Source organism: Tachyglossus aculeatus, chromosome 1 (assembly GCF_015852505.1).
Source record: "Tachyglossus aculeatus isolate mTacAcu1 chromosome 1, mTacAcu1.pri, whole genome shotgun sequence".
In the NCBI taxonomy this organism is placed as follows: domain Eukaryota; kingdom Metazoa; phylum Chordata; class Mammalia; order Monotremata; family Tachyglossidae; genus Tachyglossus; species Tachyglossus aculeatus.
The window spans coordinates 4,739,632-4,800,579 of record NC_052066.1 but is presented as its reverse complement, the minus strand read 5'-3'; the positions used below and the strand labels follow the sequence as shown (position 1 = coordinate 4,800,579).

The following is a 60,948-nucleotide window of genomic DNA, read 5'->3' as shown; positions in this document are numbered from 1 at the left end:
TAGGTGCTGCGGGGAGGGGAAGGAGGCAAGGCGGGGGGGGATGGGGAGGGGGAGGAAGGAGGGGGCTCAGTCTGGGAAGGCCTCCAGATAATAATAATATAATAATAATGGTATTTGTTAAGTGCTTACTATGTGCAAAGCACTGTTCTAAGCGCTGGGGAGGTTACAAGGTGATCAGGTTGTCCCACGGTTGGGCTCACAGTTTTAATCCCCATTTTACAGATGAGGGAACTGAGGCACAGAGAAGTGAAGTGACTTGCCCAAAGTCACTCAGCTGACAGTTGGAGGAGCCGGGATTTGAACCCCTGACCTCTGACTCCAAAGCCCGGGCTCTTTCCACTGAACCACGCTGCTTCTTTAGTTACGGGAAGGTGACCCTCATTCCAGGATCAGAGAACTTTAGCTTAGAGAAGCAGCGTTACTCAGTGGGAAGAGCCCGGGTTTTGGAGTCAGAGGTCACGGGTTCGAATCCGAGCTCCGCCACATGTCTGCCGTGTGACCTTGAGCAAGTCACTTCACTTCTCTGAGCCTCAGTTCCCTCAGCTGTCAAATGAGGATGAAGACTGTGCACCCCACGGGGGACAACCTGATCACCTTGTATCCCCCCCAGCGCTTAGAACAGTGCTTTGCACATAGTAAGCGCATAATAAATGCCATCATTATTATTATTATTATTATTAGCCAGACACGAGCCTGGCTTAGAGTGACTCGAGCCCGTGGTTTCAACGACCGGGACCCCCTTTCCGCTGAACCCCTAGGACGTCTCCTAAGCCCCTCAGGGTGTCTTCTGAGGTCGCCCACCCGCTGACCCTTAACCCAAGAGGCCCACCTCCCTCCCGCACCCAACTAAGGAGGGAAAATCCGCTAACCTGGCCTCTCCGGGCGCTCCAAATTAAAAAACCAGAAGGAGAGAAGGGGAGACTCGGACCCTAAAAGCAGATCCTTGTCAAAATCCTTGCAAAATGGAGATTAAGACTGTGAGCCCCACCAATCTGTTCACCTTGTAACCTCCCCAGCGCTTAGTACAGTGCTTTACACATAGTAAGCGCTTAATAAATGCCGTCGTTATTATTATCCTGACTTACAAAGTCCGACGTGTCACGGGAGTTGACCGTTCTCACCCACGGAGGCCGTTCCTATCCAGATCATGAGGGTCCCTTCGTGGTCACCTAAAGAAGTTACTGTTATGGAAAGCAGGGGGGCAAAATAAATTAACCGGCGTAGATCGGCCGCGGGATTCGGGAACCCAAGGTGGTGACGCGGATGGGAAAAATGACTCGGAGACGTGAGTTCGGATAGAGCAGGAAAGGAGGAGGGCGGCTACCTGCCCATTCACCTCCGGAGAGAGGTGTTGCCAACTTGTACTTCCCAAGCGCTTAGTCCAGTGCTCTGCACACAGTAAGCGCTCAATAAATACGATTGATTGATAGATTGAGAGAGGTACGCGTGACGAGTAGCTCCGATCCCATTCCCACTCGGTCTTTTATTGAGTTACGGCAAGGAGGGAGCGAGCCGCGGGAATTTCAGGGAACCAACGAGGAACGACGGGATGGTTGTGAACTTTCATCGGTGTCTGTTCTCACAGCCTTGTACAGACAAGAGTTGCTTGCTATAGGCCTCCCAACCTTGCCGTGCAGACGGGAGTGACTTGTTATCGGCCCTACGACCTTGCGCAGACGGGTGTTACTTGTTACCGGCCTTGAAGACATTCTGTTGAAGACATTCTTTTAGACTGTGAGCCCACTGTTGGGTAGGGACTGTCTCGATATGTTGCCAACTTGTACTTCCCAAGCACTCAGTCCAGTGCTCTGCACACAGTAAGCGCTCAATAAATACGATTGATGATGATGATGTTGTTGAGCCTCGCGTAAAATACAAAAAAGGAGCTGCTCTCGGCCTGCACGAAACGGAGGGTTACTGTCGGCATGCACAAGATGGAGTCAGTCAGGACAAGTCCGCTGGCAGACAATGAGGGTGACTGTCAGAGCGCACAAGATGTTGCCAACTTGTGCTTCCCAAGCGCTTAGTCCAGTGCTCTGCACACAGTAAGCGCTCAATAAATACGATTGATTGATTGATTGCTTGATGGAGTCAGTCGTGCCAAGTCCTGTTATCGACAAAGAGGGTATACAGCGCTTAGAACAGTGCTTTGCACATAGTAAGCGCTTAACAAATGCCATCATCATCACATAAGGGTTCGTTCAGCCGATGAAGAGACGAGTGACTCCGAGAGAACGAGCCATAGATCAGAGCAGTAGGAAAGTGGCGAGCAGCCCGTTCACCCCGATGGGGTACGAGTGATTGAAACGCCCCAAACCACCGGTGTAAATCGACGTACCTATCTATTCCATTTATTTTATTTTGTTAGTATGTTTGGTTTTGTTCTCTGTCTCCCCCTTTTAGACTGTGAGAACCACTGTTGGGTAGGGACCGTCTCTAGATGTTGCCAACTTGTACTTCCCAAGCGCTTAGTCCAGTGCTCTGCACACAGTAAGCACTCAATAAATACGATTGATTGATTGATTGACGGCAGGGTTCGAGAACCCAAGGTGGAGACGCAGATAGGAAAAATCACTCGGAGACGTGAGTTCGGATAGAGCAGGAAAGGAGGAAGGCGGCTACCTGCCCGTTCACCTCCCGAGAGAGTTACGAGTGACAAGCGGCCCCGATCCCATTCTCACTGTTTCTTTTATTGAATTCTAGACTGTGAGCCCGCTGTTGGGTAGGGACCATCTCTATATGTTGCCAACTTGTACTTCCCAAGCGCTTAGTCCGGTGCTCTGCACACAGTAAGCGCTCAATAAATATGATTGAATGAATGAATGAATGAAGGAATGAATGAACTTCAGGGAAACCAATTAGGCTCAACAGGATGGTTGTAAATTCTCATTAGTCTCTGTTCTCACAGCCTTTTACAGATGGGAGTTACTTGTTATCTACCCTAGGACCTTGCACAGACAGGTGTTACTTGTTACTGGCCTGAAGACATTCTGTTGTTGAGCCTCGCATAAAATACAAAAAGGAGTTGTTCTCCCGGCCTGCACAAAATGGAGTGTTCCCGTCGGCCTGCACAAAATGGAGTCAGTCATGCCAAGTCCGCTAATGGACAACAGTCCGCTGGTGGACAACAGCGTGTGCTTAACCAATACTACAACTATTAATATTATTATTGTGGGCCCGTTCTGTTGTGATGTTGTCCCTGCACTTAGAACAGTGCTTGGCATATTCACTCATTCATTCAATCATATTTATTAAGCGCTTAATAATAATAATGATGGCATTTATTAAGCGCTTACTATGTGCAAAGCACTGTTCTAAGCGCTGGGGAGGTTACAAGGTGATCAGGTTGTCCCAAAGGGGGCTCACAGTCTTAATCCTCATTTTACAGATGAGGTAACTGAGGCCCAGAGAAGTGAAGTGACTTGCCCAAAGTCACACAGCTGACAATTGGCAGAGCCGGGATTTGAACCCATGAACCTCTGACCCAAAGCTTAATAATAATGATGGCATTTATTAAGCGCAAAGCACTGCTCTAAGTGCTGGGGAGGTTACAAGGTGATCAGGTTGTCCCCTGTGGGGCTCACAGTCTCAATCCCCATTTCACAGATGAGGGAACTGAGGCCCAGAGTAGTGAAGTGACTTGCCCAAAGTCACACAGCTGACAATTGGCAGAGCCAGGGTTTGAACCCATGACCTCTGACTCCAAAGCCCGGGCTCTTCTCCACTGAGCCACGCTGCTTCTCTTAATGTGTGCAGAGCACTGAACTAAGCACTTGGAAGCAGCGTGGCTCAGAGGGAAAAGCCCGGGCTTTGGAGTCAGAGGTCATGGGTTCAAATCCTGTCTCTGCCACTTGAGCACTTACTGTGTGCAGAGCACTGTACTAAGCGCTTGGGAAGTCCAAGTTGGCAACATCTAGAGACGGTCCCTACCCAACAGCGGGCTCACAGTCTAGAAGGGGTAGACAGACAACAAAACAAAATATATTAACAAAATAAAATAAATAGAATAAACATGTACAAGTAAAATAAATAGAGTAATAAATATGTACAAACATATATACATATATACAGGGCGCTTAGAACAGTGATTGGCACATAGTAAGTGCTTATTTTTTTATTTTACTTGTACATATCTATTCTATTTATTTTATTTTGTTAGTATGTTTGGTTTTGTTCTCTGTCTCCCCCTTTTAGACTGTGAGCCCACTGTTGGGTAGGGATTGTCTCTATATGTTGCCAACTTGTACTTCCCAAGCGCTTAGTACAGTGCTCTGCACACAGTAAGCGCTCAATAAATACGATTAATTGATTGATTAACAAATACCATTAATATCATTATATGATTATTATTATATTATTGTTATCATTATTATCAATAATAATAATAATAAATACGATGGATTGATTGATGGATTGCTGTCCCCACTCCCCCTGCCCCTCCTCCAGCCTCTCGCGTTCTCCCCGGGCGGGGCCGAGCCCGGTGTCCTTGCGCCTCGAGGACGGCAGGGGGCGCGCGGCGGCGCTGCACCCCGTGTCGTTCCACCTCCTGGGCGGCAGAGGGCGCGCGGGGGCGCTGCACCCGGTGTCTTTGCACTTCCTGGGCAGCAGAGGGCGCGGGGGAGGGGGCTGCTGCACCCGGTGTCCTTGCGCCTCCTGGGCGTCAGGGGGCGCGCGGCGGGGCTGCGCCCGGTGTCTTTGCACTTCCTGGGCGGTAGAGGGCGCGTGGCGGGGCTGCACCCGGTGTCCTTGCGCCTCCCGGGCGGCAGGGGGCGCGCGGCGGCGCTGCACCCGGTGTCGTTCCGCCTCCCGAGCGGCAGAGGGCGCGCGGCGGGGCTGCACCCGATGTCCTTGCGCCTCCCGGGCAGCAGAGGGCGCGCGGCGGGGCTGCACCCGGTGTCTTTGCACTTCCTGGGCAGATGAGGAGTGTCTTTGCCCTTCCTGGGCGGTAGAGGGCGCGCGGCGGGGCTGTACCCGGTGTCCTTGCGCCTCCCGGGCGGCAGGGGGCGCGCGGGGGCGCTGCACCTGGTGTCTTTTTATCAATCAATCAACCGTATTTATTGAGCGCTTACTGTGTGCAGAGCACTGTACTAAGCGCTTGGGAAGTACAAGTTGGCAACATATAGAGACAGTCCCTACCCAACAGTGGGCTCACAGTCTAGAAGGGGGAGACAGAGAACAAAACCAAACATAGTAACAAAATGAACTAAATAGAATAGATATGTACAAGTAAAATAAATAAATAGAGTGATAAATCTGTACAAACATATCTACATATATACAGGTGCTGTGGGGAAGGGAAGGAGGTAAGACGGGGGGCATGGAGAGGGGGACGAGGGGGAGAGGAAGGAGGGGGTTCAGTCTGGGAAGGCCTCCTGGAGGAGTGTCTTTGCACTTCCTGGGCGGCAGAGGGCGCGCGGCGGGGCTGCACCCGGTGTCTTTGCACTTCCTGGGCAACAGAGGGCGCGCGGCGTGGCTGCGCCCGGTGTCTTTGCACTTCCTGGTCGGTAGAGGGCGCGCGGCGGGGCTGCACCCGGTGTCCTTGCGCCTCCTGAGCGGCAGGGGGCGCGCGGCGGGGCTGCACCCTGTGTCCTTGCGCCTCCCGGGCGGCAGGGGGCGCGCTGCGGTACTACATCCGGTGTCGTTCCGCCTCCCGGATGGCAGAGGGCGCGCGGCGAGGCTGCACCCCGTGTCCTTGCGCCTCCCGGGCGGCAGGGGGCGCGCGGCGGGGCTGCACCAGGTGTCTTTCCACTTCCCGGGAGGTAGAGGGCGCGCGGCGGGGCTGCACCCTGTGTCGTTGCGCCACCCGGGCGGCAGGGGGGCGCGCAGCGGGGCTGCACCGGTGTCCTTGCGCCTCCCGGGCGTCAGGGGGCGCGCGACGGGGCTGCACCGGGTGTCCTTGCGCCTCGAAGACGAAAGGGGGCGCGCGGCGGCTATGCACCCGGTGTCGTTGCGCCTCCCGTGCGGCAGAGGGCGCGCGGGGGGGCCTGGGTGGGGAAGAGGCGTGGTTAGAGGCGGGGGAAGGGGCTGAGTTTGGTGTCCTTACGCCTCCCGGGCGGCAGAGGGCGCGGTAACGGGCCTGAGTGAGAAGGGGGCGTGGTCAGAGGCCGGTGGGCGGGATATGGGCGTGTCTGCGCCCGGTGTTGTTGCTCCTCCGGGGCGGCAGAGGGCGCGGGTCCGTGGGCGGGTCTGGGAGGCGCGGCCAAGCGCAGCGCAGAAACCAGTGTCCTTGCGCCTCTCTGGCGGCAGAGGGCGCCTGTACGGGGGCGTGTCCATGACGTAAGTGCGTCCTCCGTGCGTTCGGGGCGTGGCCTTTCAGGGGCGTGTCCGTGACGTATGTGCTTTACGTCCGTGTGGGGGCGTGTCCGTGACGTCAGTGCGTGGCGTGCGTGCGTAAGGGGGCCGGGTCTGTCCCGGGGCGTGACCGCGACGTAAGTGCGTCGGGGCGTGTCCGTGACGTAAGTGCGTGCCGTGCGTCGGGGCGGGGTCTGTTCTGTGGCGTCAGCGTGACGTAAGCGCGTGACGTGCGTTCGGGGCCGTGGCCTGTCTGGAGGCCACTGAGCCACTCGCCTGCTGTGTGACCGTGGGCAAGTCGCTTGACCTCTCTGGGCCTCAGTTCCATTCATCTGTAAAACGGGGATTAAATACCTGTTCTTCCTCCCTCTTAGACTGTCAGCCCAGTATGGGACAGAGACTGTCTGATCTGAGTATCTTGTATTCTACCCCAGCTCCTAGACTGAGCCCATCTTTTCCTCTTCTCCTCCTCCCCATCACCCCGACTCCTTCCCTCTGCTCTACCCCACAGCACTTGTGTATATACGTACATATTTATTATTCTGTTTATTTTACTAATGATGTATATATATATAATTCCAATTATATATATTCAATCCAATCAATCAATCAATCGTATTTATTGAGCGCTTACTATGTGCAGAGCACTGTACTAAGCGCTTGGGAAGTACAAATTGGCAACACATAGAGACAGTCCCTACGCAACAGTGGGCTCACAGTCTAAAAGGGGGAGACAGAGAACAGAACCAAACATACCAACAAAATAAAATAAATAGGATAGAAATGTACAAGTAAAATAAATAAATAAATAAATAGAGTAATAAATATGTACAACCATATATACATATATACAGGTGCTGTGGGGAAGGGAAGGAGGTAAGATGGGGGGATGGAGAGGGGGACGAGGGGGAGAGGAAGGAAGGGGCTCAATCTGGGAAGGCCTCCTGGAGGAGGTGAGCTCTCAGCAGGGCCTTGAAGGGAGGAAGAGAGCTAGCTTGGCGGAGGGGCAGAGGGATTGGGGGCATTCCAGGCCCGGGGGAGGACGGGGGCCGGGGGTCGATGGCGGGACAGGCGAGACCGAGGTACGGTGAGGAGATTAGCGGTGGAGGAGCGGAGGGTGCGGGCTGGGCTGTAGAAGGAGAGAAGGGAGGTGAGGTAGGAGGGGGCGAGGGGATGGACAGCCTTGAAGCCCAGGGTGAGGAGTTTCTGCCTGATGCGCAGATTGATTGGTAGCCATTGGAGGTTTTTGAGGAGAGGAGTGATATCCCCAGAGCGTTTCTGGACAAAGATAATCCGGGCAGCAGCATGAAGTATGGATTGAAGTGGAGAGAGACACGAGGATGGGAGATCAGAGAGAAGGCTGGTGCAGTAGGCCAGACGGGATAGGATGAGAGCTTGAATGAGCAGGGTAGCGGTCTGGATGGAGAGGAAAGGGCGGATCTTGGCAATGTTGCGGAGCTGAGACCGGCAGGTTTTGGTGACGGCTTGGATGTGAGGGGTGAATGAGAGAGCGGAGTCGAGGATGACACCGAGGTTGCGGGCTTGTGAGACGGGAAGGATGGTAGTGCCGTCAACAGAGATGGGAAAGTCAGGGAGAGGACAAGGTTTGGGAGGGAAGACAAGGAGCTCAGTCTTCGACATGTTGAGCTTTAGGTGGCGGGCGGACATCCAGGTGGAGATGTCCTGAAGGCAGGAGGAGATGCGAGCCTGGAGGGAGGGGGAGAGAGCAGGGGCAGAGATGGAGATCTGGGTGTCATCAGCGTAGATTCCATTTATTTATATTGATGCTGTTGATGCCTGTCTCCCCCCTTCTAGACTGCGAGACCGTTGTTGGGTAGGGATTGCCAACTTGTACTTCCCAAGCGCTCAGTACAGTGCTCCACACACAGTAAGCGCTCAGTCCTCCTCATCAATCGTATTTATTGAGCGCTTACTGTGTGCAGAGCACTGTACTAAGCGCTTGGGAAGTACAAATTGGCAACATATAGAGACAGTCCCTACCCAACATCATCAATAAATACGATTGATGATGATGATGATGATGATTGTGCCTATTTGTAGCCAAATTGTACTTTCCAAGTGTTGTCTACCAGCAAACTTGGCATGACTGACTCCATCTTGTGCATACCAACAGTAACCCTTTATTTTGTGCAGACCGAAAGCACTCCAGGGTTTGTAAAGTGTTATCGACAAGTAGGGTGCAAAATAGGTTAATCGGTGTAAATCGGCCAAAGGGTTCTTGTACCCAGGGTGGTGACGCGGAGAGGAAAAATGACTCGGAGACATGAGTTCAGATAGAGCAGGAAAGAAGGAAAGTGGCTACCTGCCCGTTCACCTCCCGGGAGAGGTACGAGTGACAAGCAGCCCCATCCCAATCTCACTGTGTCTTTTATTGAGTTACAGCAACATGGGAGGGAGCATTTAGGAATTTCAGAAATCCAATTAGGACCGACAGGGTGCTATAAATTCTCTGTTTTTACTGCCTTGTAAAGGTTGTTGTTATCTGCCCTATGGCCTTGTATAAATAGGTGTGTAAATTCTGTTATCTTCTGTTGTCACTGTCTTGTGCAGGATGTCATCTGACCTATGACCTTACATAGATAAGTGTTACTTGTTAATGGCCTTGAAGGCATCTGTTGCAGACAACACGAAAAGGAGTTGTTCTCTCAGCCTGCACAAAATGGAGAGTTTCTGTCAGCATACACAAAATGGAGTCAGTCATGTCAAGTCCGCTAGTGGACAACATAAAGTAACATTAACCCAAGTGGCCCCTCTCTGTCTGGAATGTCCCCATCCTGTGTTGACCGTTATCTCCTGATAACATCTTGTAAACGGGGATTTTAACACTAACCAAACCATGACAAACAAACGGTTGTACTTTAACTTGGGATCTTGGAATGCCAAGGCCTCACCTACGGCACTACTCTCAGGAATCCTTTGTGTAGCTTTGAGAAGCAGTGTGGCTCAGTGGAAAGAGCAAGGGCTTTGGAGTCATAGGTCATGGGTTCGAATCCCGACTCCGCCACATGTCAGCTGTGTGATCTTGGGCAAGTCACTTCACTTCTCTGGGCCTCAGTCACCTCATCTGTAAAATGGGGATTAAGACTGTGAGCCCCACGTGGGACAACCTGATCACCCTGTATCCTCCCCAGCGCTTAGAACAGTGCTTTGCACATAGTAAGCGCTTAACAAATGCCTATTATTATTATTATTATTTTATTATTAGCTCGGATTTGAAACCCAATGAAAGAGGAAGAAGCGGCCGGGATCGGGGCTGCTTGTCACTCGTCCTTCTCCCGCGAGGTGAACGGGCAGGTAGCCACTTTCCTTCTTTCCTGCTCTATCTGAACTCATGTCTCCGAGTCATTTTTCCTCTCTGCGTCACCACCCTGGGTACATCATCATCATCATCGTCATCAATCGTATTTATTGAGCGCTTACTATGTGCAGAGCACTGTACTAAGCGCTTGGGAAGTACAAATTGGCAACATATAGAGCCAGTCCCTACCCAACAGTGGGCTCACAGTCTAAAAGAACCATGCGGCCGATTTACACCGAGTTAACCTATTTTGCACCCTACTTGTCGATAACAATATGTTTGGTTTTGTTGTCTGTCTCCCCCTTCTAGACTGTGAGCCCACTGTTGGGTAGGGACCGTCTCTAGATGTTGCCAACTTGGACTTCCCAAGCGCTTAGTACAGTGCTCTGCACACAGTGAGCGCTCAATAAATACGATTGGTTGATTAATAAGCGCTCAATAAATGCAATTGAATGAATGAATGAATGAGGCGTGTCGGGGGTGTGAGTGCGTGCCGTGCGTTCGGGGGCGGGGCCCGTGCGTGCCGTGCGTGCGTCCGGGGGCGTGGCCGTGACGTAAGTGCGTGCCGTGCGTTCGGGGGCGGGACCGTGCGTGCGTCGGGGGGCGTGTCCGTGACGTAGGTGCGTGCAGTGCGTTCGGGGGCGTGGCCTGTGCGTGCGTGCCCTCCGTGCGTGCGTGCGTGCCGTGCGTCCGGGGGCGTGTCCCTGTCCTGCGTGCTCCACAGCCCCAAAGGTGGGTCAGGGGTCAGAGGTCACCGAGGGCCGGGGGGCCTGGCAGTCGTGGGTTCCGGGGTCACTCGGGGCGAGGGAATTATTATTAGTAATCAATCAATCAGTCGTATTTATTGAGCGCTTACTGTGTGCAGAGCACTGGACTAAGCGCTTGGGAAGGACAAGTTGGCAACAGCTAGAGACGGTCCCTACCCAACAGCGGGCTCACAGTCTAGAAGGGGGAGACAGAGAACAAAACCAAACAGACTAACAAAATAAAATAAATAGAATAGATATGGACAAGTAAAATAAATAAGTAAATAAATAGAGTAATAGAGTAAATAAACAGACTAAGCGCTTGGGAGGTCCAAGTTGACAACATCTAGAGACGGGCCCTACCCAACAGCGGGCTCACAGTCTCGAAGGGGGAGACGGACGACGAAACAAAACATATTAACAAAATAAAATAAATAGAATAAATATGTACAAGTAAAATAAATAGTCATTCATGCATTCATTCAATCGTATTTATTGAGTGCTTACTGTGTGCAGATCACTGGACTAAGCGCTTGGGTCCTAAGCTGTACTCAGGGTCCAGGGGTGCTGGGGGTCACTGTGGGCGGGGGACCAGGGGTGTTTGGGGGGTCTTGGGGTGAGGGGTCACCGTGGGCGGGGGATCAGGGGTGCTGAGGGGAAGTCACCTGGGGTCAGGGGTGCTGGGGGGAAGTCACCGGGGGTCTAGGGGTCAGGGGTCACCGTGGGCGGGGCACCAGCGGTGTTTGGGGGGCACTGGGGGGTCTTGGGGTCAGGGGTCACCGTGGGCGGGGGACCAGGGGTGCTGAGGGGAAGTCACCCAGGGGTCAGGGGTCACTGTGGACCAGGGGTTCTGGGGAGAAGTCACCTGGGGTCCAGGGATCAGGGGTCAACATGGGCGGGGGACCAGGGATGCTGGGCGGAAGTCACCGGGGGGCGGGGGCCAGGGTTACTGGGGGGCCAGGGGTCAAGGGTCACCGTGGGAGTAGGTCTAGGGGTGCTGGGGGAAGTCACCTGGGGTCAGGGGTCACCGTGGGGTGGGGTCCAGGGATACTGGAAGGAAGTCACGGGGGTCCAGGGGTCAGGGGTCACCGTGGGCGGGAGTCCAGGGGTGTTTGGGGGGCACTGGGGGTCAGGCGTCACCGTGGGCGGGGGACCAGGGGTGCTGGGGGAAGTCAGCCGGGGCTTGGGGTCGGAGGTCACCAAGAGTGGGGGCCTAGGGGTGCTTGGGGAGCACTGGAGGTCTTGGGGTCAGAGGTCACCATTGGCGGGGATCCAGTGGTGCTGGGTTTTTGCCTGGGGTCAGAGGTCACCGTGAGCGGGGGTCCAGGGGTGCTTGGGAGGGCCACTGGGAGTCTTGGGGTAAGGGGTCACCCTGGGCGGGGGACCAGAGTTGCTGGGGGGAAGTCACTCAGGGGTCACTGTGGACCAGCGGTTCTGGGGAGAAGTCACCTGGGGTCCAGGGGTCAGGGGTCACCGTGGGCAGGGGCCCAGGGGTGCTGGGGGGAAGTCACCAGGGGGCCAGGGGTCACCGGGGGTGGGATCCAGAGGTCAGGGGTCACCGGGGGTGGTGCTAAGCGCTTAGTACAATGCTCTGCACACAGTAAGCACTCAATAAATACGATTGATTGATTGATTGATTGGGGGTCCAGGGGTGCTTGGGGAAGTCAGCAGGGGCCTGGAGTTGGAGGTCACCATGAGTGGGGGTCCAGGGGTCTTTGGAGAAGCAGCTTGGCTCAGTGGAAAGAGCCCGGGCTTTGAAGTCAGAGGTCGTGGGTTCAAGTCCCGGCTCCGCCAATTGTCAGCTGTGTGACTTTGGGCAAGTCACTTCACCTCTCTGGGCCTCAGTTCCCTCATCTGGAAAATGGGGATTAAGAGTGTGAGCCCTACGTGGGATAACCTGATTATTTTGTATCTACCCCAGCGCTTAGAACAGTGCTTGGCACATAGTAAGTGCTTAACAATCAATCAATCAATCAATCAATCGTATTTATTGAGCGCTTACTATGTGCAGAGCACTGTACTAAGCGCTTGGGAAGTACAAATTGGCATCACATAGAGACAGTCCCTACCCAACAGTGGGCTCACAGTCTAAAAGGGGGAGACAGAGAACAGAACCAAACATACCAACAAAATAAAATAAGTAGGATAGAAATGTACAAGTAAAATAAATAAACAAATAAATAAATAGAGTAATAAATATGTACAACCATATATACATATATACAGGTGCTGTGGGGAAGGGAAGGAGGTAAGACGGGGGGATGGAAAGGGGGACGAGGGGGAGAGGAAAGGAGGGGCTCAGTCTGGGAAGGCCTCCTGGAGGAGGTGAGCTCTCAGCAGGGCCTTGAAGGGAGGAAGAGAGCTAGCTTGGCGGATGGGCAGAGGGATTGGGGGCATTCCAGGCCCGGGGGATGACGTGGGCCGGGGGTCGATGGCGGGACAGGCGAGAGCGAGGTACAGTGAGGAGATTAGTGGTGGAGGAGCGGAGGGTGCGGGCTGGGCTGGACAAGGAGAGAAGGGAGGTGAGGTAGGAGGAGGCGAGGTGATGGAGAGCCTTGAAGCCCAGGGTGAGGAATTTCTGCTTGATGCGCAGATTGATCGGTAGCCATTGGAGGTTTTTGAGGAGGGGAGTAATATGTCCAGAGCGTTTCTGGACAAAGATAATCCGGGCAGCAGCATGAAGTATGGATTGAAGTGGAGAGAGACACGAGGATGGGAGATCAGAGAGAAGGCTGATGCAGTAGTCCGGACGGGATAGGATGAGAGCTTGAATTAGCAGGGTAGCGGTTTGGATGGAGAGGAAAGGGCGGATCTTGGCAATGTTGCGGAGCTGAGACCGGCAGGTTTTGGTGACGGCTTGGATGTGAGGGGTGAATGAGAGAGCGGAGTCGAGGATGACACCAAGGTTGCGGGCTTGTGAGACGGGAAGGATGGTAGTGCCGTCAACAGAGATGGGAAAGTCAGGGAGAGGACAAGGTTTGGGAGGGAAGACAAGGAGTTCGGTCTTCGACATGTTGAGCTTTAGGTGGCCGGAGGACATCCAGATGGAGATGTCCTGAAGGCAGGAGGAGATGCGAGCCTGGAGGGAGGGGGAGAGAGCAGGGGCAGAGATGGAGATCTGGGTGTCATCAGCGTAGAGGTGATAGTTGAAGCCGTGGGAGCGAATGAGGTCACCAAGGGAGTGAGTGTAGATTGAGAACAGAAGGGGACCAAGCACTGAACCTTGGGGAACCCCCACAGTAAGGGGATGGGAGGGGGAGGAGGAGCCTGCAAAAGAGACTGAGAAAGAACGACCGGAGAGATAAGAGGAGAACCAGGAGAGGACGGAGTCTGTGAAGCCAAGGTCAGATAACGTGTTGAGGAGAAGGGGGTGGTCCACAGTGTCAAAGGCAGCTGAGAGGTCGAGGAGGATTAGGACAGAGTATGAGCCGTTGGATTTGGCAAGCAGGAGGTCATTGGTGACCTTTGAGAGCGCAGTTTCCGTGGAATGAAGGGGACGGAAGCCAGACTGGAGGGGGTCGAGGAGAGAGTTGTTGTTGAGGAATTCTAGGCAGCGCGTGTAGACAACTCGTTCAAGGAGTTTGGAAAGGAATGGTAGGAGGGATATGGGACGATAGCTAGAAGGTGAGGTGGGGTCAAGAGAGGGTTTTTTTAGGATGGGAGAGACATGGGCATGTTTGAAGGCAGAGGGGAAGGACCCAGTGGAGAGTGAGCGGTTGAAGATGGAAGTTAAGGAGGGGAGAAGGGATGGAGCGAGAGATTTCATAAGATGAGAGGGAATGGGGTCAGAAGCACAGGTGGCTGGAGTAGCACTTGAGAGGAGGGAGGAGAGTTCCTCTGAGGATACCGCTGGGAAGGATGGGAGAGTAGCAGAGAGTGTTGAGAGCCGGGGGGTTGGAGAAATGGGGGAAGAGACTTTGGGAAGGTCGGACCTGATGGATTTAATTTTGTTAATGAAGTAGGAGGCCAGATCGTTGGGGGTGAGGGAAGGAGGAGGGGGAGGAACCGGGGGCCTGAGAAGGGAGTTGAATGTACGGAAGAGCTGGCGGGGGTGATGGGCATGGGTGTCAATAAGGGAGGAGAAATAGTTTTGTCTGGCAGAAGAGAGGGCTGAGTTAAGGCAGGAAAGGATAAACTTGAAGTGAACGAGGTTGGCATGGTGTTTAGACTTTCGCCAGCAGCGTTCCGCAGCTCGAGCATAAGAGTGAAGGAGGCGGACAGTGGCAGTGATCCAGGGCTGTGGGTTAGTGGTGCGAGAGCGGCGAAGGGAAAGGGGAGCGAGCGAGTCTAGCTGAGTAGAAAGGGTAGAGTTGAGAGCAGTAATCTGATCATCAAGACTGGGTAGAGAGGAGAGGGCGGCGAGGTGGGGTGTGAGGCGCTCCGAAAGATGGGTGGGGTCCAGAGAGCGGAGATCTCTGTGAGGGAGTAATACGGATTTACAGGGGAAAGGAGTGTGAGTGAGGAGGCAGGTGAGAAGATTATGATCAGAGAGAGGGATCACAGAGTTGGTGAGGGTGGACACGGTGCAGCGGTAGGAGATGATGAGGTCGAGGGTATGACCAAGTTGGTGAGTGGGTGAGGTGGGGTGGAGGAAGAGGTTGGCAGCGTCAAGGAGAGATAGAAGGCGGGCGGCAGAGGAGTCGTTAGGGATATCCATGTGGATATTGAAGTCTCCGAGGATCAGAGTGGGCATGGAGAAGGAGAGAAGGAAGGTGAGGAAGGGGTCAAAGTCGTTAAAGAAGTTGGAAGTGGGGCCCGGAGGGCGGTAGATGACGGCTACAAGAATCTGGAGGGGGTGTTAACAAATACCAATATTATTATTATTATTATTATTATTATTATTATTATTATTATTTATTATTATTATTACTTGGGGGGGGCACTGGGGTGTTAGGGTCAGGGGTCACCATCGGCAGAGATCCAAGGCAGAGATCCAAGGTGGCTGGAGGGGTCGCCAGGGTCCTGGGGTCAGAGGTCACCATGAGCGGGGGTCAAGGAGTGTTTGGGGGGCACTGGGGGTCAGGGGTCACTGTGGGCTGGGGTCCAGGGGTGCTGGGGGGAAGTCACCCAGGGGTCAGGGGTCACCGTGAGCTGGGGGTCCAAGAGTGCTGGGGCCAGGAGTCACCATGGGCGGATCACTAGGGGCCTGGGGTCAGAGGTCACCATGGGCGGGGTCCTGGGGTCGGGGGGTCACCTGCAGCAGCGTGGCCTAGCGGGTAGAGCCCGGTCCTGGGAGTCAGCAGGACTTGGGTTCTCATCCCGGCTCCCCCACTTGCCCGCCGTGTGACCTTGGACAAGTCACTTCCCTCTTCTGGACCACAGTTCCCTCACCTGTCAAAAAGGGATGGAGACCGCGAGCCCCACGAGGGACGGGGACCGTGTCCAACCTGGGTAGCTTGGATCCACCCCAGTGCTTAGTACAGAGCTTGGCACAAAGTAGGCGCTTAATAAATACCCCAATTCTGACGATGATGCCGGGCCTCCGTCCCGCAGGTCGCCATGGCAGCGAAAGCCCCCAAAGAGGCGGTGCAGGCGGCGGCCCGGGAGCTCCTCAACTTCATCAACCGCGGACCCTCGCCCTTCCACGGTCAGTCACGGTCACCCGGGGGCCGCCCCGGAGACCCCCACCCCGTCCGGTACACCGTGAACGGGATTTATTAATTTCCGTTAATAATAATAGGGATGGCATTTATTAAGCGCTTACTATGTGCAAAGCACCGTTCTTAGCGCTGGGGAGGTTGCAGGGTGATCAGGTTGTCCCCCGTGGGGCTCACAGTCTTCATCCCCATTTGACAGATGAGGGAACTGAGGCCCGGAGAAGTGAAGTGACTTGCCCAAAGTCACCCAGCTGACAAGTGGCGGAGTCGGGATTTGAACCCATGACCTCTGACTCCAAAGCCCGGGCTCTTTCCACTGAGCCACGCTGCTTCTCCGTTACCTCATCTGTAAAATGGGGGTGAAGACTGATTGAGCCCCCCGTGGGACCACCTGATCCCCTTGTAACCTCCGCAGCGCTTAGAATGGTGCTTTGCACATAGTAAGCGCTTAATAAATGCCATCATTATTATTATTAACGGAAATAAACAAATCCCACCGCCCACCAGTGGGATTAGCCCACCGCTAATAATCAGAAGAGAAAAAGACTGTGAGCCCCCCGTGGGACCACCTGATTCCCTTGTAACCTCCCCAGCGCTTAGAATGGTGCTTTGCACATAGTAAGCGCTTAGTAAATGCCATCATTATTATTATTATTATTAACGGAAATAAATAAATCCCACCACCCACCGGTGGGATTAGCCCACCGCTAATAATCAGAAGAGAAGAAGACTGTGAGCCCCCCGTGGGACCACCTGATCTCCTTGTAACCTCCCCAGTGCTTAGAACGGTGCTTTGTACATAGTAAGTGCTTAATAAATGCCATCATTATTATTATTAACGGAAATAAATAAATCCCACCGCCCACCGGTGGGATTAGCCCACTGCTAATAATTAGAAGAGAAGAAGACTGTGAGCCCCCCGTGGGACCACCTGATCCCCTTGTAACCTCCCTAGCGCTTAGAACGGTGCTTTGCACATAGTAAGCGCTTAATAAATGCCATCATTATTATTATTAACGGAAATAAATAAATCCCACCGCCCACCGGTGGGATTAGCCCACTGCTAATAATCAGAAGAGAAGAAGACTGTGAGCCCCCCGTGGGACAATCTGATCTCCTTGCGGCGCTTAGAACGGTGCTTTGCACATAGTAAGCGCTTAATAAATGCCATCATTATTATTATATTAACGGAAATAAATAAATCCCACCGCCCACCGGTGGGATTAGCCCACCGCTAATAATTAGAAGAGAAGAAGACTGGGAGCCCACTGTGGGACAACCTGATCTGCTTGTAACCTCCCCAGCGCTTAGAACAGTGCTTGGCACATAGTAAGCGCTTAATAAATGCCATTAAAAAAGAAAAGTACTGACGCCCCCCCCCAGCTAGCCCCTTCCCACCTCCCCTGGCCACTTTCCTCCTCCAATCTTTCGCCCACATCCTTGCCCCGGCCTGGCAGTCCTTCCCTCTCCATGCACGCCGGACCGCCGCTCTCTCCACCTGAATGATAGCATTTATTAAGCGCTTACTATGTGCCAAGCTCTGTTCTAAGCGCCGGGGAGGTTACAAGGTGATCAGGTTGTCCCGTGGCGGGGCTCCCAGTCTTCATCCCCGTTTTCCAGATGAGGTCACTGAGGCCCAGAGAAGTGACTTGCCCAAAGTCACCCAGCTGACAAGTGGGGGAGCCGGGATTTGAACCCATGACCTCTGACTCCAAAGCCCGAGCTCTTTCCACTGAGCCACGCTGCTTCTTCACCTTCCAAGCATTACTGAGGTGACACCTCCTCCAGGAGGCCTTCCCCAATAAAGCCCTCTCCCCTTTCATTCATTCATTCATTCAATCGTATTTATTGAGCGCTTACTGTGCGCAGAGCACTGGACTAAGCGCTTGGGAAGTACAAGTTCCACATTATCTCCCTTCTGCGTTATCTCTACACTTGGATCTGTGACTTTTGGACATTTGATATTCGCCCCACCCCAAAGCCCGGAGGGAAGCAGCGTGGCTCAGGGGGCAAGAGCCCTGGCTTGGGACTCAGAGGTCGTGGGTTCGAATCCCGGCCCCGCCACTCGTCAGCTGCGTGACTTTGGGCAAATCACTTCTCTGGGCCCCAGTTCCCTCATCTGGAAAACAGGGATGAAGACTGTGAGCCCCCCGTGGGACAACCTCATCACCTTGGAACCTCCCCGGCGCTTAGAACAGTGCTTGGCACATAGTAAGCGCTTAACAAATGCCATCGTTATCATTATTATTTGGGCAAATGACTTCACTTCTCTGTGCCTCAGTGACCTCATCTGTAAAATGGGCATTAGGACTGTGAGCCTCACCTGGGACAACCTGATCACCTTGTATTTACTCCAGCGCTTAGAACGGTGGTTGGCACATAGTAAGCGCTTGACAAATACAATTGTTAATATGTGGGCAAGTCCCTTCAATCAATCAATCAATCGTATTTATTGAGCGCTTACTGTGTGCAGAGCACTGGACTAAGCGCCTTCACTTCTCTGCGCCTCGGTGACCTCATCTGTAAAATGGGGATTAAGACTGAGCCCCATTGGGAACAACCTGATGGCCATCTCCCCCAGCGCTTAGAACAGTGCTTGGCACATAGTAAGTGCTTAATAAATACCATTGTTGTTAACTCTGTAATTCTGTATCGCTTTGTAACCTCCCCAGCGCTTAGAACAGTGCTTTGCACATAGTGAGTGCTTAATAAACGCCATCATTATTATTATTATTGTTATTAGAGAAGCAGCGTGGCTCAGTGGAAAGAGCCTGGGCTTGGAGTCAGAGGTCACGGGTTCAAATCCCAGCTCCGCCAATTGTCAGCTGTGTGACTTTGGGCAAGTCACTTCACTTCTCTGGGCCTCAGTTCCCTCATCTGGAAAATGGGGATGAAGACTGTGAGCCCCATAAGGGACAACCTGATCACCTTGTATCCCCCTAGTGCTTAGAACAGTGCTTTGCACATAGTAAGCGCTTAACAAATACCATCATTATTAATATTATTATTGTTATTGTATGATTTGGGCAAATGACTTCACTTCCCTGTGCCTCAGTTCCCTCGTCTGTAAAATGAGGATAAAGACTGTGAGCCCCACGGGGGACAACCTGATCACCTCGTATCTCCCCCAGCGCTTAGAGCAGTGCCTGGCACGTAGAAAGCGCTTAACAAATACCATTATTATTAGATCATGTATCCCCTCCCCAGTGCTTAGAACAGGCGCTTAGCAAATACCATTATTATTAGATCACCTTGTATCCCCTCCCCACTGCTTAGAACAGGCGCTTAGCAAATGCCATTATTATTAGATCACCTTGTATCCCCTCCCCACTGCTTAGAACAGGCGCTTAGCAAATACCGTTATTATTAGATCACCTTGTATCCCCTCCCCACTGCTTAGAACAGGCGCTTAGCAAATACCATTATTATTAGATCACCTTGTATCCCCTCCCCAGTGCTTAGAACAGGCGCTTAGCAAATACCGTTATTATCAGACCACCTTGTATCCCCTCCCCACTGCTTAGAACAGGCACTTAATAAATGCCGTTATTATTAGATCACCTTGTATCCCCTTCCCAGTGCTTAGAACAGGTGCTTAACAAATGCCATTATTATTAGATCACCCTGCATCCCCTCCCCACTGCTTAGAACAGGCGCTTAGCAAATACCGTTATTATCAGATCACCTTGTATCCCCTCCCCAGTGCTTAGAACAGGCGCTTAGCAAATACCGTTATTATTAGATCGCCTTGTATCCCATCCCCACTGCTTAGAACAGGCGCTTAACAAATACCGTTATTATTAGATCACCTTGTATCCCCTCCCCACTGCTTAGAACAGGCTCTTAGCAAATACCCTTATTATTAGATCACCTTGTATCCCCCCCCACTGCTTAGAACAGGTGCTTAGCAAATACCGTTATTATTAGATCACCTTGTATCCCCTCCCCACTGCCTAGAACAGGCGCTTAACAAATACCGTTATTATTAGATCACCTTGTATCCCCTCCCCACTGCTTAGAACAGGCGCTTAGCAAATACCGTTATTATTAGATCACCTTGTATCCCCTCCCCACTGCTTAGAACAGGCGCTTAGCAAATACTGTTATTATCAGATCACCTTATATCCCCTCCCCAGTGCTTAGAACAGGCGCTTAGCAAATACCGTTATTATTAGATCACCTTGTATCCCCTCCCCAGTGCTTAGAACAGGCGCTTAGCAAACACCGTTATTATTAGATCACCTTGTATCCCCTCCCCACTGCTTAGGACAGTGCCTGGCACGTAGTAAGCGCTTAACAGATACCGTTATTATTAGTAGTATTATGAATATTAACGGGAGCCCGCGTTCCTCCGCCCTCAGTGGTGGGCGAATGCCGCCACCGCCTCCTCCAGGCCGGCTTCCAGGAGCTGAAGGAGACGGAGAGCTGGGATCTTCAACCGCAGCACAAGGTGAGCGCGGGGTGAGGGAGCGGGGAGGGCCGAGTCCGCGGGCCCCCCCAAGCCCGCTGACTCGGTCGTCCCCGGGTGCCCGCCTCCTCCGGGCCGCCCCCCAGTATTTCCTCACCAGGAACTCCTCCACCATCATCGCTTTCGCCGTCGGGGGACAGTTCCGCCCCGGAAACGGGTTCAGCCTCATCGGGGCCCACACGGACAGTCCCTGCCTCAGGGTAAGGCCCCGTGGGGGACGGGGGTGGGTTTGGGGGGGTCCGTGCCCCGGCCCCAGGGGAGCCGCTGGAGCTGACTGCGTCCATTCAGTCGTATAGATTGAGCGCTTGCTATGTGCAGAGCACTGGGCTAATCAATCAGTCGTATTGATTGAGCGCTTACTGCGTGCGGAGCACTGGACTGAGCGCTTGGGAAGTCCAAGTTGGCAACATCTGGAGACGGTCCCTACCCAACAGCGGGCTCACGGTCTAGAAGCCGTGGTTGGGATTCAGAGATCGTGGGTTCTATCAATCAATCGCATTTATTGAGCGCTTACTGTGTGCGGAGCACTGACTAAGCGCTTGGGAAGTCCAAGTCGGCAACATCTAGAGACAGTCCCTACCCAACAGTGGGCTCACGGTCTAGAAGCCCTGGTTGGGACAGAGATCGTGGGTTCTATCAATCAATCAATCAATCAATCGTATTTATTGAGCACTTACTGTGTGCGGAGCACTGGACTAAGCGCTTGGGAAGGACAAGTCGGCAACATCTAGAGACGGTCCCTACCCATCAGCGGGCTCACGGTCTAGAAGCCGTGGTTGGGATTCAGAGATCGTGGGTTCTATCAATCAATCGCATTTATTGAGCGCTTACTGCGTGCGGAGCACTGGACTAAGCGCTTGGGAAGTCCAAGTCGGCAACATCTAGAGACGGTCCCTACCCAACAGTGGGCTCACAGTCTAGAAGGGGGCTGGGTTCTAATCTAAATAATAATAATCAATGAATCAGTCATATTTATTGAGCGCTTACTGGGTGCAGAGCACTAGACTAAGGGCTTAGCACTGTACTAAGTGTACTGTACTAAATAATGACATTTATTAAGCACTTACTGTGTGCAAAGCGCCGTTCTAAGCGCTGGGGAGGTTACAAGGAGATCAGGTTGTGCCACGGGGGGCTCACAGTCATCATCTTTTCTGATTATAGAGAAGCAGCGTGGCTCAGTGGAAAGAGCCCGAGCTTTGGAGTCAGAGGTCATGGGTTCGAGTCCCGGCTCCGCCACATGTCTGCTGTGTGACCTTGGGCAAGTCACTTAAGTTCTCTGAGCCTCAGTTCCCTCACCTGTCAAATGGGGATGAAGACTGTGAGCCCCTCGTGGGACAACCTGATCACCTTGTAACCTCCCCAGCGCTTAGAACAGTGCTTTGCACATAGTAAGCGCTTAACAAATGCCATCATTATTATTATTATTATTATTATCAGCGGTGGGCTTGGGTGTGAAGGGGCCTGGGGGGTGTCGGGGGGGATTCTCCCAGCAGCCCCCCACCTCGTCGTCCCATACAGGTGAAACGCCGATCCCGCCGAGGGCAGGTGGGCTTCCTCCAGGTGGGCGTGGAGCCTTACGGCGGCGGGATATGGAGCACCTGGTTCGACCGAGACCTCACCGTGGCCGGGAGGGTCATTGTTAAGGTGCGGATGCGGGGTGCCGGGGGGCCGGGGGGCCGGGGGACGGACCGCAGGGGCCGGCATTCCTCAAGTCGTATTTCGGGAGCGCTCACTGCATGCACAGCACTGACCTAAGCGCCTGGGAGAAGGCGACAGAACAATCAACAGACGGTCAGTCCATTGCGTTTATAATAATTACGGTATAATAATATACCGTACTATATAATACGGTATCGTACTATATACGATATATATAATAATAATCTTGGTGTTTATTAAGCGCTTACTATGGTCTAAGCGCTGGGGAGAAGACGGCAGAACAATAAACAGACGGTCAGTCCATTGCCTTTATAATAATTACGGTATTTGTGAAGCGCTTGCTATGTCCTAAGCACTGGGGCAGATACGGGATGGAGCGCTCACTGTGTGCGGAGCACCGGCGGAAGCGCTTGGGAGAGTACGATATAATAGTATATTGTACCATATAATATGATGTCGTACTATATACGATATATATATATATAATAATGTTGGTGCTTATTAAGCACTTACTATGTTCTAAATGCTCGGGAGAAGACGGCAGAACAATAAACAGACGGTCAGTCAATTGCATTTATAATAATTGCGGTATTTGTTAAGTGCTTACTATGTCCTAAGCACTGGGGCAGATATGGGATGGAGCGCTCACTGTGTGCAGAGCACCGGCCTAAGCGCTTGGGAGAGTACGATATAATAATGTATCGTACTATATAATACGATATCATACTATATACGATATATATAATAATAATGTTGGTGTTTATTAAGTGCTTACTATGTTCTAAGCGCTGGGGAGAAGACGGCAGAACAATAAACAGACGGTCAGTCAATTGCATTTATAATAATTGCGGTATTTGTTAAGTGCTTACTATGTCCTAAGCACTGGGGCAGATATGGGATGGAGCGCTCACTGTGTGCAGAGCACCGGCCTAAGCGCTTGGGAGAGTACGATATAATAATGTATCGTACTATATAATACGATATCATACTATATACGATATATATATAATAATAATGTTGGTGTTTATTAAGTGCTTACTATGTTCTAAGCGCTGGGGAGAAGACGGCAGAACAATAAACAGACGGTCAGCCCATTGTGTTTATAATAATTATGGTATTTGTTAAGCGCTTACAATGTCCTAAGCACTGGGGTAGATACGGGATGGAGCGCTCACTGTATGCGGAGCACCGGCCTAAGCGCTTGGGAGAATGCGATATAATAATATATCATACTATATAATACGATATATAATAATGTTGGTGTTTATTAAGCGCTTACTATGTTCTAAGCGCTGGGGAGAAGACGGCAGAACAATCAACAGACGGTCAGTCCATTGCGTTTATAATAATTACGGTATTTGTTAAGCGCTTGCAATGTCCTAAGCACTGGGGCAGATACGGGATGGAGTGCTCACTGTGTGCAGAGCACCGGCCTAAGCACTTGGGAGAGTACGATATAATAATATATCATACTGTACAATGCGATATATAATAATGTTGGTGTTTATTAAGCGCTTACTATGTTCTAAGCGCTGGGGAGAAGACGGCAGAACAATAAACGGACGGTCAGTCCATTGCGTTTATAATAATTACGGTATTTGTTAAGTGCTTACTATGTCCTAAGCACTGGGGCAGATACGGGATGGAGCGCTCACTGTGTGCGGAGCACCGGCCTAAGCTCTTGGGAGAGTACGATATAATAATATATCATACTGTATAATGCGATATATAATAATGTTGGTGTTTATTAAGCGCTTACTATGTTCTAAGTGCTGGGGAGAAGACGGCAGAACAATAAACGGACGGTCAGTCCATTGCGTTTATAATAATTACGGTATTTGTTAAGCGCTTACTATGTCCTAAGCACTGGGGCAGATACGGGATGGAGCGCGCACCGTGTGCGGAGCACCGGCCTAAGCTCTTGGGAGAGTGCGATATAATAATATATCATATTATATAATGCGATATCGTACTATATATGATATATATAATAATAATGTTGGTGTTTATTAAGCACTTACTATGTTCTAAGCGCTGGCGAGAAGACGACAGAACAATAAGCAGACGGTCAGTCCATTGTGTTTATAATAATTGTGGTATTTGTTAAGCGCTTACTATGTTCTAAGCACTGGGGCAGATAAAGGATGGAGCGCTCACTGTGTGCAGAGCACCGGCCTAAGCGCTTGGGAGAGTGCGATATAATAATATATCATACTATATAATACATTATCATTCTATATATGATATATAATAATAATGTTGGTGTTTATTAAGCACTTACTATGTTCTAAGCGCTGGAGAGAAGACAACAGAACAATAAACAGTCATTCCATTGTGTTTATAATAATTGTGGTATTTGTTAAGCGCTTACCATGTTCTAAGCACTGGGGCAGATATGGGATGTAGCGCTCACTGTGTGCGGAGCACCGGCCTAAGCGCCTGGGAGAGTATGATATAATAATATATCATGCTATATAATGCAATATCGTACTATATACGATATATATAATAATAATGTTGGTGTTTATTAAGCGCTTACTATGTTATAAGCGCTGGGGAGAAGACGACAGAACAATAAACAGACGGTCAGTCCATTGCACTTATAATAATTACGGTATTTGTTAAGCGCTTACTATGTTCTAAGCACCGAAGCAGATAAAGGATGGAGCGCTCACTGTGTGCAGAGCACCAACCTAAGCGCTTGGGAGAGTACGATATAATAATATATCATACTACATAATATGATATACTATATACGATACATATAATAATGTTGGTGTTTATTAAGCGCTTACTATGTTCTAAGCGCTGGGGAGAAGACGGCAGAACAATAAAGAGACGGTCAGTCCATTGTGTTTATAATAATTGGGGTATTTGTTAAGCGCTTACTATGTCCTAAGCACTGGGGCAGATACGGGACGGAGCGCTCACTGTGTGCGGAGCACCGGCCTAAGCGCTTGGGAGAGTACGATATAATAATATATCATACTATATAATCCGATATCATACTATATACGATATATATAATAATAATGTTGGTGTTTATTAAGCGCTTACTATGTTCTAAGCGCTGGGGAGAAGACAGCAGAACAGTAAACAGATGGTCAGTCCATTGCATTTATAATAATTGCAATATTTGTTAGCGCTCAATAAATACGATTGATTGATTGATGTTCTAAGCACTGGGGCAGATAAAGGATGGAGCGCTCACTGTGTGCGGAGCACTGTTCTAAGCGCTTGGGAGAAGACAATAGACCACTAAAACAGATGGTCAGTCGATTGTCTTTATAATAATTGTAGTATTTGTTAAGTGCTTACTATGTTCTAAGCACTGGGGTACAGAACAGTGCTTTGCACATAGTAAGCGCTTAATAAATGCCATCATTATGATACAGGATGGAGCGCTCACTGTGCGCAGGGCACCGGCCTAAGCGCTTGGGAGAGTCCGAAATAATGATAATGTGGGTATTTGTTAAGCGCTTACTATGTGCCAAGCACTGTTCTAAGCGCTGGGGGAGATCCTGGATGGAGCGCTTACTGTGTGCATAGCGCTCACTGTGTGCAGAGCCCTGGCCTAAGCGCTTGGGAGTGTCCGATATAATGATAATGTTGGTATTTGTTAAGCGCTTACTATGTGCCGAGCACTGTTCTAAGCGCTGGGGGAGATACTGGATCATCATCATCATCAATCGTATTTATTGAGCACTTACTATGTGCAGAGCACTGGACTAAGCGCTTGGGAAGGACAAATTGGCAACATATAGAGACAGTCCCTACCCAACAGTGGATGGAGCGCTTACTGTGCATAGTGCTGGCCTAAGCATCTTACCTCCATCCCTTCCCCACAGCACCTGTATAGATGTATATATGTTTGTACAGATTTATTACTCTATTTATTTATTTATTTTACTTGTACCTATCTATTCTATTTATTTTATTTTGTTAGTATGTTTGGTTTTGTTCTCTGTCTCCCCCTTCTAGACTGTGAGCCCATTGTTGGGTAGGAACCGTCTGTAGATGTTGCCAACTTGTACTTCCCAAGCGCTTAGTCCAGTGCTCTGCACACAGTAAGCGCTCAATAAATACAATTGATTGATTGATCGATTGATTATTATAATTCTGTTTATTTCGATTGATGCCCGTTGGCTTGTTTGGCCGGCCGTCTCCCCCGGTCTAGACCGTGAGCCCGTCGCCAGGTAGGGACCGCCTCTCTATGTTGCCCACTTGGGGTTCCCAAGCGCTTAGTCCAGTGCTCCGCATACAGTAAGCGCTCAATAAATACAATCGATTGATTATTATAATTCTGTTTATTTCGATGAATGCCCGTTGGCTTGTTTGGCCAGCTGTCTCCCCCGGTCTAGACCGTGAGCCCGTCGCCAGGTAGGGACCGCCTCTCTGTGTTGCCCACTTGGGCTTCCCAAGCGCTTAGTCCAGTGCTCCGCACCCAGTAAGCGCTCAATAAATACGATCGAATGATTATTATAATTCTGTTTATTTCGATGGATGCCCGTTGGCTTGTTTGGCCGGCTGTCTCCCCCGGCCTAGACCGTGAGCCCGTCGCCAGGTAGGGACCGCCTCTCTATGTTGCCCACTTGGGCTTCCCAAGCTCTTAGTCCAGTGCTGCGCGCACAGTAAGCGCTCAATAAATACAATCGATTGATTATTATAATTCTATTTATTTCGATTGATGCCCGTTGGCTTGTTCGGCCGGCCGTCTCCCCCGGTCTAGACCGTGAGCCCGTCGCCAGGTAGGGACCGTCTCTCTATGTTGCCCACTTGGGCTTCCCAAGCGCTTAGTCCAGTGCTCCGCGCCCAGTAAGCGCTCAGTAAATACGACCGCATGAACGAAAGCGGGGGTCTTCTGTTGGCAGTGCCCAACCTCGGGCCGTTTAGAGCAGCGGCTGGTCCAAGTGGAGCGTCCCATCCTCCGCGTCCCGCACCTGGCCATCCACCTCCAGCGTGGGGTCAACGAGAGCTTCGGACCCAACGCGGAGACCCACCTGTGAGTGATGGACGCCCCCAGGGTGGGGGGCGACCCCCCGGGCCGGGCCGGGGGGAGAGGGATGCCCGTCGGGACTAATAATGTAATAATAACGAATGTATTTGATAGCTGGAGAAGATACAACCTAATCGGGTTGGCCGCGGTCCCCGTCCCACGTGGGGCTCACGAACGATAGGGACCGTCTCTGTGTGTTACTGACGGGTAATAATAATAATGATGGCGTTTGCTAAGCACTCACTATGTGCCAAGCACTGTTGTAGGCGCTGGCGGGGATACAGGGTGATCAGGTTGTCCCTCGTGGGGCTCCCAGTCTCCACCCCCATTTTCCAGATGAGGTAACTGAGGCCCGGAGAAGTGAAGTGACATGCCCAGGGTCACCCAGCTGACAATCGGCGGAGCCGGGATTCGAACCCGCGACCTCTGACTCCAAAGCCCGGGCCCTTTCCACTGGGCCACGCTGCTTCTCGTACTTCCCAGGCGCTTAGTCCGGCGCTCCGCACGCAGTGAGCGCTCCATAAATACGGCTGAATGAATGAACGGAAGTAGCAGACTGGTTTGGTTTTTTTTTTAATGGTGCTCGTTAAGCGCTTACTATGTGCCAGGCACTGTACTAAGCACAGGGGTAGATACAAGCGAATTGGATCGGACACAGTACCTGTCCCCCCGCGGGGCTCACGGTCCCGACCCCTGCTTTGCAGATGCGGAAACTGAGGCCCAGAGAAGTGAAGTGACTTGCCCAGGGTCACCCGGCTGACAAGCGGCAGAGCCGGGATAGGACTCCCACCCCCACGCTCTAGCCGTTCATTCATTCAGTCGTACTTATTGAGCGCTTACTGCATGCGGAGCACTGGACTAAGCTCTGGGAAGTACGAGTTGGATCCGTTAGGGTGCCCCTGCTTCCCCGCGTCTAGTACAGAGCCCCACCCCGGTGGATGCTCGACAGATACCATCATCAACCGTATTTATTGAGCGCTTACTATGTGCAGAGCACTGTACTAAGCGCTTGGGAAGTACAAATTGGCAACATATAGAGACGGTCCCTACCCAACAGCAGCGTGGCTCAGTGGAAGGAGCCCGGGCTTTGGAGTCAGAGGTCGCGGGTTCAAATCCCGGCTCCGCCACTGGTCAGCTGGGTGACTTCGGGCGAGTCACTTCACCTCTCTGGACCTCAGTTCCCTCACCTGTAAAATGGGGAATAAAACTGGGAGTCCCCCCGTGGGACAACCTGATGACCTTGTGACCTCCCCAGCGCTTAGAACAGTGCTTTGCACATAGTAAGCACTTAATAAATGCCATTTATATATATATATATGTATATAGGCGCTTACCGTGGGCCCGACACTGTATTAAGCGGTGGTCCTGGGGGTGCCCCGCCCCCCAACCCCCCGCTTGACTCCCCACAGGACGCCCATCTTGGCCACCGCCATCCAGGAAGAGCTGGAGAAGGGGTCTCCAGAGCCCGCCGCTCCGGGATCCCAGGTGAGACCCGCCGCCCCCCCATCCTGGTGGTTGAACCCCACTCGTGTATCCATTCATAGTAACGATGGCATTTGTTAAGCGCTTACTATGTGCAAAGCACTGTTCTAAGCGCCGGGGAGGTTACAAGGTGATCGGGTGGTCCCACGCGGTGGGGGGCTCACAGTCTTCATCCCCATTTGACAGATGAGGGAACTGAGGCGCAGAGAAGTGAAGTGGCTCGCCCAAAGTCACACAGCTGGCAATTGGCAGAGCCAGGATTTGAACCCGTGACCTCTGGCTCCAGAGCCCGGGCTCTTTCCACTGAGCCATGCTGCTTCTCAGTAATTAATATTAATTATCATTAATAATAATAATGATGGCATTTGTTAAGCGCTAACTATGTGCAAAGCGCCGTTCCAAGCGCCGGGGAGGATACAAGGTGATCAGGTTGTCCCACGGGGTGGCTCACAGTCTTCATCCCCATTTTAATAATAATAATAATAATGATGGTATTTGTTAAGCACTTACTATGTGCAAAGCGCCGTTCTAAGCGCCGGGGAGGATACAAGGTGATCGGGTTGGCCCATGTGGGGCTCACAGTCTTCATCCCCATTTTAATAATAATAATAATGATGGTATTTGTTAAGCGCTTACTATGTGCAAAGCGCCATTCTAAGCGCCGGGGAGGATACAGGCTGATCAGGTTGGCCCATGTGGGGCTCACAGTCTTCATCCCCATTTTAATAATAATAATAATAATGATGGTATTTGTTAAGCGCTTACTATGTGCAAAGCGCCGTTCTAAGCGCCGGGGAGGATACAGGCTGATCGGGTTGGCCCATGTGGGGCTCACAGTCTTCATCCCCATTTTAATAATAATAATAATGATGGTATTTGTTAAGCGCTTACTATGTGCAAAGCGCCGTTCTAAGCGCCGGGGAGGATACAAGGTGATCAGGTTGTCCCACGGGGGGCTCACAGTCTTCATCCCCATTTTAATAATAATAATAATAATGATGGTATTTGTTAAGCGCTTACTATGTGCAAAGCGCCGTTCTAAGCGCCGGGGAGGATACAAGGTGATCGGGTTGGCCCATGTGGGGCTCACAGTCTTCATCCCCATTTTAATAATAATAATAATGATGGCATTTGTTAAGCGCTTACTATGTGCAAAGCACTGTTCTAAGCGCCGGGGAGGTTACAAGGCGATCAGGTTGTCCCACGGGGGGCGCTCACAGTCCTCATCCCCATTTCACAGATGAGGTCACTGAGGCCCAGAGAAGTGAAGTGACCTGCCCAAAGTCGCAGAGCCGGGATTCGAACACCTGACCTCCGACTCCCAAGCCCGGGCTCTTTCCGCTGAGCCACACCGTTTCTTAATCAATCAGTCAGCCATATTTATTGAGCGCTTACTGTGTGCAGAACACTGTACTAAGCGCTTGGGAAGTCCAAGTTGGCAGCATAATCCAGATCAGGGCTTGGTACAGTGTCTGGCACATAGTTAAGCGCTTAACTTGTAGACCGTGAGCCCACTGTTGGGTAGGGACTGTCTCTATTTGTTGCCAACTTGGACGTCCCAAGCGCTCAGTACGGTGCTCCGCACGCAGTAAGCGCTCAATAAATACGATTGATGGATTGATTAACAAGTACCACAGTTATTCCCCCTCTCTCTACACCGTGAGCCCGTCGTCGTCTCTATCGGTTGCCGCCTTGGACTCTCCCAAGCGCTCAGTCCGGTGCTCTGCGCACGGTGAGCGCTCAGTAAATAGGGTCGAATGGACCTCGGAGGGGTCCCCCCAACCCACCCTCTCGTGCCCCCCCGACCCCCCGCAGAAGGAACGGCACCAACCGGCGCTCCTGGCCCTGCTGTGTGCCCAGCTGGGCCTGACCCCCGACGACATCGTGGAGATGGAGCTCTGTCTGGCCGACACCCAGCCTGGGGTGAGAAGGGGACCCCGGGGTTCGCCCCCCCCAGTCCTGGGCCATTTGGAAGACGCCCCCGAGGAGCGCAGAGGCTTCTGGGTAGGGGTGGGGGTCGCCCCGGAGGCCTCGGGGTATTCTGACCACTTGACACCCGTCCACACGTCTCGTTGTGTTGCCTGTCTCCCCCGTCTAGACTGTAAGCCCCCTCTATATGTTGCCGACTTGGACTTCCCAAGCGCTTAGTACAGTGCTCTGCACACAGCAAGCGCTCAATAGATGCGATTGAATGAATGAATGAATAAGGGTCACCCGCGGAGCGGGACCGGGTTGATGGGGGGCGGGGGGATTGAGTGGGTTTTATTATAATAATAATAATAATGATGATGATGGAATTTATTAAGCGCGCTTACTATCAATCAATCGATTCTTTTAGACTGCGAGCCCACTGTTGGGTAGGGACTGTCTCTATATGTTGCCAATTTGTACTTCCCAAGCGCTTAGTACGGTGCTCTGCACATAGTAAGCGCTCAATAAATACGATTGATGATGATCAATCAATCAATCGTATTTATTGAGCCCTCACTGTGTGCAGAGCACACGGTTGCATACTATGTGCAAAGCACCGTTCTAAGCACTGGGGAGGTTACAAGGCGATCAGGTTGTCCCACGGGGGGCTCCCAGTCTTCATCCCCATTTTAAAGATGAGGGAACTGAGGCCCAGAGAAGTGAAGTGTGTTGCCCAAAGTCACACAGCTGACAGTTGGCAGAGCCGGCATTTGAACCCATGACCTCGGACTCCAAAGCCCAGGCTCTTTCCACTGAGCCACGCTGCACACAGCAAGCGCTTAATAGATACGATTGAATGAATAAATGAATAAGGGTCACCTGGGGAGTGGGACTGGGTTGGGGGGGGGGAATTGAGTGGGTTTTATAATAATAATAATAATAATAATAATGACATTTATTAAGCACTTACTATCAATCAATCAATCATATTTATTGAGCCCTTACTGTGTGCAGAGCACACAGTTGCTTACTATGTGCAAAGCACCGTTCTAAGCACTGGGGAGGTTACAAGGTGATGAGATTGTCCCACGGGGGGCTCACAGTCTCCATGCCCATTTTCCAGATGAGGGAACTGAGGCCCAGAGAAGTGAAGTGACTTGCCCAAAGTCACACAGCCGACAGTTGGCGGAGCCGGGATTTGAACCCATGACCTCTGACTCCAAAGCCCGGGCTCTTTCCGTTGAGCCATGCTGCGCGCAGCAAGCGCTTAATAGATACGATTGAATGAATGAATGAATAAGGGTCACCCGGGGAGCGGGACTGAGTTGGTGGGGGGCGGGGGGGGGGGGATTGAGTGGGTTTTATAATAATAATAATAGTGATGGCGTTTATTAAGCGCTTACTATGTGCAAAGCACCATTCTAAGCACTGGGGAGGTTACAAGGTGATCAGGTTGTCCCACGGGGGGCTCCCAGTCTTCATCCCCATTTTCCGGATGAGGGAACTGAGGCCCAGAGAAGTGAAGTGACTTGCCTAAAGTCACACAGCCGACAGTTGGCGGAGCCGGAATTTGAACCCATGACCTCGGACTCCAAAGCCCGGCCTCTTTCCACTGAGCCACGCTGCACACAGCAAGCGCTTAATAGATGCAATTGAATGAATGAATGAATAAGGGTCACCCGGGGAGCGGGACTGAGTTGGTGGGGGGGGCGGGGGGGATTGAGTGGGTTTTATAATAATAGTAATAGTGATGGCATTTATTAAGCGCTTACTATGTGCAAAGCACTGTTCTAAGCACTGGGGAGGTTACAAGGTGATCAGGTTGTCCCACGGGGGGCTCCCAGTCTTCATCCCCATTTTCCGGATGAGGAAACTGAGGCCCAGAGAAGTGAAGTGACTTGCCTAAAGTCACACAGCCGACAGTTGGCGGAGCCGGAATTTGAACCCATGACCTCGGACTCCAAAGCCCGGCCTCTTTCCACTGAGCCACGCTGCACACAGCAAGCGCTTAATAGATACGATTGAATGAGTGAATGAATAAGGGTCACCCGGGGAGCGGGACCGGGTTGGTGGAGGTGGGGGGGATTGAGTGGGTTTTATAATAATAATAATAGTGATGGCATTTACTAAGCGCTTACTATGTGCAAAGCACCGTTCTAAGCACTGGGGAGGTTACAAGGCGATCAGGTTGTCCGACGGGGGGCTCCCAGTCTCCATCCCCATTTTCCGGATGAGGGAACTGAGGCCCAGAGAAGTGAAGTGACTTGTCTAAAGTCACACAGCCGACAGTTGGCGGAGCCGGAATTTGAACCCATGACCTCAGACTCCAAAGCCCGGCCTCTTTCCACTGAGCCACGCTGCACACAGCAAGCGCTTAATAGATACAATTGAATGAATGAATGAATAAGGGTCACCCGGGGAGCGGGACCGGGTTGGTGGAGGTGGGGGGGATTGAGTGGGTTTTATAATAATAATAATAGTGATGGCATTTACTAAGCGCTTACTATGTGCAAAGCACCGTTCTAAGCCCTGGGGAGGTTACAAGGCGATCAGGTTGTCCGACGGGGGGCTCCCAGTCTCCATCCCCATTTTCCGGATGAGGGAACTGAGGCCCAGAGAAGTGAAGTGACTTGCCCAAAGTCACCCAGCTGACAAGTGGCGGAGCCGGGATTTGAACCCATGACCTCTGACTCCAAAGCCCGGGCTCTTTTAGACGGTGAGCCCACTGTTGGGTAGGGACCGTCTCTATATGTTGCCGACTTGTACTTCCCAAGCGCTCAGTCCAGTGCTCTGCACACAGTAAGCGCTCAATAAATACGATTGATTGATTGATCGATTGATTGATTTCCACTGAGCCACGCTGCTTCACGCCCCTTTCTCTGCAGACCCTGGGCGGAGCCTACGAGGAATTCATCTTCTCCCCACGGCTGGACAACCTCCACAGCTGCTTCTGTGCCCTCCAGGTAGTTCGGAGCCTATTTTTGTCCTTATTTCTTACTCTGTTTACTTGTTTTATTAATGACGAGTATTCCCAGCTCCGCCGCTTGTCAGCTGGGTGGCTTTGGGCAAGTCACTTCACTTCTCTGGGCCTCAGTGACCTCATCTGGAAAATGGGGATCGATTCATTCATTCAGTCATATTTATTGAGCACTTACTGTGTGCAGAGCACTGGACTAAGCACTTGGGAAGCCTCATGTGGGACAACCTTATAATAACAATAATAGCATTTATTAAGCACTTGCTATGTGCAAAGCATGAGTCTAAGCACTGGGGAGGTTACAAGGTGATCAGGTTGGCCCACGTGGGGCTCACAGTCTTAATCCCCATTTTACAGATGAGGGAACTGAGGCCCGGAGAATCAATCAATCAATCAATCAATCGTATTTATTGAGTGCTTGCTGTGTGCAGAGCACTGTACTAAGCGCTTGGGAAGTACAAGTTGGCAACTGACTTGCCCAAAGTCACACAGCTGACAAGTGGTGGAGCTGGGATTCGAACCCATGACCTCTGACTCCAAAGCCCGAGCTCTTTCTAATAATAATAATAATGATGGCGTTTAGTAAGCACTTAGTATGTGCAAAGCACTGTTCTAAGCACCGAGGAGGTTACAAGGTGATCAGGTTGTCCCACGGGGGGCTCACAGTCTTCATCCCTATTTTCCAGATGAGGGAACTGAGGCACGGGGAAGTGAAGTGACTTGCCCAAAGTCACACAGCTGACAGTTGGTGGAGCCGGGATTCGAACCCACGACCTCTGACTCCAAAGCCTGGGCTCTTTATAATAATATTAATAATGATGGCATCTATTAAGCGCTTACTATGTTCAAAGCACTGTTCTAAGCGCTGAGAAGGTTACAAGGTGATCAGGTTGTTCCACGGGGGGCTCACAGTCTTCATCCCCATTTTCCAGATGAGGGAACTGAGGCCCGGGGAAGTGAAGTGACTCGCCGAAAGTCACACAGCTGACAATTGGTGGAGCCGGGATTCGAACCCACGACCCCTGACTCCAAAGCCCGGGCTCTTTCTAATAATAATGATGATGGCATTTGTTAAGTACTTACTATGTGCAAAGCACTGTTCTAAGCGCTGAGAAGGTTACAAAGTGATCAGGTCGTCCCACGTGGGGTTCACAGTCTTAATCCCCGTTTTCCAGATGAGGGAACTGAGGCCTGGAGAAGTGAAGTGACTCGCCCAAAGTCACACAGCTGACAATTGGCAGAGCCGGGATTCGAACCCATGAACTCTGACTCCGAAGCCCGGGCTCTTTCTAATAACAGTAATAATGATGACATTTATTAAGCGCTTACTATGTGCAAAGCACTGTTCTGAGCCCTGGGGAGGTTACAAGGTGATCAGGTTGTCCCACGGGGGGGCTCCCAGTCTTCATCCCCATTTTACAGATGAGGGAACTGAGGCCCGGAGAAGTGAAGTGACTCGCTGAAAGTCACACAGCTGACAATTGGCGGAGCCGGGATTCAAACCCATGACTCCGACTCCAAAGCCCGGGCTCTTTCTAATAATAATAATAATGATGATGGCATTTGTTAAGCGCTTACTATGTGCAAAGCACTGTTCTAAGCGCTGGGGAGGTTACAAGGTGATCAGGTTGTCCCCCGGGAGGCTCACAGTCTTAATCCCCATTTTACAGATCATCATCATCAATCGTATTTATTGAGCACTTACTATGTGCAGAGCACTGTACTAAGCGCTTGGGAAGTACAAATTGGCAACATATAGAGACAGTCCCTACCCAACAGTGGGCTCACAGTCTTCATCCTACAGATGAAGGAACTGAGGCATGGGGAAGTGAAGTTTTATTTATTTATTTATTTTGCTTGTCCATATCTATTCTATTTATTTTATTTTGTTAGTATGTTCGCTTTTGTTCTCTGTCTCCCCCTCCTAGACTGCGAGCCCGCTGTTGGGCAGGGACCGTCTCTAGCTGTTGCCAACTTGGACTTCCCAAGCGCTTAGTCCGGTGCTCTGCACACAGTAAGCGCTCCATAAATGCGATTGATTGATTGATTGATTGAAGTGACTCGCCCTAACTCACCCAGCTGACAAGTGGCAGAGCCGGGATTCGAACCCACGACCTCCGACTCCGAAGCCCGGGCTCTTTCCACTGAGCCGCGCTGCTGCTTTTCCTTATCACCTTGCATCTTAGAGCTGCTTCTCTGAGACCCCGGCGGGGGGATAGACACCGAGGCCTCACGCCCCGCGCCCCCCCACCGTCCCAGGGCTGGGGAGGGAGGAGGATTTGGGGGGTCGGGGGGACCCGCAATTCCGGGCAGGGTGGGCCCACCCGCTTTGGGCCTGGAAAGGCAAATCTGTTGCCAAATTGTACTTTCCAAGCGCTTAGTCCAGTGCTCTGCCCACAGGAAGCGCTCAATAAATTCGATCGAATGAATGAATGAATCTGTAAGCGCTTAGTACAGTGCTCTGCACACTGTAAGCGCTCAATAAATACGATTGATTGAATTGCACTTTCCAAGCGCTTAGTCCCGTGCTGTGCACACAGGAAGCGCTCAATAAATACGATTGAATGAATGAATGAATCGGGTGCCGAATTGTACTTTCCGAGCGCTTAGTCCAGTGCTCTGCCCACAGGAAGCGCTCAATAAATACGATCGAATGAATGAATGAATGAATGAATCTGTAAGCGCTTAGTACAGTGCTCTGCACACAGTAAGCGCTCAATAAATACAATTGATTGAATTGCACTTTCCAAGCGCTTAGTCCAGTGCTGTGCGCACAGTAAGTGCTCAATAAATATTATTGAATGAACGAATGAATGAGTCTGGTGCTGAATTGTACTTTCCAAGCGCTTAGTCCAGTACTCTGCCCACAGGAAGCGCTCAATAAATACGATTGAAGGAACGAATGAATGAATCTGGTTCTGAATTGTACTTTCCAATCGCTTAGTCCAGTGCTGTGCGCACAGTAAGTGCTCAATAAATATTATTGAATGAATGAATCTGGTGCTGATTTGTACTTTCCAAGCGTTTAGTACAGTGCTCTGCCCACAGGAAGTGCTCAATAAATACGATTGAATGAATGAATGAATGAATCTGGTGCTGAATTGTACTTTCCAAGCGCTTAATCCAGTGCTGTGCACACAGTAAGTGCTCAGTAAATACGATTGAATGAATGAATGAATCTGGTGCCAAATTGTACTTTCCAAGTGCTTAGTCCAGTGCTCTGCTCACAGGAAGCGCTCAATAAATACGATTGAATGAATAAATGAATCTGGTGCCAAATTGTACTTTCCAAGCGCTTAGTCCAGTGCTCTGCTCACAGGAAGCGCTCAATAAATACGATTGAATGAATAAATGAATCTGTTGCCAAATTGTACTTTCCAAGCGCTTAGTCCAGTGCTGTGCGCACAGTAAGTGCTCAATAAATACGATTGAATGAGTGAATAAATGAATCTGTTGCCGAATTGTACTTTCCAAGCGCTTAGTCCGGCGCTGTGCGCACAGTAAGCGCTCAATAAATACGATCGAATGAATGAATGAATGAATCTGGTGCCGAATTGTACTTTCCAAGCGCTTAGTCCGGTGTTGTGCGCACAGTAAGCGCTCAATAAATACAAACGAATGAATGAATCTGTTGGCGAATTGTACTTTCCATGCCCGCCCCGGTCTCCCCTCGCCCAGGCCCTGATCGACTCGTGCGGATCCCTGCCCGCTGAGCCCCACGTGCGAATGATCGCTCTGTATGACCACGAAGAGGTGAGCGGGCACCGGTGGGAGTTGGGGGGTGGGGACCCCCGGTTCCATTGCCATTCCTCCCCCTCCCCTTTGGATTTTCTGAGGAAATTTGCTACTACTACTACTAATAATGATGATGATAATGATGTTTACTACTACTACTACTAATAATAATAATGATGGTAGGGTGGGAGTTGGGGGGTGGGGGCCCCCGGTTCCATTGCCATTCCTCCCCCTCCCCTTTGGATTTTCTGAGGAAATTTACTACTACTACTACTAATAATGATGATGATAATGATGTTTACTACTACTACTACTACTAATAATAATAATGATGGCAGGGTGGGAGTTGGGGGGTGGAGGGCCCCGGTTCCATTGCCATTCCTCCCCCTCCCATTTGGATTTTCTGAGGAAATTTACTACTACTAATAATAATGATGATGATAATGATGTTTACTACTACTACTAATAATAATAATAATAATGATGGTAGGGTGGGAGTTGGCGGGTGGGGGCCCCCAGTTCCATTGCCATTCCTCCCCCTCCCCTTTGGATTTTCTGAGGAAATTTACTAATAATAACAATAATAATGATGATGATAATGATGTTTACTACTACTAATAATAATAATAATAATAATGATGGTAGGGTGGGAGTTGGGGGTGGGGGCTCCCAGTTCCATTGCCATTCCTCCCCCTCCCCTTTGGATTTCCTGAGGAAATTTACTACTACTACTACTACTACTAATAATAATAATAATGATAATGATGTTTACTACTACTAATAATAATAATAATAACAATAATAATAATAATAATAATAATAATGGTAGGGTGGGAGTTGGGGGGTGGGGGCCCCCGGTTCCATTGCCATTCCTCCCCCTCCCCTTTGGATTTTCTGAGGAAATTCACTAATAATAATAATAATGATGATGATGATGATGTTTACTGCTACTACTACTACTAATAATAATAATAATGATGGTAGGGTGGGAGTTGGGGGGTGGGCCCCCGGTTCCATTGCCATTCCTCCCCCTCCCCTTTGGATTTTCTGAGGAAATTTACTACTACTACTACTAATAATAATAATAATGATAATGATGTTTACTACTACTACTACTACTAATAATAATAATAATGATGGTAGGGTGGGAGTTGGGGAGTGGGGGCTCCCGGTTGCATTGCCATTCCTCCCCCTGCCCTTTGGATTTTCTGAGGAAATTTACTAATAATAATGATGATGATAATGATGTTTACTACTACTACTACTAATAATAATAATGATGGTAGGGTGGGAGTTGGAGGGTGGGGGCCCCTGGTTCCATTGCCATTCCTCCCCCTCCCCTTTGGATTTTCTGAAGAAATTTACTACTACTACTACTAATAATGATGATGATAATGATGTTTACTGCTACTACTACTAATAATAATGATGGTAGGGTGGGAATTGGGGGGTGGGGGCCCCCGGTTCCATTGCCATTCCTCCCCCTCCCCTTTGGATTTTATGAGGAAATTTACTACTATTACTACTACTACTAATAATAATAATGATAATGATATTTACTACTACTACTACTAATAATAATAATAATAATAATGGTAGGGTGGGAGTTGGGGGGTGGGGGCCCACGGTTGCATTGCCATTCCTCCCCCTGCCCATTGGATTTTCTGAGGAAATTTACTACTACTACTACTAATAATAATAATAATAATTTTTAATAATAATAATAATAATAATAATGATGGTAGGGTGGGAGTTGGGGGGTGGGGGCCCCCGGTTCCATTGCCATTCCTCCCCCTCCACTTTGGGTTTTCTGAGGAAATTTACTACTACTACTACTACTAATAATAATAATAATGATGGTGTTTACTACTACTGCTACTAATAATAATAATAATAACGATGGTGTTTGTTAAGCGCTTACTAAGTGGCAAGAACTGTTCTAAGCGCCGGGGTGGATATTCTGATGGCATGGACCCCTGTGTACTTGTTTTGTCGTCCGTCTCCCCCTTCTAGACCGCGAGCCCGTTGTTGGGTAGGGACCGTCTCTATATGTTGCCAACTTGGACTTCCCAAGCGCTTAGTCCAGTGCTGTGCACACAGTAACTGCTCAATAAATACGATTGAATGAATGAATGAATGAATCTGTTGCCAAATTGTACTTTCCAAGCGCTCAGTCCAGTGCTCTGCGCACAAGAAGCGCTCAATAAATACGATTGAGTGAATGAATGAATCTGTTGCCGAATTGTACTTTCCAAGCGCTTAGTCCAGTGCTCTGCCCACAGGAAGCACTCAATAAATATGATCAATTGAATGAATGAATGAATCTGTTGCTGAATTGTACTTTCCAAGCGCTTAGTGCAGTGCTGTGCGCACAGGAAGCGCTCAATAAATACGATTGAATGAATGAATGAATGAATCTGTTGCCAAATTGTACTTTCCAAGCGCTTAGTCCAGTGCTCTGTGCACAGGAAGTGCTCAATAAATACGACTGACTGAATGAATGAATCTGTTGCCGAATTGTACTTTCCAAGCGCTTAGTCCAGTGCTGTGCACACAGGAAGCGCTCAATAAATACGATCAAATGAATGAATGAATGAATCTGGTGCTGATTTGTACTTTCCAAGCGCTTAGTCCAGTGCTCTGCACACAGGAAGCGCTCAAAAAATACGATTGAATGAATGAATTGTACTTTCCATGAGCTCAGTCATTCATTCAGTCGTATTTATTGAGTGCTTCCTGTGTGCAGAGCCCCGGACTTAGCGCTTGGAAATTATACTTCAGAAACAGATAGAGACGGTCCCTACCCAACAGCGGTCCACTGAGTCACAGAATAAATTGGATCGAGGGAATGAGAGTGGGGAGGGTCGGCCCGGTTGGGTGAGGGGTCCGGGGGTTGGGGGGTGGTCTTTTAGACTGTGAGCCCGCTGTTGGGTAGGGACCGTCTCTATATGTTGCCAACTTGGACTTCCCAAGCGCTTAGTGCAGTGTTCTGTACACAGTAAGCGCTCAATCAATACGATTGATTGATTGATTGATTGGTTTGGGGGCTCACCTCCGCCGCCCCCCTCCCTCAGGTGGGGTCTCAGAGTGCTCAAGGGGCCGAGTCCCTGCTGACGGAACTGGTTTTACGCCGCATCTCGGCCACGGCCCAGAACCTGACGGCCTTCGAGGAGGCCGTGGCCAAATCCTTCATGGTCAGCGCCGACATGGCCCACGCCGTCCACCCCAACTACGCGTGAGTCCGTCCGTCCCCCCGCCGCGCTCCCCGACCCCCCACCGTTCGCTATGAAATCCCTCAGCTGGGCCCTCCTCCCCTCTTTCCCCCATCTAATAGACTGTGAGCCCAATCAGTCGTATTTATTGAGCGCTTACTGTGTGCGGAGCACTGGACTAAGCGCTTGGGAAGTCCAAGATGGCAACGTATAGCGACGGTCCCTACCCAACAGTGGGCTCACAGTCTAAAAGAAGCAGCGTGGCTCAGTGGAGAGAGCCCGGGCTTCGGAGTCAGAGGTCACGGGTTCAAATCCCGGCTCCGCCAAGTGTCAGCTGTGTGACCTTGGGCGAGTCACTTCACCTCTCTGGGCCTCAGTTCCCTGGGGTTAAGACTGTGAGCTCCCCGTGGGGCAACCTGATCACCTTGTAACCTCCCCAGCGCTTAGAACAGTGCTTTGCACATAGTAAGCACTTAATAAATGCCATCATTATTATTATTATTACTGTTGGGTAGGGACCGTCTCTCTATGTTGCCAACTTGGATTTCCCAAGCGCTTAGTACAGTGCTCTGCCCACAGTAAGCGCTCAATAAATACAATTGAGAGAGAGGGAGATCTAATAATAACGATTCCCCGGGCCCGGAATGCCCCCAATCCCTCTGCCCATCCACCAAGCTCGCTCTCTTCCTCCCTTCAGGGCCCTACTGAGAGCTCACCTCCTCCAGGAGGCCTTCCCACACTCAGCCCCCTCCTTCCTCTCCCCCTCGTCCCCCTCTCCATCCCCCCCGCCTTACCTCCTTCCCTTCCCCACAGCACCTGTATATATGGATATATGTTTGTACAGATTTATTACTCTATTTATTTTACCTGTACATATCTATTCTATTTATTTTATTTTGTTAGTATGTTTGGTTTTGTTCTCTGTCTCCCCCTTTTAGACTGTGAGCCCAGTGTTGGGTAGGGACTGTCTCTATATTTTGCCAACTTGTACTTCCCAAGCGCTTAGTACAGTGCTCTGCACACAGTAAGCACTCAATAAATACGATTGATGATGATAAGCACTGTTCTAAGCATTGGATAATGGTATTTAAGTGCTTACTATGTGATAAGCGCTGTTCTAAGCACTGGATAATGGTATTTAAGTGCTTACTATGTGGTAAGCACTGTTCTAAGCACTGGAGGGATACAAGGTAATCAGGTTGTCCCACCTGGGGCTCACAGTCTTCATCCCCATTTTACAGAGGAGGTCACTGAGGCACAGAGAAGTGAAGTGACTTGCCCAAAGCCACACAGCTGTTCTAATCAATCAGTCAATCAATCAATCATTCATATTTATTGAGCGCTTACTGTGTGCAGAGCACTGGACTAAGCGCTTGGGAAGTCCAAGTTGGCAACAGCTAGAGACGGTCCCTACCCAACTAATGGGCTCATAGTCTAGAAGGGGGAGACAGAGAACAAAACCAAACATATTAACAAAATAAAATAAATAGAATAGATGTGTACAAGTAAAGTAAGTAAATAAATAGAGTGATAAATCTGTACAAACATATATACAGGTGCTGGGGGGAAGGGAAGGAGGTAAGACGGGGGATGGAGAGGGGGACGAGGGGGAGAGGAAGGAGGGGCTGAGTGTGGGAAGGCCTCCTGGAGGAGGTGAGCTCTCCGTAGGGCCTTGAAGGGAGGAAGAGAGCTAGTTCTAAGCGCTGGGGGAGATACAGGGTGATCAGGTTGTCCCCCTCGGGGCTCACAGTCTTCATCCCCGTTTTCCAGAGGAGGGAACTGAGGCCCAGACTTGCCCAAGGTCACCCAGCCGACAGGCGGCGGAGCCGGGATTCGAACCCACAGCCTTTGACTCCCAAGCCCGGGCTCTTGCCACTGAGCCACCCTGCTTCTCCATCTCTTCTCCTCTCGCCTCCCCGGGTCAGAGCTGAGCCCTGGTCGGGGGGAAGGGGCCCCGACCTCCCCTCTGACCCTTCAGTCAATCAATCGTATTTATTGAGCGCTTACTGTGTGCAGAGCACTGGACTAAACGCTTGGGAAGTACAAGCTGGCAACATATAGAGACAGTCCCTACCCAACAGTGGGCTCACAGTCTAGAAGGGGGAGACGGAGAACAAAACCAAACATACTAACAAAATAAAATAAATAGAATAGATATGTACAAGTAAAATAAATAAATAGAGTAATAAATCTGTACAAACATATATCCATATATCCAGGTGCTGTGGGGAAGGGAAGGAGGTAAGATGGGGGGGATGGAGAGGGGGACGAGGGGCCTTTCCCTGCTCTTGACCCTCTTGACCCTTGACCTTGACTTCTCGACTGTGAGCCCACTGTGGGGTAGGGACCGTCTGTAGATGTTGCCAACTTGGACTTCCCAAGCGCTTAGTACAGTGCTCTGCACACAGTAAGCGCTCAATAAATACGATTGATTGATTGATTGACCAGTCCCCTTGACCCCACGGGGGTCAAGTTGCATTCAGCACCTCTCTTTCAGGGATAAGCACGAAGAGAACCACCAACCTTTGTTCCACAAGGTAAGACTCGAACCCCCAACCCCTGTCCCCCGGCCCCAAGCTCTTCCTCCCCTCTCCGGCTCATCCCTCCCCACCCCCATTCATTCAGTCGTATTTATTGAGCGCTTACTGTGCGCAGAACACTGGACTAGGCGCTTGGGAAGGACAAATCGGCAACGTAGTATAGACGGTCCCTACCCAACAACAGGCTCACATTCATTCATTCATTCAACCGTATTTATTGAGCGCTGACTGTGTGCAGAGCACTGGAGCTCTTAAGCGCTTAGTCCAGTGCTCTGCACACAGTAAGTGCTCAATAAATACGATTGATTGATTGATTGATTGATTGGACTAAGCGCTTGGGAAGTCCAAGTCGGCAACATCTAGAGACCGTCCCTACCCAGCGGCGGGCTCACAGTCTAGATGAGGCAGACAGACAACAAAACAAAACATATTAACAACATAAAATAAATAGAGTAAATATGTACAAATAAAATAAATAAATAAATAGAGTAATAAATACATACAAACATATATACATATATACAGGTATTTATATACAGGCTCACAGTCTAGAAGGGGGAGATAGACCACAAAACGAAGCAATAAACAGGTGTCAATACCATCAGAATAAATCGAATTACATATAAATGTACATATTACATATAAATATAAATATATACATATAAATATACATATTACATATAAATATATACATATAATATATACATATATGAATACTTAATTGATGCATATATAAATATGTACATATAAATATTACATATAAATCGAATAATACGTATTATTAATAAAGTAACCCCAATCTCCAAGCTCCTTCCTGTCTCCTTATCCAATGACAGTAGTATTTACTGAGCACTTACTGTGCGCAGAGCACTGGACTAAGCGCTTGGGAAGTCCAAGTCGGCAACATCTAGAGACGGTCCCTACCCAACGGCGGGCTCACAGTCTAGAAGGGGGAGACAGAGAACAAAAGAAAACATATTGACAAAATAAAATAAATAGAATGAATATGTACAAATAAAATAAATAGAGTAATAAATACAGACAAACATATGTACATATATACAGGTATATATATACAGGCTCACAGTCTAGATGGGAGAGACAGACAACAAAACGAAGCAATAAACAGGTGTCAATACCATCAGAATAAATCGAATTACATATAAATAATAATAATGTTGGCATTTATTAGGCGCTTACTATGCGCAAAGCACTGTTCTAAGCGCTGGGGAGGTTACAAGGTGATCAGTTTGTCCCACAGAGGGCTCACAGTCTTAATCCCCATTTTACAGAGAGGTAACTGAGGCACAGAAAAGTTAAGTGACTTAGTATGCATATAATATATATATACATCTATAAATATGTATCATATGTACATATACAAATATATACATATAAATATTACCAAAGCAATAAACAGGTGTCAATACCATCAGAATAAATCGACTTACAGCTATATACATATTATTAATAAAGTAACCCCAACCTCTGAGCTCCTTCCTGTCTGCTTATCCAATGACAGTAGTACTTACTGAGCACTTACTATGCGCTAAGCACTGGGGTAGATGCAAGTTAGGGTGGACAGAGTCCCCGTCCCACTCACAATCTAAAGGAGGGGAGAGATCGTATCGTATCTATGATTTGTTTTTATTAGTGTCCATCTCCCCCTCTATTTTTTTGTGGTATTTGTTAAGCGCTTACTGTGTGCCAGGCACTGTACTAAGCGCTGGGGTGGATACAAGGTCATGGGTTCAAGTCCCGACTCCACCAGGTGTCAGCTGTGTGACTCTGGGCAAGTCAGTTAACTTCTTTGTGCCTCAGTTTCCTCATCTGTAAAATGGGGATTAATACTGTGAGCCCGCCATGGGACAACCTGATCACCTTGTAACCTCCCCAGTGCTTAGAACAGGGCTTTGCACATAGTAAGCGATTAATATATGTATATGTATATGTATGTATATATGTATATGCATATGTATATTATTATATTATATATTAAATATAATATTATAATAATATAATATATATTTATTATTATTGTTAGGTAGCGTGGCCGAACGGTCTAAAGCGCTGGATTAAGGCTCCAGTCTCTTCGGAGGCGTGGGTTCGAATCCCACCACTGCCATTTACATTTCCAGTGCTTAGTACAGTGCTTTGCACATAGTAAGCACTAAATAAATGCTGTCATTATTATTATTATAATTTTTATACAAGGCAATTAGGCTGGACATAGTCCAAGAGAAGCAGCGTGGCTCAGTGGAAAGAGCCCGGGCTTTGGAGTCAGAGGTCATGGGTTCAAATCCCGGCTCCACCAACTGTCAGCTGTTTGACTTTGGGCAAGTCACTTCACTTCTCTGGGCCTCAGTTCCCTCATCTGTAAAATGGGGATGAAGACTGTGAGCCCCACGTGGGACAACCTGATCACCTTGTAACCTCCCCAGCTCTTAGAACAATCAATCAATCAATCATATTTATTGAGTGCTTACTATGTGCAGAGCACTGTACTAAGCGCTTGGGAAGTACAAATTGGCAACATATAGAGACAGTCCCTACCCAACATTGGGCTCACAGTCTAAAAGGGGGAGACAGAGAAAAAAAAAAAAAAAACATACTAACAAAATAAAATAAATAGAATAGATATGTACAAGTAAAATAAATAAATAGAGTAATAAATATGTACAAACATATCCATCTATACAGGTGCTGTGGGGAAGGGAAGGAGGTAAGATGTGGGGGGCGGAGAGGGGGACAAGGGGGAGAGGAAGGAAGGGGCTCAGTCTGGGAAGGCCTCCTAACAGTGCTTTGCACATAGTAAGCGCTTAACAAATACCATTATTATTATTATTATAATAGCCCCTGTCCTGCTTGGGGCTCCCAGCCTTCATCCCCATTTTACAGGTGAGGGAACTGAGGCACAGGGAAGTGAAGTGACTTGCCCAGGGCCACACATTAGATGAGTGGCGGAGCCAGGATTAGAACCCGTGGCCTTCTGACGCCCAGGCCTGGGCTCTCCCCACAGCGCAAGGTTGTAAGCTCGTCGTGGGCAGGGAAAGTGTCTGTTTATATCGTTCTACTAATCATCATCATCAATCGTATTTATTGAGCGCTTACTGTGTGCAGAGCACTGTACTAAGCACTTGGGAAGTCCAAGTTGGCAACAAGTAGAGACGGTCCCTACCCAACAGTGGGCTCACAGTCTAAAACAGTGGGCTCACAGTATTATTATTACTTATAATAGTGTTGGTATTTGTTAAGCGCTTACTATATGCCAAGCACTGTTCTAAGCACTGGGGGAGATAGTAGGTGATCAGATTATCCCCCGTGGGCCTCCCAGTCTTCATCCCCATTTTCCAGATGAGGTCACCGAGGCCCAGAGAATCAATCAATCAATCAATCAATCGTATTTATTGAGCACTTACTATGTGCAGAGCACTGTACTAAGCGCTTGGGAAGTACAAGTTGGGAAGGGAGTGACAGAGAAGGGAAGTGACTTGCCCCAAGTCCCACAGCTGGCAAGAGGCGGAGGCAGGATTAGAACCCACGACCTCTGGTTCCCCATCATCGTCATCAATCGTATTTATTGAGCGCCTACTGTGTGCAGAGCACTGGACTAAGCGCTTGGGAAGGACAAATTGGCCCCAGCCCGGGCTCTTTCCACCGAGCCACGCTGTTGCACCGTGCTCTCCCAAACGCTTAGTACAGTGCTCGGCCTTGGGCCCGGGCTCTCTCCAGGAGGCCACACTGCTGCTCATAATAATCATATTTGTGAAGCGCTCAGTATGTGCCAAGCATCTTCTAAGTAGTAGGGCAGAGACAAACAAACCAGGTTGGGGACCATCCCCGTCCCACGTGGGGCTCACACTCTTAACCCCCATTTCCCAGATGAGCACTCAATAAATAATAATGATAATAATAACGGCAGTTTATTAAGCGCTTACTATGTGCCAAGCACCGTTCTAAGCGCTGGGGAGGTAACAAGGTGATCGGGTTGTCCCACGTGGGGCTTCATCCCCATTTTACAGATGAAGTAACTGAGGCACGGAGCCATCCTCCTCCCCTTTCCTCCCCTCCCCTAGTGCCACCCTCTGATAAGAATGATGGCATTTATTGTATATATGTTTGTACGTATTTATTACTCTTTTATTTGTTCATATTCTATTTATTTTATTTTGTTAATAGGTTTGGTTTTGTTGTCTGTCTCCCCCTTCTAGACTGTGAGCCCGCTATTGGGTAGGGACCGTCTCTAGATGTTGCCAACTTGGACTTCCCAAGCGCTTAGTACAGTGCTCTGCACACAGTAAGCGCTCAATAAATACGATTGATTGTTTTGTTCTGTCTCCCTTCTAGACTGTGAGCCCGTTGTCGGGTAGGGACCGTCTCTAGATGTTGCCAACTTGGACTTCCCAAGCGCTTAGTCCAGTGCTCTGCACACAGGAAGCGCTCAATAAATACGATTGAATGAATGAATGAATGGACTTGCCCAAAGTTACACAGCAGACTGACAGAGCTGGCATTTTATAATAACAATAGTAATGATGATGGCATTTGTTAAGCGCTTACTATGTGCCAAGCACTGTTCTAAGCGCGGGGGTCGATACAGGGTGATCAGGGTGTCCCCCGTGGGGCTCACAGTCTTCGTTCCCATTTTCCGGATGAGGGAACTGAGGCCCAGAGAAGCGAAGTGGCTCGCCCAAAGTCACGCAGCTGACAAGTGGCGGAGCCGGGATTAGACTTCTAGACTGTGGGCCCGCTGTTGGGTGTATATGTTGCCAAGTTGGACTTCCCAAGCGCTTAGTCCAGTGCTCTGCACACAGTAAGCGCTCAATAAATACGATTGAATGAATCCCCTTCTGGACTGTGAGCCCGCGGTTGGGTAGGGACCGTCTCTATATGTTGCCAACTTGGACTTCCCAAGCGCTCAGTCCAGTGCTCTGCACACAGTAAGCACTCAATAAATACAATTGAATGAATCCACTTCTAGACTGTGAGCCCACTGTTGGGTAGGGACCATCTCTATATGTTGCCAACTTGGACTTCCCAAGCGCTTAGTCCAGTGCTCTGCACACAGTAAGCGCTCAATAAATACGACTGAATGAATCCCCTTCTAGACTGTGAGCCCGCTATTGGGTAGGGACTGTCTCTATATGTTGCCAACTTGGGCTTCTCAAGCGCTTAGTACAGTGCTCTGCACACAGTAAGCGCTCAACAAATACGATTGAATAAATCCTCTTCTGGACTGAGCCCGCTGTTGGGTAGGAACCGTCTCTATATGTTGCCAACTTGTGCTTCCTAAGCGCTCAGTCCAGTGCTCTGCACACAGTAAGCGCTCAATAAATACGATTGAATGAATCCCCTTCTAGACTGTAAGCCCGCGGTTGGGTAGGGCCCGTCTCTAGATGTTGCCAACTTGGGCTTCCCAAGCGCTTAGTCCAGTGCTCTGCACACAGTAAGTGCTCAGTAAATAGGGTTGAATGAATGAACGAATGAATTAGAACCCATGTCCTCTGACTCCCAAGCCCGGGCTCTACCCACTGAGCCACGCTGCCTCTCCACTTTATCTCCATTTTACCAGGGAGGGAATTGAGGCCCAGAGAGATTTCTTGCCCACACAGTCCGTCTCCCCCTTCTAGACGGCGAGCCCGTCGTTGGGTAGGGACCGTCTCTATCTGTTGCCAGCGTGTACTTCCCAAGCGCTTAGTCCAGTGCTCTGCACACAGTAAGCGCTCAATCAATGCAATTGAATGAAATGAAGGAATGGATTGGTCTTTCCGAGCGCTTAGTCCAGTGCTCTGCACACAGTAAGCGCTCAATCAATACGATTGAATGAAATGAAGGAATGGATTGGTCTTTCCGAGCCCTTAGTCCAGTGCTCTGCACACAGTAAGCTCTCAATAAATACAAGTGAATGAAATGAAGGAATGGATTGGCCTTTCCAAGCGCTTAGTCCAGTGATCTGCACACGGTAAGCGCTCAATAAATACGATTGAATGAAATGAAGGAATGGATTGGTCTTTCCGAGTGCTTAGTCCAGTGCTCTGCACACGGTAAGCGCTCAATAAATACGATTGAATGAAGTGAAGGAATGGATTGGTCTTTCCGAGCGCTTAGTCCAGTGCTCTGCACACGGTAAGCGCTCAATCAATACGATTGAATGAAGTGAAGGAATGGATTGGTCTTTCCGAGCGCTTAGTCCAGTGCTCTGCACACGGTAAGCGCTCAATCAATGCGATTGAATGAAATGAAGGAATGGATTGGTCTTTCCGAGCGCTTAGTCCAGTGCTCTGCACACGGTAAGCGCTCAATCAATGCAATTGAATGAAATGAAGGAATGGATTGGTCTTTCCGAGCACTTAGTCCAGTGCTCTGCACGCGGTAAGCGCTCAATAAATACGATTGAATTAAATGAAGGAATGAATTGGTCTTTCCTAGTGCTTAGTCCGGTGTTCTGCACGCAGTAAGTGCTCAATAAATACGATTGAATGAAATGAAGGAATGGATTGGTCTTTCCGAGCGCTTAGTCCAGTGCTCTGCACACAGTAAGCGCTCAATCAATGCGATTGAATGAAATGAAGGAATGGATTGGTCTTTCCGAGCGCTTAGTCCGGTGCTCTGCACACAGTAAGCGCTCAGTAAATATGACTGAAGGAATCAATCAAGCAATCAGTCGTATTTATTGAGCGCTTACTGTGTTCAGAGCACTGTACTAAGCGCCCAGGAAGTCCAAGTTGGCAACATATAGAGACGGTCCCTACCCAACCGCGGGCTCACAGTCTAAAAGGGGGAGACCGAGAACAAAACCAAACATACTAACAAAATAAAATAAATAGAATAGATAGGTACGAGTAAAATAAATAAATAAATAGAGTAATAAATCTGTACAAACATATGTTGTCGCCCCGTTGTCGCCCGCAGGGCCCCGTGCTCAAGGTGAACAGCAAGCAGCGCTACGCCTCCAACGCCGTCTCCGAGGCCCTGATACGGCAGGTGGCCGCCCAGGCCGGGGTACCCTTGCAGGTGAGGCCCCGGTTACATTAATGACAACCTCATTCATCATCATCAATCGTATTTATTGAGCGCTTACTATGTGCAGAGCACTGGACTAAGCGCTTTCGCACATTCACCCCTACTCAGCCCTCCTGCCCCGCCATCGACCCCCAGCCCACGTCCTTCCCCGGGCCTGGAATGCCCCCAATCCCTCTGCCCATCCGCCAAGCTCGCTCTCTTCCTCCCTTCAAGGCACTGCTGAGAGCTCACCTCCTCCAGGAGGCCTTCCCAGACTGAGCCCCTTCCTTCCTCTCCCCTTGGTCCCCCTCTCCATCCCCCACATCTTACCTCCTTCCCTTCCCCACAGCACCTGGATATATGGATATATGTTTGTACAAATTTATTACTCTATTTATTTTACTTGTACCTATCTGTTCTATTTATTTTATTTTGTTAGTATGTTTGGTTTTGTTCTCTGTCTCCCCCTTCTAGACTGTGAGCCCACTGTTGGGTAGGGACTGTCTCTATATGTTGCCAATTTGTACTTCCCAAGCGCTTAGTCCAGTGCTCTGCACCCAGTAGGTGCTCAATAAATACGATTGATGATGATGAATAAATACGATTGAATGAATGAATGAATGAATGACTGAACTGGTTCAGACCCGCTCGCCTCTCCTGGCTAATAATAATAATAATAATCATGGTATTTGTTAAGAGCTTACTATGTGTCAAGCGCTGTACTAAGCACTGAGGCAGATACAAGCTCATCAGGTCCCACTGTTGGGTAGGGACCGTCTCTATATCTTGCCAGCTTGGACTTCCCAAGCGGTTAGTACAGTGCTCTGCACACAGTAAGCGCTCAATAAATACGATTGATTGATTGGTTTCGGGGGGCACGCCCCTCGCACCCCTCCGACCTTGGGGGCCGGGGGGATTGGAGAAGCAACGGTAGTCAGTGGAAAGAGCCCGGCCGTGGGAGTCCGAGGTCAGGGGTTCAAAATCAATCAATCAGTCAATTCATTCCATCATTCAGTCGTATTTATTGAGCGCTTACTGTGTGCAGGGCACTGGACTAAGCGCTTGGGAAGTACAATTTGGCAACATCTAGAGACGATCCCTACCCAACAGCGGTCTCACAGTCTAGAAGGGGGAGACAGACAACAAAGCAAAACATATCAACCAAATAAAATAAATAGAATAAATATGTACAAATAAAATAGAGTAATAACTATGTACAAACATATATACCTATATACAGGTGGTGTGGGGAGGGGAAGGAGGTAAGGCAGGGGGGTGGGGAGGGGCAGGAGGGGAATTTGTTATTAAGCGCTTACTATGTGCAAAGCACTGTTCTAAGCGCTGGAAAAAACACGAGAGCAGTTTCCCCTCGGCCACCCTCCCTTCCTGACACCCTTGACACCTCCCGTCAATCAATCAATGAATCAATCGTATTTATTGAGCGCTTACTGTGTGCAGAGCACTGGACTAAGCGCTTGGGAAGTCCAAGTCGGCACATAGAGAGATGGTCCCTACCCAACAGTGGGCCCACAGTCTCAAATAAAAATAATGGCATTTGTTAAGCGCTTACTATGTGCAAAGCACTGTTCTAAGTGCTGGAGAGGTTACAAGGTGATCAGGTTGTCCCACGGGGGGCTCTCAGCCTTCATCCCCATTTTACAGATGAGGGAACCGAGGCCCAGAGAAGTGAGGTGACTTGCCCGAAGTCACACAGCTGACAAGTGGCAGAGCCAAAATTTGAACCCATGACCTCTGACTCCAAAGCCCAGGCTCTTTCCACTGCGCCACGCTGCTTAGTACAGTGCTAAGCACTGAGTACAGTGCTAATCAATCAATCAATCGTATTTATTGAGCACTTACTGTGTGCAGAGCACTGGACTAAGCGCTTGGGAAGTCCAAGTTGGCAGCATATAGAGACGGTCCCTACCCAACAGTGGGCTCACAGTCTAAAAGGGGGAGACAGAGAACAAAACCAAACATACTAACAAAATAAAATAAATAGAATAGATATGGACAAGTAAAATAAATAAATAAATAAATAGAGTAAAAAATCTGTACAAACATATATCCATATATACAGGTGTTGTGGGGAAGGGAAGGAGGTAAGATGGGGGGGATGGAGAGGGGGACGAGGGGGAGAGGAAGGAAGGGGCTCAGTCTGGAAAATGGGGATTAAGATTGTGAGCCCCTCGTGGGACAACCTGATTACCTGGTATCCCCCCCAGCGCTTAGAACAGTGCTTGATTACCTGGTATCCCCCCCAGCGCTTAGAACAGAGCTTGGCACATAGTAAGCGCTTAACAAATACCAACATTTATTATTATTATTGGAGTCAGAGGTCATGGGTTCAAATCCCGGCTCCACCAATTGTCAGCTGGGTGACTTTGGGCGAGTCGCTTCACTTCTCTGGGCCTCAGTGACCTCATCTGGAAAATGGGGATGAAGATTGTGAGCCCCATGTGGGACAACCTGATCACCTTGTATACCCCCCACCCCCCAGCGCTTAGAACAGTGCTTGGCACATAGCGCTTAACAGATACCAACATTATTGTTACGATTATTATTGGAGTCAGAGGTCGTGGGTTCAAATCCCGGCTCCTCCAATTGTCAGCTGGGTGACTTTGGGCCAGTCACTTCACTTCTCTGCGCTTAGTAGAGTGCTCTGCACACGGTAAGCGCTCAATAAATACGATTGATATTGATTCTCTGGGCCTCCGTGACCTTATCGGGAAAATGGGGATGAAGATTGTGAGCCCCACGTGGGACAACCTGATCACCCGGTATCCCCCCCAGCGCTTAGAACAGTGCTTGGCCCATAGTGAGCGCTTAGCAAATGCCATCACCATCATCAGGGAGGGCCTCTGGGAGGAGGTGGGCCTTCCACAAGGCTTTGAAGTAGGTGGAGGATAATCGTGGAGCTCACCGACTAGAGCGGGAGGCCGACATGAAGAAAAAGGAAGAAATGGGGGATACGGCGTGGGGATGGAGGGTGGGAGGGCGACGCGCTTAGTCCAGTGCTCTGCACACAGTAAGCGCTCAATAAATACGATTGATTGATTGACGTGGAAGGGAGTGGGAGGTGAGGAAGAGGGGGCTGAGTCGGGGAAGGCCTCCAGGAGGAGGCGGGCCCTCGGAGGGCCCACCCTGACCGTCATCATCATCAGTCGTATTTATTGAGCACTTACTATGTGCAGAGCACTGGACTAAGCGCTTGGGAAGTACAAATTGGCAACGTATAGAGACAGTCCCTACCCAACAGTGGGCTCACAGTCTAAAAGACCGTCCCTCCCCAGGAGTTCATGGTGAGGAACGACTGTGCGTGCGGCACCACCATTGGGCCCATCCTGGCGGCCCGGCTCGGCCTGCGCGTCCTGGACCTGGGGAGCCCTCAGCTGGCCATGCACTCCGTGCGAGAGATGGCCTGCACCTCGGGCGTGCTGCAGACCATCACCCTCTTCAAGGTAATAATGATAATAATGATAGCACTTATTAAGCGCTTACTATGTGCAAAGCACTGTTCTAAGCACTGGGGAGGTTACAAGGTGAGCAGGTTGTCCCACGGGGGGCTCACAGTCTTACTCCCCATTTGACAGATGAGGGAACTGAGGCCCGGAGAGGTTAAGTGACTTGCCCAGAGTCACCCAGCTGACAAGTGGCGGAGCCGGGATTTGAACCCATGACCTCGGACTCCAAAGCCCGGGCTCTTTCCACTAGCCACGCTGCACGCCCGCTCCATCCCCCCCTTGAGGTTGCCACGGCAACCTCAAGCCCCCCCCCCCGCTGGTTGCTGGGGCAACGTTGCCGGGTGGCGGGCGGGTTGCTAGGGCGCTGGAGAGGGGCCGAAGGGCGCGGGGGGGGGGGGGGGGGGGGGCCGGCGGGGATGCGTTTGTGAAAATCGGGGTCCCGTTCCCCGACTGAGCCCCCTTTCTCCCCCTCCCAATCCCCCCCACCTTGCCACCTTTCCCTCCCCACAGCACCTGTATAGATGTCTGTACAGATTTATTCCTCTATTTTATTCATTCAATTGTATTGAGCGCTTACTGTGTGCAGAGCGCTGGACTAAGCGCTTGGGAAGTACAAGTTAGCAACATATAGAGACGGTCCCTACCCAGCAGTGGGCTCACAGTCTAGAAGGGGGACCCCTCTATTTATTTATTTTACTCGTACATATTTATTCTATTTATTTTATTTTGTTACTATTCATTCATTCATTCAATCATATTTATTGAGTGCTTACTGTGTGCAGAGCACCGTACTAAGCGCTCGGGAAGTACAAGTTAGCAACATATAGAGATGGTCCCTACCCAACAGCGGGCTCACCGTCTAGAAGGGGGACCCCTCTATTCATTTATTTTACTCGTACATATTTATTCTATTTATTTCATTTTGTTAATATTCATTCATTCATTCAATCATATTTATAGAGCGCTTACTGTGTTCAGAGCACTGGACTAAGCGCTTGGGAAGTACAAGTTAGCAACATATAGAGACGGTCCCTACCCAACTGCGGGCTCACAGTCTCGAAGGGGGACCCCTATATTTGTTTATTTTACTTGGACATATTTATTCTATTTATTTCATTTTGTTAATATTCATTCATTCAATCGTATTTGTTGAGCGCTTTACTGTGTGCAGAGCGCTGGACTAAGCGCTTGGGAAGTACAAGTTAGCAACATATAGAGACGGTCCCTACCCAACTGCGGGCTCACAGTCTAGAAGGGGCACCCCTCTCTTTATTTATTTTACTTGTACATATTTATTCTATTTATTTAATTTTGTTAATATTCCATTCATTCATTCAGTCGTATTTATTGAGCACTTACTGTGTGCAGAGCACTGGACTAAGCGATTGGGAAGTACAAGTTGGCAACATATAGAGACGGTCCCTACCCAACAGCGGGCTCACCGTCTAGAAGGGGGACCCCTCTATTTATTTATTTTACTTGTACATATTTATTCTATTTATTTAATTTTGTTAATATTCCATTCATTCATTCAGTCATATTTATTGAGCACTTACTGTGTGCAGAGCACTGGATTAAGCACTTCGGAAGTACAAGTTGGCAACATATAGAGACGGTCCGTACCCAACAGTGCGCTCACCGTCTAGAAGGGGCACCCTTCCATTTATTTTACTTGTACATATTTATTCTATTTATTTAATTTTGTTAATATTCATTCATTCAATCAATCATATTTGTAGAGCACTTACTGTGTGCAGAGCACTGTACTAAGCGCTTGGGAAGTACAAGTTAGCAACATATAGAGACGGTCCCTACCCAACAGCGGGCTCACAGTCTAGAAGGGGGACCCCTCTATTTATTTGACTTGTACATATTTATTCTATTTATTTAATTTTGTTAATATGTTTTCTTTTGTCGTCTGTCTCCCCCTTCTAGCCTGTGAGCCCGCTGTTGGGTAGGGACCATCTCCATATGTTGCCAACTTGTACTTCTCAAGCGCTTAGTCCAGTGCTCTGCACACAGTAAGCGCTCAAAAAATGCGAATGAATGAATGAGTCCCCCCCCCACCCCACCCCCCGCCGCCGCAGCTGCTATAACTGAGTGGTGTTCATTCATTCATTCAATCGTATTTATTGAGTGCTTACCGTGTGCAGAGCACTGGACTAAGCGCTTAAGGCAACTTGTTGCCAACTTGTACTTCCCAAGCGCTTAGTCCAGTGCTCTGCACAGAATCAATCAATCGTATTTATTGAGCGCTTACCGTGTGCAGAGCACTGGACTAAGCGCTTGGGAAGTACAAGTTGGCAACAAGTTGCCTTAAGCGCTTAGTCCAGTGCTCTGCACACGGTAAGCGCTCAATCAATACGATTGAATGAATGAATGAGCCCCACTCAGTTATAGCAGCGGTGGGGGGAACTCATTCATTCACTCATTCAATCGTATTTATTGAGCGCTTACCGTGTGCAGAGCACTGGACTAAGCGCTTAAGGCAACTTGTTGCCAACTTGTTGCCAACTTGTACTTCCCAAGCGCTTAGTCCAGTGCTCTGCACATGGTAAGCGCTCAATAAATACGATTGAATGAATGAGTTCCCCCCGCCGCTGCTATAACTGAGTGGGGTTCATTCATTCATTCAATCGTATTGATTGAGCGCTTACCATATGCAGAGCACTGGACTAAGCGCTTAAGGCAACTTGTTGCCAACTTGTTGCCAACTTGTACTTCCCAAGCGCTTAGTCCAGTGCTCTGCACATGGTAAGCGCTCAATAAATACGATTGAATGAATGAGTTCCCCCCGCCGCTGCTATAACTGAGTGGGGTTCATTCATTCATTCAATCGTATTGATTGAGCGCTTACCATATGCAGAGCACTGGACTAAGCGCTTAAGGCAACTTGTTGCCAACTTGTTGCCAACTTGTACTATCCAAGCGCTTAGTCCAGTGCTCTGCACACAGTAAGCGCTCAATAAATCCAATTGAATTACCATGTGCACAGCACTGGACTAAGCGCTTCAGGCAACTTGTTGCCAACTTGTGCCCACTTGTATCATCATCATCAATCGTATTTATTGAGCGCTTACTGTGCGCAGAGCACTGGACTAAGCGCTTGGGAAGAACAAGTTGGCAACATCGAGAGACAGTCCCTACCCAACAATGGGCTCACAGTCTAAAAGGGGGAGACAGAGAACAAAACCAAACGTACTAACAAAATAAAATAAATAGAATAGATATGTAGAAGTGAAATAAATAAATAGAGTAACAAATACGTACAAACATATATACAGGTGCAGTGGGGAAGGGAAGGAGCTTGTACTTCCCAAGCGCTGAGTCCAGTGGTCTGCACACAGTAAGCGCTCAATAAATGCGATTGATTGATTGATTGATGGATTGATTGATTAAGGGGTTAGGGGACTGTCTCGTCTCTGGCTTTCTTTTTCTCTCTCTGTGTTCGTGTCTCTCCCTCACCACAATCCTCTCCCTTTCAGGGCTTCTTTGAACTGTTTCCCGCCGTGAGCGACAACCTGCTGCTAGATTGAAGCTTCGGCCTCGGCCTTCCTCCCCATTTCCGGGGCGGCGGGACCAAGAAATCCCGGCCTGATGGAGAACTCAACTATTAAAATGAATTTTTCCCTCCTTCGTGGTCTCCGGGGGATGTGAAAGGGCCGGGGATGAGGAGGTGGGGGACGAGGCATCGTGGTGGCGGGGGCGAAATTCAACCCTCCGCCCTCCCTTAGGGAAGCAGCACGGAGTAGTGGATAATAGTAATAATAATTATTATTATTAAATTAATAATTATTATTATTAAAATTATTGTTATTATTATTAATGTGGATAATAAGAATAATAATAACGATGGCATTGGTTAATAATCATCATCATCATCAATCGTATTTATTGAGCGCTTACTATGTGCAGAGCACTGTACTAAGCGCTTGGGAAGTACAAATTGGCAACACATAGAGACAGTCCCTACCCAACAGCGGGCTCACAGTCTAAAAGGGGGAGACAGAGAACAAAACCAAACATACCAACAAAATAAAATAAATAGGATAGTAATAATGATGGCATTTATTAAGCACTTACTATGTGCACAGCACCGTTCTAAGCGCTGGGGAGGTTACAAGGTGATCAGGTTGTCCCACTGGGGGGGTCACAGTCTTCATCCCCATTTTACAGATGAGGGAACTGAGGCCCGGAGAAGCGAAGTGACTTGCCCAAAGTCACACAGCTGCCAATGGGTGGAGGTGGGTTAAGCACTTACTGTGTGCCGAGCACTGTTCTAATCCGTCAATTGTATTAATCTAATTGATGATGATGATGATGGCATTTATAAAGCGCTTACTATGTGCAAAGCGCTGTTCTAAGCGCTGGGGAGGTTACAAGGTGATCAGGTTGTCCCACGGGGGGACTCACAGTCTTCATCCCCATTTTACAGATGAGGGAACTGAGGCCCGGAGAAGCGAAGTGACTTGCCCAAAGTCACACAGCTGCCAATGGGTGGAGGTGGGTTAAGCGCTTACTGTGTGCCGAGCACTGTTCTAATCTATCAGTCGTATTGATCTAATTGATGATGATGATGATGGCATTTATAAAGCGCTTACTATGTGCAAAGCGCCGTTCTAAGCGCTAGGGAGGTTACAAGGTGATCAGGTTGTCCCATGTGGGGCTCCCAGTCTTCATCCCCATTTTCCAGATAAGGTCACCGAGGCCCAGAATATAATAATAACAATAATAATAATAATAATAATAATAATGGAATTTATTAAGCGCTTACTATGTGCAAAGCACTGTTCTAAGTGCTGGGGAGGTTACGAGGTGATCAGGTTGTCCCACGGGGGGGCTCACAGCCTTCATCCCCATTTTACAGATGAGGGAACTGAGGCCCGGAAAAGCGAAGTGACTTGCTCAAAGTCACACAGCTGCCAATGGGTGGAGGTGGGTTAAGCGCTTACTATGTGCCAAGCACTGTTCTAATCAGTCAATCAATCATATTGATCTAATTGATGATGATGATGATGATGATGGCATTTATAAAGCGCTTACTATGTGCAAAGCGCCGTTCTAAGCGCTGGGGAGGTTACGAGGTGATCAGGTTGTCCCACTGGGGGCTCACAGTCTTCATCCCCATTTTCCAGATGAGGTCACTGAGGCACAGAGGAGTGAAGTGACTCGCCCAAAGTCACCCAGCTGACAATCGGCGGAGCCGGGATTCGAACCCACAACCTCTGACTCCAAAGCCCGGGCTCTTTCCACTGAGCCATGCTGCTTCTCTCAATTGATCAATCAATCAAGTGTACTAAGCGCTGGGGGAGATACAAGGTGACTGTGAGCCCACTGTTGGGTAGGGACTGTCTCTAGATGTTGCCAACTTGGACTTCCCAAGCGCTTAGTACAGTGCTCTGCACACAGTAAGCGCTAATACGATTGAATGAATGAATCAGGTTGTCCCACGGGGGGCTCCCAGTCTTCATCCCCATTTTCCAGATGAGGTCACTGAGGCCCGGAGAAGTGAAGTGACTTGCCCAAAGTCACCCAGCGGGCAAGTGGTGGAGCCGGGATTTGAACCCATGACCTCTTACTCCCAAGCCCGGGCTCTTTCCATTGAGCCACGGGCCTGGATGTCAGAAGGTCATGAGTTAATGATTATCATGGTATTTGTTAAGCCCCCTTCTCCCCCTCCCCATCCCCCCCATTCATTCATTCATTCATTCATTCATTCATTCAATCGTATTTATTGAGCGCTTACTGTGTGCAGAGCACTGGACTAAGCGCTTGGGAAGTCCAAGTTGGCAACATATAGAGACGGTCCCTACCCAACAGTGGGCTCACAGTCACAGAAGCAGCGTGGTTCAGTGGAAAGAGCGCGGGCTTTGGAGTCAGAGGTCGTGGGTTCGAATCCCGGCTCCGCCACGTGTATGCTGTGTGACCTTGGGCAAGTCACTTAACTTCTCTGAGCCTCAGTTACCTCATCTGTAAAATGGGGGTGATGACTGTGAGCCCCACGTGGGACAACCTGATCACCTTGTATCCCCCCAGCGCTTAGAACAGTGCTTTGCACATAGTAAGCGCTTAACAAATGCTAAAAAAAAAAAACAAAAACATACCAACTTGTTGGTAACCCCCACCTTACCTCCTTCCCCTCCCCACAGCACCTGTATATATGTTTGTATATAAGCATATACAAGCATATATATATATATATATATATATATATAAGCATATGCATATACAAGCATATGTATATATGTTTGTACCCATTTATTACTCTATTTTATTTGTACATATTTATTCTATTTATTTTATTTTGTTAATATGTTTTGTTTTGTCATCCGTCTCCCCCTTCTAGCCTGTGAGCCCGCTGTTGGGTAGGGACCGTCTCTATATTGTACTTCCCAAGCGCTTAGTCCAGTGCTCTGCACACAGTAAGCGCTCAATAAATGCGATTGAATGAGTGAATGAATGAAAAGCGCTTGCTATGTGCCAAACACTGTTCCAAGCACTGGGGTAGATAGAAGGTAATCAGAGTGTCCCACTTGGGGCTCACGTTCTTAATTCCCATTTTCCAGATGAGGCCACTGAGGCCCAGAGAAGCGAAGTAGCTTGCCCAAGGTCGTCGTCATCATCAATCGAATTTATTGAGCGCTTACTATGTGCAGAGCACTGGACTAAGCGCTTGGGAAGTACAAATTGGCAACATCTAGAGACAGTCCCTACCCAACAGCGGGCTCGCAGCAGAGAAGCGGCGGAGGCGGGATTAGAACCCGTGACCTCCGACTCCCAAGCCCGGGCTCTTTCCACTGAGCCACGCTGCTTCTCTCAGGAAGTCATGGGTTCTAATCCCGGCTCCTCTGGGTGACTTGGAGCAAGTCACCTCACTCGTCTGGGCCTCAGTATCTCATCTGGAAAGTGGGTATTGAAACTGCGAACCCCGTGAGGGACGGGGGGGACTGTGTCCGACCCGATTTGCTAGTATCCACCCCCAGCGCTTAGTACAGTGCCTGGTGCCGAGTAAGCGCTTAACAAATGCCACAGTTATCATCATCAATCGTATTTATTGAGCGCTTACTATGTGCAGAGCACTGTACTAAGCACAGTTATTCTTATTAGTTCCTTCATCTGTAAAATGGGGATTGTGAGCCCCACGTGGGACAGGGACCGTGTCCCACCCGATTATCTTGTCTTCACCCCAGCGCTTAGTACAGGGCCTGGCACGTAGGAAGCGCCTAACAAATACCATAATTAGCGGTGTGGCTCAGTGGACAGAGCCCGGGTTTTGGAGTCAGAGGTCATGGGTTCAAATCCCCACTCAGCCAACTGTCAGCTGTGGGACTTCGGGCAAGTCGCTTCACTTCTCTGGGCCTCAGTTCCCTCATCTGGAAAATGGGGAGGAAGACTGGGAGCCCCCCCGTGGGACAACCTGATCACCTTGTAACCTCCCCAGCACTTAGGACAGTGCTTGGCACGTAGTAAGCGCTTAATAAATGCCATCATTATTATTTTTTTTAATTAGTGCTTAAAAACCATTATTATTATTATTATTTTTAATAAG

At 49.5% G+C, this 60,948-nt stretch overlaps 1 protein-coding gene and 1 non-coding gene across 2 annotated transcripts; both read left to right on the top strand.

Moving 5' to 3' along the window:
- The first annotated feature begins 15,852 nt into the window (after positions 1-15,852).
- LOC119925554 (aspartyl aminopeptidase) lies at positions 15,853-57,032 on the top strand. The gene is made up of 14 exons (XM_038743842.1): positions 15,853-15,943; positions 20,315-20,403; positions 20,508-20,621; positions 21,940-22,065; positions 26,952-27,082; positions 28,486-28,561; positions 30,374-30,481; positions 33,355-33,432; positions 37,125-37,199; positions 40,256-40,416; positions 42,891-42,930; positions 49,846-49,947; positions 53,229-53,396; positions 56,885-57,032. Exons 1-14 carry the CDS (start codon positions 15,856-15,858, stop codon positions 56,933-56,935), a joined length of 1,407 nt encoding a protein of 468 aa, XP_038599770.1. The 5' UTR covers positions 15,853-15,855; the 3' UTR covers positions 56,936-57,032.
- On the top strand, positions 44,977-45,058 carry TRNAL-AAG. Its single transcript has one exon. It is a non-coding gene; the product is annotated as a tRNA-Leu (tRNA).
- Positions 57,033-60,948: the final 3,916 nt, after the last annotated feature.

What these genes read in the sequence shown, in the direction of transcription:
- LOC119925554 (XM_038743842.1), top strand. Translation starts at nt 15,856, where the DNA reads ATGGCAGCGAAAGCCCCCAAAGAGGCGGTGCAGGCGGCGGCCCGGGAG. An exon ending in GCTGCTTCTGTGCCCTCCAG is followed by an intron (nt 33,433 to 37,124) that starts GTAGTTCGGAGC and finishes CCCCTCGCCCAG; the next exon opens with GCCCTGATCGACTCGTGCGG. An exon ending in CTCTGTATGACCACGAAGAG is followed by an intron (nt 37,200 to 40,255) that starts GTGAGCGGGCAC and finishes CCCCTCCCTCAG; the next exon opens with GTGGGGTCTCAGAGTGCTCA.